Below are 72,089 nucleotides of genomic sequence, written 5' to 3'. Positions count from 1 at the left end.
CCGACATGGACTGAATTTGAAGAGATATTCATGGAAAGGTTCTTGTCTGATGAGGAAAGAATTGCTATGGCCATGAAGTTTGAAAAGCTAGAGCAAGGTAACAAGTCTGTTCGTGAGTATAGTTTGGAGTTCACCCATCTGTCAAGGTATGCTTTATATATGATCCCGACTGAAAAACATAAGTTGACTCATTTTGTGAAAGGCTTGGTACCACGTATCAAGTCTGCATGTGCTACTGTTGCTATGCCCCCTACTTGCACTTTCTCATCTCTGGTTGGGTTTGCTGAACAACAAGAGAGTTGAAAAAATGAAGAGAGGGTGGATCGAGATTAGAACAAGAAGGCCCGATCGACGAGTGGTTTTAGTGGTAATAATTATAAGGGAGGGCAGAGTAAAGGGTATTCTGCACCTGGTCAGTCTGGCACTTATTCCCATGCTAGTGTGCCTTCTGGTAGGCAAGGACAGAAAAATAATAATGATAATGGTAAGGTTTCGCAGGGAAGTAGTCGTCCGCCAATGTGGAAGGATCGTATCTATCATCACTGTGGTATTAGGGGGCATCTTCAGAGGGACTGCAAAAAGTGGCTACGTGAGATGGCTGCTATGAATAACCAAAATAATGATTCGCCTGCTTCTGCATCTGCTAAAAATCCGCCTGCTGGTAATGCTATCAATAATTATCAGAATGCTCGTAATAATGGCAAAGGAAAGAAAGTTGCTAATACTTCTGGTGGAGGGACAACTCGACTTTATGGGTTGACTTGTAGGGAGGCAACTGAGGCTTCTGACGCTGTGGTTACAGGTATCCTTACCATCTGTTCTCATGATGCTTACTCATTGATTGATCCGGGTTCAAATTTATCCTATGTGACTCCATATTTTGCTCTTGATATGGGTATGAAACCCGAACCTTTGTTGGAACCTTTTGCTGTTGATACACCTTCTTGTGCTCCTATTATTACTTCTAGGGTGTATAGAATTCGTGTTGTTATGATTAAGGGGCGTGAGACCGTGTTTGATTTGTATGAACTTGAAATGGTGGATTTTGATGTAATTATGGGAAGGTTGTCTGCGTGTTATGCTAATGTGGATTGTCGCCATAAGTTAATTCGTTTTGTCTTTCCCGATGAGCCTGTTATTGTGTGGGAGGGTGAAATTGCTAAGCCAAAGGGTAGATTTATTCCTATCTTAAGGCTCATAAAATAATTATTAAGGGGTGTATTTACCATTTGGTTGTTGTCAATGATACAAAAGTCGTAGTACCCGAATTTGCATCTGTTCCTATAGTCAGTGAGTATCCCAATGTATTTTCTGAAGATCTTCCTGGTATTCCTCCTGATAAAGTTATTGATTTTGGAATTGATGTTATCCCCGACACCCAACCTATTTCTATTCCACCTTATCTTATGGATCCAGCGGAGCTAAGGGAATTAAAGGATCAATTGAAGGACTTGTTGGATAAGGGTTTCATCCGACCAAGTTCCTCACCTTGGGATGCTCCATTCTTGTTTGTTAGGAAGAAGGATGGGTCCCTTAGAATGTGTGTTGACTACCGTCAGCTTAATAAAGTGACCATTAAGAATAAGTATCCCTTGCCTAGAATAGATAATTTGTTTGACCAACTTCAGGGTGCTAAGTTCTTTTCAAAGATTGACCTGAGATCTGGGTATCATTAGTTGAAGATAAAGGAGGAGGATATCCCGAAAACTGCTTTTCGTACGCGTTATGGGCACTTTGAGTTTCTAGTCATGTCCTTTGGGTTGACTAATGCGCCTGCTGCATTCATGGATTTAATGAACCGTGTGTTTAAGCCGTATCTAGACCGCTTCATTATTGTGTTTATTGATGACATTTTGGTGTACTCTAAGAATCGTGAGGATTATGCTAATCATTTGAGGATAACTTTGACAACACTTGAGGAGAACAAGCTGTATGCAAAATTCTCTAAGTGTGAATTCTGGCTTAATTCTGTGGCTTTCTTGGGTCATGTGGTGACTGGTGACGACATTAAAGTAGACCCTCAGAAAATTACAGCAGTGAAGGATTGGCCTAGACCCACTAGTGTGATTGAAATTTGTAGTTTCTTAGGTTTGGCAAATTATTACCGAAAGTTTGTGGAAGGTTTTTTGTCAATAGCCTCTCCGCTAACTAAATTGACACAGAAGACTGCTAAGTTTCAGTGGTCTAAAGCTTGTGAAAAGAGTTTCCAAGAGCTTAAGACAAGGTTGACTTCTGCTCTTATTTTGACGTTACCTTCTGGGTCTGGTGGATATGTGGTATATTGTGATGCTTCTAGAATTGGTTTGGGTTGTGTGTTGATGCAGAACGGTAAGGTGATTGCTTATGCTTCGCGTCAGTTGAAGAAGCATGAGAAGAATTATCCGACTCATGACTTGGAGTTGGCTGCTGTGGTATTTGCTTTGAAAATTTGGCGTCATTATCTGTATGGTGAGCATTGTGATGTTTTTACTGATCACAAGAGTCTGCAATATATCTTCAAGTAGCGAGAGTTGAACCTCAGGCAAGGGAGGTGGTTGGAGTTGTTAAAAGACTACGACTTGAATATTTTGTATCATCCTGGTAAGGCTAATGTGGTTGCTGATGCTTTAAGTAGGAAATCTAAGGGCACGTTGGCTTATTTGTGTGCTCATGACATGCCCTTGGGAAAGGAGATTTGAAGGCTTGCCAGTCTTGGGGTTAGGCTTGATGAAACTGAAGATGGAAAGTTAGTGGGAATCACTCCATCACGGTCCGACATTGTAGAAAGGATTAAATCTAAGCAATATGATGATGAACTTTTGGCACAGCTAAGAGATAGAGTAGAAAGAGGTGAGTACACTTCCTTTACTATGGGTACTGGTGATAGTGTTCTGCGGTTGCAAGGACGATTGTGTGTTCCTGATGTTGATGGTCTTCGACAAGAATTAATGATGGAAGCTCATAGTTCCAAGTATTCGGTTCATCCGGAATCCACCAAAATGTATAAGGATTTGAAACAACACTACTGGTGGAAGAGCATGAAGGTTGATATTTCTAACTTTGTGGCTAAGTGTTTGAACTGTCAACAGGTGAATGCTGAACATCAAAGGCCTGGAGGCCTGGCTCAGAATATTGAGATTCCGCAGTTGAAGTGGGAGGAGATCAACATGGATTTTGTTATGGGTTTACCCCGCACAAAGGCCAAGTTTTACTTGATTTGGGTTATCGTGGATAGACTCACAAAATCTGCCCATTTTATCCCTGTGAAGACGTCATACACCGCGGAGGAGTACACCAAGTTATACCTAAAGGAGATAGTTAGATTGCATGGTGTTCCGACATCGATTATATCTGACATAGGTACGCAATTTACTGCTCATTTTTGGACATCCTTTCAGGAAGGGTTGGGAACTAGAGTGAAATTGAGCACTGCCTTTTATCCTCAAACTGATGGGCATGCGGAGAGAACTATTCAGACTTTAAAAGATATGCTATGAGCCTATACAATCGATTTTGGAAGAAGTTGGGATGAACACCTACCTTTGGTGGAATTCGCTTATAACAATAGCTATCAAGCGAGTATTCAGATGGCTACTTATGAGGCTCTTTATGGGAGGCGTTGTCGGTCTCCAATTGGTTGGTTTGAACCAACGGAAGTAGAGTTATTGGGCCCTGATTTAGTTCATGAGGTTATCGATAAGGTAAATCTTATTGTGCAGCGGCTGAAGACCGCACAGAGTAGACAAAAGTCTTATACGGACATGAGGCGTAGGGAATTGGAATTTGCTGTTGGTGATAAGGTTTTCTTAAAAGTGTCACCTATGAAGGGGGTAATACGTTTTGGCAGTCCTCGCTATATTGGCCCTTACGAGATTACAAAAAAGGTTGGGAAGGTAGTTTACGAGTTGAGATTACCGGCTGAGATGTCCATAGTTCATCCGGTGTTTCACATTTCGATGTTGAGATTGTACAAACCCGATCCTTCCCATGTGTTGAATCATGAACAAATTGAAATTAATGAGGCATTGTCTTATGAAGAAGAGCCAGTTCAGATTTTAGATCGTCAAGTTAGAAGGTTGAGAACAAAGGATGTAGCGTCGGTTAAAGTGTTATGGCGAAATCATAACACTGAGGAAGCTACTTGGGAAGCGGAGGAGGACATGAAGAAAAGATATCCTCACTTGTTCCCTACTCCAGGTATGTGTTGAACCTTTTGGATGTACTTTCCTGTGAAAGTTTAGAGTGAAGTATAAATCTCATATTTGTGTTTAGGCTTGAATGACAATATCGTTATATGTTTAGTTTATGTTATCTCTGAGGATGTTTTCCCTTGCTAGAGGAACTCTTGAAATTCTGAAATTTGAGGTTTAGTAAAGAATCCTAGGCCATGACTTTCATTCGGGGACGAATGATCTTAAGGGGGGATAATGTAACATCCCGTAAATCCGAGTTAGGTGAAAATGTGTAAAAATCTAGTGTTAACATGATATTATATCTATATAAATCCATTCTTGATGGATTCGGGTGGAAGATGGTCGTTTTGAAGTCAAACCAACAATTGAAGTTCTTAAGGGCTCTGAACTTCGCCTAAGTTTTGGTAGGTCTGTCTTCTGGGCGATTTTCATGAAAATGTGTTGCGAATTTGGAAAAACTTCCTTGATGAAAGTTGTAGATCTTTGAAATATATTTCCAACAGTAGGTCGCCCAGCCCGAGCAAGCTATGTACAGAAAGTTATGTCAATTTTACTGAAGGGCACAAAAGCTAGAGAATTCGCCCAAAGTACGTTCGGAAAGTACGGGCCGTACATTAAAGTGCGGGACGTCCTTCTGGACATACTTCTTCCGTTCTTCACTGGTCCTGCCAGCCTAAATACGGGCTACAAGTACGGGACATACTTTGTAAGCCGTATTTTCTCCGTTTCTGGTAGAAAATTGGGTTTAAAATGGTATGGTCTTATTTTGTGCCCATTCTTTTTCATCCTTCCAAACCCTAAGCACGAAAATCATCTCTAAAGTTTTGGTAGGTCTGTCTTCTGGGCGATTTTCATACAAATGTGTCGCGAATTTGGAAAAACTTCCTTGGTGAAAGTTGTAGATCGTTGAAATATATTTTCAACGGTAGGTCGCCCAACCCGAGCAAAGCTATGTACAAAAGGTTATGTCCATTTTACTGAAGGGCACAAAAGCTGGAGAATTCGCCCAAAGTACGCCCAGAAAGTACGGGACGTCCTTCTGGACGTACTTCTTCCGTTATTCACTGGTCTTGGCAGCCTAAATACGGGTTACAAGTACCGGACATACTTCAAAGTACGGGCTACAAGTACGGGACGTACTTCAAATTACGGGACGTACTTCAAAGTATGGGACGTACTTTGTACGCCGTATTTTCTTTTGTTTCTGGCAAAAAATTGGGTTTAAAATGGGTAGGGTCTTATTTTGTTCCCATTCTTTTTCATCCTTCCAAACCCTAAGCACGAAAATCATCTCTCCAAATCTTCAAATCAAAGGTAAGAACACCCTTAATATTACTAATCTATTCTAAAGGAACGTAAGCATGAATTGTTATACCCCATTTTAACCCGGGAGTTGAAGCGGAGTACAACATATTGGAGATTCCTATATTGCTTGTTTTAAGGAGTCGCCACCTAATTAATTTAACGGTGAATTAGGACACCTAAATGTTAACTAAGGTAAAGTTAAAACTAAACCTCTGTTAATAGTCTGCTTAACCAGTGTGATCCTAGGTAAGGGTTCCATATTATCCTAAAGGGAAGGGGTTAGGCATCCTTTAGAATCCGTTAACTTACGGTTATCCGACCAAACTTAGGTTAATTAATTAATGCTTAAATAAGAGGCCTGAAATTTAAGAAATAGGGCTAGGGAATGTTGCTAAGATTTTAAGAAAATATAAGAACGTTGCTTAAGATAGGATTTAGAAAGAATATAATAATCTGCATAAAAAGAAAATTTTAAATGCCTTTTAAAATAAGACTTATAAAAGTTGCTAGGGCTAAAATACTATTTAGAATGGGATTTGTAGAAATTATAATAATTTGCATAAAAGGAAACTTCAAATGCCATTTAAAATAAACTTATAAATGTTGCGAAAACTTTAGATAATAATGCTATTTAAAAAAAAATGATTGCTTAAAATATATAAGTAGAAGAAAATGTGAATTTGTGCAATGTTTAATAAATATTTGAAATAACTGAAATGCCAGGATATTGATTAATTTTAGGAGTATAAAAATACGAAAATAGCTAATAAAAACCCTCTTTATCCTTTTCATTACTTCTTATTAAATGTGCTTCGCTAAAATTTTATGATTGATTCAAACTTGAAGAGCTATTTATAAAATGTACTTGAATTTATGTTTACATATTAGTGACGTTTTGGAATTTTCTAGGATAATAAGAATAAAATATGATTCTCTTAATTCGAAATATAAAGTCGTGCTGTTTTGCAAATCAATCATTCCAAATAAAATAATATTAGACATTATAAATAGTTTTAACACATAAAAAAAATAGACTTATGGAATTGATTGTTAATCTTCTTTAATCTAACTACCCATTGCTAAACTATCCATACTAATTTCCAATAATTCATCTAAGCCAAGGGAAAACAAAATAAGGAAAAAAGTGTTAGTCAAATAATATACAAGTTAAAGGCATAAAATAAAGCAGAGACATAAATAAAATTAAATGGGCTCAACCCATTTTTTAGGACTGCTGCTATTGGGAATTGCTGTGGGCTTCGGCCCAGTATGCTGCTGCGGACTGTTGCTGTTGTTGTGGGCCGTGGCCCAGATTTTTAGTTGATGGGGCTGACTCGATAAAAGTGCTTCGTTGGGCTTTAGCCCAACATCGAATGCAGGAGAAGATGAGTCCCTCGGACTCACGCGCGGTGGTCACGCATAAAAAATGAAAAGGAAAAGGATTAGTAATATAATCAAGGAATAAAGTCAAACGTAAAAGGGACACTCAACACTTAATTCAGGGAAAACAATTTAAATGACAGATTTACGTTTTTTTTAATCTTAACCAAATAGGGCCATCCTTTGCCACTTATCCAAACCAACACGCCTCCTGGTCTTAACTGGTTTCAGAACATGGCAATACTGGTATGGATAGACCCTTGAAAAAAATTACTACAGAAAACACAACATTTGGATTATAGTATAGACACTGTGGCTGTTAGCATCAAGCAGCAGCCCAAAAAAATGGTAACCACAGCTGACCAAAGTACGACAGTCCAGGGCCTCAAATTGTACCAAGTATATTTGACACCTCCTTGCTTAAATGGGAACATACGGGTTTAAACCAGTGGTGGCAGTTGGGATAATTACCCAAATTACAAGTCATACAGCTTTATAGAATCCATGAAAACACACAGCTAATGATGCAGACCCAGGCATGCGGTTTTGGGGATTCCTCACATGCTATTTTTTTACATGATATCTCAAACATCACAAGTAAATGGCTCATATTTATCTAGACAATATGCAGTATGTATTTAGACAAATTACAGACTCAAACATCCATAAATAGATCAATTTGAACACGCAAATTATATTTATGACCATGGATATGTACAGGACCTTTCACAAGTTGATTCAATTTCAACCAATCACAGGAAAAACCAAAATTTATAAACAAGTTGGCCTAGAACATCGCAATTGGTCATGTATGAAGCATACAACAGGTTTGTTTAGAACAAAGAGCCTAACTTCAGGTTAAGGATGGTTGAGATCAATCCTATGTATAGATAGGCAGTCAGCAATCATCAGGACTCAAACAGGCTGCAAATATAGACCTACACTTGTTTCACAAGCTTCTAGAGTACTAGATAAATTCATAGATGCTACAAGTTGCATCTAAAATCCTTTAGATCTTTTTACACTCATTCAAAACCAATCAACCTAAATTCATATCGTGGACTTCTTAATCTGAAGCGGAACCAATAAGGAGCATACAAGAGTTTTGGTCACTTATTAAATCGAGTGACAGATTGCAAACTAAAACAAAAATCCCATAGTTCGAAGGAAAAAAAAAGGGTCATAAGAAGGAGACACACAGAGGCTGTGATTACTTTCAAATCAAGCAAATGCCATTTAGTCCTAGCCAACTCGTCACTTTTTTAATCTCATAGGCTTAAGGGCTCTACTGGTTATCCGTAGAACACTATGAAGACATTATTGAACTCAATACACCGTGAAGAAAAATAATCTTATTGTATCCAAATAGAGACCATTAGTGATTTTCAACTCAAGCACTTGAACAAATAGATAGACATATTTCAGATACTACATCAGTCTAACATACTATTCTGATCTAAAAGAATTAAGTGTACTAATCATACTGTCACATAGAAAGATTTAAGAATCAACTTATCATATATTTAGATTACAGATAACAGACCAACATGAATGAAGATTTAGCATAATCAGACAGCAAGATAATCGACCATAGGGGATTTAACTGTATTAAACACACTTGGCAGGATGAGTACCAAGATCAAACTGAACCAAACCATCACAACATGCTTGGTTAAAACATATTAAGCTATACTGAGTTATTACGCGTATTTAACTGAAAATCAAACTGAACTAAGGCTAATACACCAACATGTTTCACTATATTAAACTACGAGACATACTTATCTAAATAAATTAAACCAACTTGACATAGGGACACCATACATTAAGAAAAAAAAAAGACTAAAACGGAGGAATAGCCAAGCGACGGATTTAAACACATATTTGATTAAATTAGTCGTTTCACACTAATTTATAACAAACAAGGAGAGAACACATTCCAGCCGACTAAACCAAATAAACGATGAGAAATACTTGAACGATTACATTTCTACTTTCCCAAAATTAAAGACGAAGTGAAGACGAGTGTGATTACCTTCTTCGAGGGGCAGCGAAGTGGGTATTAATCTTGCGATGTACGCTCGAAGCACCTCGGATCTCGTTGAAACAAACTCGAATCTTTGATTTATATGTTCTCAGATCCGCGAAAATAGAACAAAAAATAAAGGAAGGCGACTTGGACTCGGATTCGATATCAAGATGAGATTGCTACTGCCGAAGAGGAAAGAAAAATGATTTTTTTTAGGGGATCTTGGTTCAAGATCTGATATGTTTTTAGGGGGTTTCTCAGGCTTTTTCCTTTTTGTTCGTGTTTTTCTCCTTCGTTCTCCCTCTCCTCCTTTCGTTCTCGTCTACTGTTGCCCTTTATAGGTTTTTGTTTTGTTGTTTTTTTTGTACTGAAAAAGGGAAGGAGGAGCGGGAGAGAGAGAAAATTGGGGGACAAGGGTGAGTGGGGAGCGGAGAATAAGGAGGGAAAGAGGGGTGAGTGGGAGCGGCGGCGAGGGTTTCGGGGTAAAGGGCGAAGGGAGGCGGAGATGAAGGAGAAGGGAAAAGGGGGCGCGGAAATGAAGTGAAGGGAAAGGGTTTCCCTTATTTTTGCTGAGAAATGAATTGGACCCGGTCCATTTGTGGACCGGGTCAAATTTTAGATTGGGTATTTAAAAGAACGGAATGGACTATTAAATTAAACATGGACTGATCTAAAAATTGAGATAAAAATATGGGCTGGTCAAAAATGTTTATGAGTAGATTGGGCTACTACATTTAAATGAAAGACTAATTTAAATTACTTAATATAAAATGTGCAATTATTAATACTCGGATAATAAATTATGCCGTCATAATAGGAGTGCAATAATATTTGAAATTCAACAGTAAGTAAATGCTGTTATTTAATTATGCGAAGATAAATGCGATGCGTGTGCGTAAGACGGTAAAATATTGAAATGATAATTATGATAATACTAGTAATAATAAAAAATAGTAACAAAAATAATAATAATAATAATAATAATAATAATAATAATAATAATAATAATAATAATAATGGTAGTAATGACGATAGTAAAAGATAATGACAGGATAATGAAATGCCGGTATTAATAAAAGCTAATTATAGTAAAAATGCAAATAATTATTTTTTAAAAGTTGCCAAAATATTAGAAGCGAAAAATAGGTATTTTGGAGGAAAGGTGGGGCAAAATTGGGTGTCAACATGAATTACATAGAAGCATGGGTAGGACATCCATCTTGGTTCACCTTCATTATTATCTCACAAAATCATTGTTACAATACCGTTATAAATGGAATGCATAGCGAAATGAATTGGGGCACGAGTATGTGGTAACATGGATAACATAATCATAGGGGTCAAGATCATCATCAGATTTGAAAAACACTTAGATGCTAGAACATGGACATGAGTATAAAAGCATGACAGATACGTGAGACCTGAATGCGGTTTTTTTTTTTTTTTTTTAACTTTAGACACGAGCACACCTGATGTGCGAAACATGAAAGGACATTCCCTTGCATACCTTACTATCGTATGAAGTCTTAATTCTTGTATCTTAAACGCAGAGTATCAATCTCTAACATGGGCATGATATGGGTACGAAAGGCACGAGTAGAGTACGTCTGGGCATTAGTACCACATAGTACATGAATTACTCTGGAATTGGAACCGTTATACCCTTAAAACCCACTATTCGCTCTAGAACTTTATCTTATAACATAATTACCTAGTACTTGATCTCAACAATATGATAAAATCACATTTTATGCATCTTATTTTGGGTTCATAAAACTGTGATGCTCTAACATAATCTCCTCAACACCTATCAACTTACGAAACACATAATCTATATCGGTACCTTATCACACAATCTCCCCCGTAGTTCAAAACTTAACATTTAAAGCCTGTGAATCTCTCGAGTTAGCGATAAGTGGTCATCTAGTGGCTCTGCTAATCTCCTCAAAAATACTGACGACTCATTTCTTCCGCTTACTTCAAGCAAGTCTTACTTACAGGGAAAACTGGATTACTTAAATGAACGGGTTTCTAATGTACTTAACTCGCATGCTAGCTTTGTCAGTCTTGGGGAAAACTCTTTTCTGATAACTCTTAAAGACTCTTCTTCTGTAGCTTGCTCTCTTACTGCTTAGATGGTTTTGTTCTTTCACCAATTTCTATACCTCAAATTTATCTTAAACCCTTTGGGTTCTAACACGCCTTCGGTGTATTCAGGCTGTTACCTTAGTAGTGCTAACTTGACTAAGTAACTCAAATCGTACTTCTACTAACTCTGCTGAAATTTTCTAATTCACTGTGTCTATTCAAACTTACTCACTATGCTTATGTTGACCACTTACTAGCATCATAATCTCTAATTCTTCTCTGAGTATTAAAGTAAAGCATAAGGTTATTTCTAACTTTTCCTCCTTATCTGACTCTATTCTGGAGTTGTATACTATCTTTTTGAACTATAGACATGGATCACACTTAGGGAAATTCATCTGTCTTAAACAAGGAATTGGATCAACTAACCCCAAACTCTCTATACACTTTCAAAATTTATATCATACTATACACCAGGGATAAATATTTAATCACATAACCTAAGAGAGAATTGTCATATCTTTTATCTCGTAGTAATATCTGCTTCTTTAAGTAGCTTACTAACGTCATACTCTCTAGGTCTGATCTGAATAAGCTGAAATAATTTAAAACTAACCCTACAAAAATTTATATCGTCTACTCGTGGTTTTCTTATCGCATCAGTCCCTTCTTAGTCATGTGCATAGATCATATGACAAAAATATATATATCCTTAAAAAAAAGTCGATACTTTCTAGTATTACATGTGATTGGCTCTTAGGCTATTTCCTACTTAAAACTACCGTGGAAAATTTATGCCTGTTGCGGTTAACTTCATAACATTCTACCTCGTGGGGTCTTAAATATGAACCATCACCCTTATATGGTAGCTCCATGGTTAGATAATCCTTATAAACTTATTCTGTAAGGTATATAACCTATGTATACTGCCATGCCGAAACTTGTTTTTAAAAGGGTATTATCACCTGATAAACACACCATGCACTATTTGGTAAGTCTTGGGTCTCGAATTTTCCTTCTCGCCGCTTACGCATTCGATACGTTTAGAATTCGATGGAAAGAGAATGTTACTTACTGCTCTAAGCTTCATGACACGAGTTAGAATAATTCCTGATGCCTCTATCGGAGAGAAACACATCGATAACGACTAGCTTTACATCTTCCTCATCCATTGAGACTAGGCGTATTCGGTAGAATGGGAAACAAACATGAGTTCGAGTGATTTCTGAGAACACAGCTCTATTGCACGATCTAGAGTTGAAAGAAGTGAGACAATCTTAAATGTCTTGGTGGTCAACTGTTTATATGTGTAGGCGCCACACACATATAAAAGTGACCCCACTGGACACGGTTTCATAGACTCCCTAAGACACTTGAACCTAGGGCTCTGATACCAAGCTTTGTCACGCCCCGAACCATGGCCTGGGAGTAACACGGCACTCGGGCCTTGCTTGCATGTGTCCGAGCGAACCTCATGGCTTGCTTGTCAACATGGACATCAAGACAACATAATCTATATGATGTAATTTAAATGAATCAAGAAAATGTAATTTGCGGAATAAAGTCTTGAAATTTTCTCATAGCATGAAATATCATGAAAACATAATAGTCTGCAAACATGAAAGCACAACTGACTCTGTGAACTAACATCTGTCTATGAAACCTCTAAAACATGTCTGAATACTAACTATCAGGACATGACCCTGGACTACCATAAACTGAATACTAATGCAGACTCTATGTTGAACCTCGAGAGGAGTGGGGCTCACCAATAAGCTGATAACTGAAGTGATCCTACTGTGCAGATGTATGATCCTGAAAATAGGTATCTGCACCGTGAAGTGCAGGCTCCGGGCAAAAGGGACGTTAGTACATGGTGAATAGTACTAGTATGTAAAACCTGCTGAAATGAAGAACATGGCGCAGTATAGGTATAGGACATGAACTGAAACTGAATGTAACTTGGACATGAGCATAAAACGTGAGTAAAGTCTGAAAACAGTAAATCAATGGAAATACATGTATGTAAAACTGCTTGTAACGTGGGGAATGCTATAGTATAACCGACAACATGGTCTGGTACTTGCGTCCTACCAGCAGAACACTCACAACCTTGCCAGGGATATGAGATTTAAGTAATAATAAGCATGTAAGGATCCAAACTGCATAATGAAGGTGTTGCCTCCTTGCTGACAACCCTTATCCTACGGTGGCAACGTAGTTTCAGGCTATCTGAGCCTTCTCGGTTAACTAAGCAATTCCCAAAAACATGAACATGATATAGTTGGCTAAGAAGCCCATGATTTTCGTGAAATAACTTGTAATCATGATTTCATGAAATAACTTGTAAACATGGTTTCATGAAATATCTTGTAATATGGTTTCATGAGATAACTTGTCATAGTTTTGCAAACATGTTCTTGATTCATGAGTAATAACAATAGTTCATAATTATATATATATATATAATTGACTTGAAAACATGCTTGTAACTTGCTACATAAAATCATAAAGTTTCATATAAACATAATGAGAATACATGAGGAAGAATTCATGATTCATGGATTAAGCTAGGGTTCCTAATAATCGTAATGGAAGATTAGGAATACAATAACGAATATAGATACAAAATTCATGTACATAAATACATAAATACATGCTACCAATATGTTGGGTTTAATGCCCTAGGGTTTGAACTTCATGGATATCAAGAAATGGAGCATGGGGAAGAACGTAGAGATTCCCACATGTGGATGGAAGTTCTGCATACCTTAATTGCTCCAAAACTTGAATTAAAGACTTGAGCTTTAAAGAAGATTTCCAAAATCTTGAATTCTTGAACCTTGAGATGGGTTTTCTTGAAAACCCTAGTTTAGGAATGATAATTTCTTGTTTAGATTACAAGGATAGGTATTAGAATTGATTTGGAATAATTAGCGTAGGCTTACCTTGGTGTTCTTGATGATGCAAGAGGATAAGAAGTCGTTCTAGGGCTTGAAGGAATGAAAAAAATAATGATTTGAACTGATATGGATGAATATATACTGTTCTGGAAAAATTCATTTTTTGGCCCAGTTAAATACTGGCCGTATTTCAAAATACGGGCCGTATTTTGAAATACTGGCCGTATTTTGAAATACGGACAGCACTGCCTCTCTTCAGTAAAATAGTCATAACTCTTTGCACAGATGTCCGTTTGACCCCCATAATATACCGTTGGAAAGGTATTTCAAATCTCTACAACTTTCATGAAGGAGGTTTTCCCAAATTCCAAATACATTTTGAAATACAGGCCGTATTTTGAAATACGGTCCGTATTTAACCATTTGACGTCAAATTGCCAAATTCCAGAATGCTCAGAAATCCTTGGTTTCAGTTTACGATTTGAAATACGGGCCGTATTGTGAAATACGGTCCGTATTTAACCATATGACATTCAACTAACAGTTTACGATTTGATTTACGGGCGTAAATTGAAATACGGTCACTGTTCATGGGCGTAAACCACCATCTTACAGCTGAAGAGGAAATTTCCAATTCCCACATTCTTTATCTGGTTTTCTAAGTCTAGGATCATGGTCAAAGCTTAGGTTAAAGGTACGGGGTGTTACAAAATTTTATTCAAGATTCTTTGATGAATGAAAGGAAAAGTAATCTTTTCATGTTTCTTGAACGCTAATTCATGTCTAAATAGTGGTTAATGTGTGTGAGGGGACAAACCCACATTAAACCTAGATTGTAACAAACCATATATATGTATAAGCTATTATGAATATTTTCCTCTATGAGAGATGCTTAATAATGATGGTTAAGAGTTGGTAATGACACTCTAATTGATGAATTGAGACATGAAAATCTTTTTTAAAGGAGTTATACGTTTTCAAAACATTGACTAGAATGACTTATTCTTTCGATATGGCATAATGAACTTTAAGGTTTTTGATGGTGTGACTACTTTGAGATAAATTGTGAATCGACTTCTATGCCATGGACCTTTTGTTGTGTTTACCTTGCTATTCGGGAGGAAGTGTAGCCACTATAGATCCTAGTGTATTAATTGTCTTGCCATTCGGGAGGAAGAGTGGCCACTTTCGAGTTCGCTACCTGGGGTGTATTAATGGTCTTGCTATTCGGGAGGAACAGTAGCCACCGTGAATCCATATTTTGGTGTATTGCGCAGTGTTTAGGGAACCTCTACGGTCATCCCTTCGATGTGATTGATTCTTGGGCCTGTATTGGCATATGTGATATTCTTATTCTCTCATGGAACTGTTGTTGACAATCATGATCAATTTGGAAAGCATAATTGAAAGGAATTGGGATTTTGAATGACATGTAAATTGTTTAACAAATGATATTAAGAATCACAAAGTGGAATAACTGTTTTTATACTATCTTTTCTGGACTGATTTCTTTATGTATTACTATAATTTATGTTCATATTACTTGTTGTCCCCGAGACACTCACTGAGTACGAAGTACTCAGGCATACCGTTGTTGTTCTTGATAGTATGTTAGGTAACAGAAAAGAGCAGGTTCTTGATACTTCAGGCGCTTAGGAAGGACTTGCTGCTGCTGCTGATTTGGTAAGTCCACACGTTCATTCGTGGGACACCCTATTATTTTGTTCATTTATTATTAGTTTTTGGGTTGCGTCCCGATGAGTCAAACTATTACCTCTTTATCCTAGAAGCTCCATAGTATACATTCTTGTGGGTAGTTATTGTGTTTTGTTTAACTCTTGGGCGTTTGTCACATTTTGATTAACTTTTATGATATTAAAGACTTCCGCTGATTTAGTTCATATATGCATGATTTGTTTGCCTTTATTTTATAAACTGTTGGAGGCGAATGTTGAACCTGGCGGGTTCAAGTGTTATTTTTGTATTGTTTAGGTTCTTCCGATGTTGTTCATGACTTCGGATGCCGGTCACGTCTAGTCTAGTTCCCTCATTTGCTAAAGTTCACCACTTTAGCAAAGTTAAGGGAATAAAAATGCTGAAGTTGTAGGGGCGGGTTGGGCATAAAATGGGCCGAACTGAAAATCGGCACCCAAATTTATTTTGGGCTGAAACGGCTGAGTTGAAATGGGCTAAAAACTGGTTTGGGTCATTACACGCCCAATTTCTTTTTTGGAGTGTGTGGGCGGTGGGGAGGGTTTAGAAAATAAAAATAAATTTCTAAAAACTTTTTTTTTTATTTTTTCTGTGATGCAGGGGGGTGGGTAGCAAAGGGGTAGGTCGCCAGGGGAAGGGGTGGAGTAGTAAAAACCAAAAATAAAAATACTTTTAAGTTTTTAAAATTTTCATCTTTTTTGGAAGGTTGGGTGGGTCAAGGTGCGGGGGTATTAGGTAGGGTAGATTGGGCAATGGGTACGATTTAGCCCAATTTAAACTGGGTTTAGTTGTCAATCACTTCAAAATGGGGTGCAATTTAGCCCAATCTAAATTATGATTTGGGCTCATTGGGAAAATAAAAATAAAATTTCTATAAAACGAAAAATAAAAATACTTTTAGGTTTTTTAATTTTCATCTTTTTTGGAAGGTGGGTTTAGGTAGGGTGTGGGGGTGTAGATTGGGCAACAGGTACAATTTAGCCCAATGTAAGTTGTCAATCACTTCAAAATGGGGTACAATTTAGACCAATTTAAATTATGATTTGTGCTCATTGGGGGAAGGTGGATTGGGCAATGAGTACAATTTCGCCTAATTTAAACTGGCTCAATTGTCAATCACTTTAAAGTGGGGTAAAAGTTAGCCCAATTTAAATTACGATTTGGGCTCATTTTGACATTTCTAATTTTAGGCCTTTGTAATGTGTTCTGAGGAGGGCACTATATATATTCATGTTCACTACTATCACATTAGTTTCTTCCCCTAATTTTGTAGAACCCTACTTTGATACCTTTATGATCAGATAATGAGTGTGTATGTGTTTGCATCTCAAACCCTGTGTTACTTATTGATATTTTGAGTGGTTTTGGGTGTTATTCAAGTGTTTTGAAGCTGTAGATTGAAACATTGTTGCTCTCTGTGTCTATAAGCTACTTGTTTTTGCTTTTTTGGTGTCGAAAAATAGTTGAACTGTTGCTCTATAGATCTTACTTACTGCAATTGTCGAAAAAATAAATTTAGATACGAGAACGCGCGCACACACACGACGAACTGGTAGCATACATAGATGAAGAGAGTGGGATTAACTGTTAGCTTATACTTTGGGAACCAGAAATAAAAAAAATTCGACAATTGCAGTAAGTAAGATCTATAGAGCAATAGTTCAACTATTTTTCGACACCAAAAAAGCAAAAACAAGTAGCTTATAGACACATAGAGCAATAATGTTTCAATCTACAACTTCAAAACACTTGAATAGCACCAAAAACACTCAAAATATCAATAAGTAACACAGGGTTTGAGATGCAAACACATACACACTCATTATCTGATCATAAAGGTATCAAAAATTCTTAAATGAGAAAGAAAGACAGTTAACCTTCTTCAGCGACATTTTTTAGATCTGTTTCAGGTTTTTTCAAACGACTGCAATAACAAAGTAAAATTAGTGAATAATAAGAGTATAAATAGAAAAAACATAAAAAAAGAAGAAAATAACTTATCGGTAAATCTAAGCAGCTCTCCTATCGGCTGGAACTCTGAAAAATGTAGCAACAAGATCATCATAACTTGCAAAACGACGAATCAATTTCTCCAAGTCATTTTTTTTTCCGATTAAAATACTCTCCAAGTGGACAACCCAGACATTCATTCTCGCCTACGATCATGGAAAAAGCTTTACATTTGAGTTTAGGGTCTTGCATATTTGGTAATTTTATCGTCAAAGTACGGTTTTACAAAATTAAGGGAAGAAACTAATGTGGTAGTGGTGAACATGAATATATATAGTGCCCTCCCCAGAACACATCACAAAGGCCTAAAATTAGAAATGTCAAAATGAGCCCAAATCGTAATTTAAATTGGGCTAACTTTTACCCCCACTTTAAAGTGATTGACAATTGAGCCAGTTTAAATTAGGCGAAATTGTACTCATTGCCCAATCCACCTTCCCCCAATGAGCACAAATCATAATTTAAATTGGTCTAAATTGTACCCCATTTTGAAGTGATTGACAACTTACATTGGGCTAAATTGTACCCGTTGCCCAATCTACCTTACCTTACACCCCCACACCCTAACTAAACCCACCTTCCAAAAAAGATGAAAATTAAAAAACCTAAAAGTATTTTTATTTTTCGTTTTATAGAAATTTTATTTTTATTTTCCCAATGAGCCCAAATCATAATTTAGATTGGGCTAAATTGCACCCCATTTTGAAGTGATTGACAACTAAACCTAGTTTAAATTAGGCTAAATCGTATCCATTGCCCAATCTGCCCTACCTAATACCCCCGCACCTTGACCCACCCAACCTTCCAAAAAAGATGAAATTTTTTAAAACTTAAAAGTATTTTTATTTTTGTTTTTTACTACTCCACCCCTTCCCCTGGCGACCTACCCCTTTGCTACCCACCCCCCTGCACCACAGAAAAAATAAAAAAAAAAGTTTTTAGAATGACCCAAACCAGTTTTTAGCCCATTTCAACCCGGCCGTTTCAGCCCAAAGTAAATTTGGGCGCCGATTTTCAATTTGGCCCATTTTATGCCCAACCCGCTCCTACAACTTTAGCATTTTTAATCCCTTAACTTTGCTAAAGTGATGCACTTTAGCAAATGAGGGAACTAGATTAATCACGAACAAAAAAAAAGTATTAAAAATGATTGAAAGAGGAAAATACATGTGTTACAGAAAGATGTAATAGCAAAAATAAAATAACTTTTAGCAGATAAATTAGCATAATAGAAAAGTCTAATAGCACAAAAAACTCAAAATTTTGATTGATTTAGCAGATGAATTTTGTATATCTAGGATAATCGGTAACAAAAATCGTACTGTATTATAAAAGAAAGAAAAAAAATGAATCGATGAATCACCGAAAGATTTTATGGCAAAAAAAAACAAAATTTTATTGATTAGAAGATAATTATCATAAACTTGAAATGAAATAGCATCATAGAAAAGTCTGATAGCACAAAAAACTCAAAACAATGAATTTAGTTGAGAATCGCTAACAAAAATAGGATTCTAAAGTAAGGAAAGAGAAAAAAATGAACTGATGCTCACCGAAAGATTGGATGGCGAAAAAATCATAACTTTATTGATTAGACGATAACTATCAAAAACTTGAAATGGAATAGCATCATAGAAAAGACTGATAGAACAAAAAGATCAAAACTTTACTTATAATTCTTTTGGAATCCCTAGGTTAGTTACTTATAATTCTTTTGGGTAATTAATTAAAATTCATTTCGGCGTCGAATGATCTTATATTAAAACATTTTTGCTCTACAAAGATCTTACTATGTGCAATGAAGTGTTATCTATAAGTTACATGTTCGTCTCATGTGTGTGTGTTCGTATCTTCATCCGTAGGTTATTTAGTTATTTTTGTTTTTTGATAATTAAAAGAAAAACTTTCGGTGTCAAAAAAATTTGAAGTCGTAGAGTGAAACACGGCTTATTAATTTTTTGAGTGTTATTTAAGTGTTTGAAGCTGTAGATTGAAACTTTTTTGCTCTCTCTGTATCTATAAGCTACTTATTTTTGCTTTTTTGGGGTCGAAAAATAGTTGAACTGTTGCTCTATGGATCTTACTTTGTGCAATGAAGGATAGGACTACTACGAATTTAAGTGTTTGAAGCTGTAGATTGAAATAATTTTGCTGTCTCTGTATCTATAAGCTACTTATTTTTGCTTTTTTTGGGGTCGAAAAATAGTTGAACTGTTGCTCTATGGATCTTACTTTGTGCAATGAAGTATAGGACTACTGCGAACTTAAGTGTTTGAAGCTGTAGATTGAAACAATTTTGCTCTCTCTGTATCTATATGCTACTTATTTTTGCTTTTTTGGTGTCGAAAAATAGTTGAATTGTTGCTCTATGGATCTTACGTTGTGCAATGAAGTAGAGGACTACTGCGAGAGTGAATGTGTAATGTAGATCTCACTCTTTATCTCTCTGTCTGCCTGTTTGTCGTAAAATTCAAGAATTCATTTCGGTGTTGAAAAATAGTTGAATTGTTGCTATTGTGCAGTGAACTATTGACTGCTCTCTTTATCTATAGGCTAATTGTTCGTGGTATATGTGTGTTAAAACATGAATTCCTAGGTTTTTTTTTTTTTTTGATAATTAAAACAATTATTTCGATGTCTATAAGTAGGTTGCTCTATAGATATCTTACTTTTCTCACTGTGCGTAACCATTAATGCTAAACACACACTGTAAATGTATGTATACACACACACACACACACACACGTCTTCTTTACCTATTTCCTCTTACGTGTGTTTGCTTGTATTTGATTCATTAGGTAATATATATTCGTTTTTTAATAAATTAAAAAAATTCATTTCTGCTTCTGAAAGTATAAGCTAACAATTAAGCCGCTCTCTCTTTATCTATTTAAGCTACATGTTCATCGTATGTGTATGTGTATGTGTGTGTTCTCGTATCTGGATTCGTCGGTCAATCTATTTTTGTTTTCTGTTAATTGAAAAATTCATTTCGGCGTTGAAAACAGTTGAAGTTGCAAATTTATACATTGTTGCACTATAGAGATCTTATTTTGTGCAATGAAGTGTTACGGGACTACTCTGTGTGTTTGTATTGGATTCCCTAGGTTATTTACTTATATTTCTTTTGGGTAATTAATAAAAATTCATTTCGGCATCGAAAGATGGTTCGAGTCGTAAATTGAAACAATTTTGCTTTGCAAACATCTTACTATGTGCAATGAAGTGTTATCTATAAGCTACCTGTTCGTCTCATGTGTGTGCGTTCATATCTTTATCCGTTAGTTATTTTTGTTTTTTTATAATTAAAAAAAACTGTTCGGTGTCAAAAATGTTTGGAGTCGTAGATTGAAACACGGTGAGTTAGGGGCGAGTGAATGCTTTAATTAATATTTATATTTCCCGGGTCATTCGCGGGGGAACTGTCCATCTGCTCCCTCGGGGTCGATTCGACCCCGAGGATGACTTTGACCGAGGTGGTTGCATCGGTTCGTAATGATGAGAATGACCCAATTGCAACGTGCCAACCCCACCCCTTTACCGGAGACGTGGAATTCTGAACCGACCGCTGTCAAACCCGAACTCATACCCGAGATCTTTGAATAGGTAACCACCATTGGGTGTTGCTAAACACGTAGGTTATTCTTGGAAAGATCTGGGTCCGATTGGATCAGGGGCAAGAATCATGGTAAATCCCATTCTTTGTTACCATAATTTGCAGTTTTCAACATAACCTAACTCGTTTCATCGTGTTTTAGGGTTTCGGTGAATAAGGCACCAACGGCGAGGGCTGTTAAAGTAAAAATCGAAGATGCTACCGAAGGAAGTGCTACAGGTTGGGCCAAGGCGCCGAAGAGGAGAGTCAACCGGAAAGCATCAGCCGTTGGTCAGGGAATCGGTTCCAAGGTCAAATCTCGTCGGGTTTCCCAAAGAGCATCCTCTGACGGAGGTCCAGCCCTGATCGTGGTGATCGAGGACAATCCCGAAGAAGAGGCTATTGCGAGTCCCAGTGACCATGCTCCTCCTCCGATCCGAACAAAGGAGAACTTTATCAAGAAGATCGCCCGACTTCGGGCAGAGACGAGTGACTTAATGCAGCTTTGTCCGGAGACACTGACGAGCCCAAGGATGTCGAGGTCTAGAGCCTGGAAGTTTAGGATTTCTTTTGTTTTTTGTTGATTTGCGTTGCACGATCGTTTTGACTGATGTCAATTGTTTTGTATGAATGCTTAATTGAATAAAAGTTTTGTTTTTAAATTGGCTCGTAGCTCAATTTGTCTTCTCCGAACTTAGTTTGGCTCGGAGTCAATCTGTTCAAACTTAACTCTGAAGCAATAGTCATCTCATTGGGAATACGCGGTAAATCTGAACGTCTCATCATGTCACTTCTTACTGACACGGGTATGCGTCGGTTCCCGATTAGTCATTACGGGGCACACATCGGTTCCCGAGTGGTCATTTGGGAGGTGACGAATGGGAAACGTCACTCCCTACCTCTATAAATACTTGCTCACAACTCTTTCTCTCATTTGCAACTTCTGAAACTTCCTTCCCTCTTTCAAATCTTCAAACCTTCAATCCTTTCAACTTCTCAGCAAATTTCTTCAAATCTTCAACAGTTACTCGTTTGATCTTCATATTTCTCATACCCTTCTATTTGTATTTCAACACATTTTCCCCCAAATTCATACTCTTTCTAGGAAAATATGGCTTTCAGTTCCATACCTTCTTCTCCTGAAAATACTTCGACCGATTCCCTTTGTGCCATCGATACTGCTGTCGAGATAGATACTAAGGTTCCTTATGAACCTTATAGAAGGGACGTGATGTCGTTGTCAAACAATTTCGAATCAAAATTTTCCCCCGAGAAGCCCCCGAAGGAAGATAATGCGGACTGGGGTTATGACGTGAGGTGTTACCCCACGGCCGTCACCGAAATGATCCTCCCGAAACTCCAATCAGATTGTGGTTGGAACGTCAACCCAACTCCTTAACCAGATGGTGATTGGAGATATGGCCCCTCGGAGATCATAATCCCGAGCCCCGATAAATATATTAAGACCTACGTGGAGAGGTACTTGAGTGTCTATACATTTCCCTTCACATTCAATTTGAAGCCGCCAATCGACGACGTCATTCTGGATATGTGCTGGACATACCAACTATGTCTTGGGCAAACCGGACCGAACGTCTGGCGCGTGGTTACATGCATTCAGTTTTTGGCTAACGAAGTCAAGGCCGAGATCACTCTAGATCACTTGATCCGATTTTACTTACCTTATTTCTTTCGCGGGGGCATAGTGAAACTTCTGAAGTGTGGAATTTCCAGTGTGGATGACAAAGATAGGGGATAGTTAGTGCAGTACGTCCGTGTCAATACCAAGGAAATTATTCCTCCGAGTCATCGCCCCTCTCGAGAAGTGGACACGTAAGTGACTTCGATGCCTAAAATTTTTCTTCGGTAGATTTTGAATTGTTTACTTACGTTCCGTTTTCTTGTTTTATAGCTAAAAAATGGGTTCCTGGTGTTATTGATAATCTCGAGGAGTGGCTTAAGGACCTCATGGCCCAATGCCCTCATGAGCTTTGATCTTGGAGCCGCTTGTCATCGGGCAAATAGGAGGTGAAAAATCACGGTGAGTCTTCTTGGGCTTCGCGGTCCGGGTTATACGTTTAAGCTTTTTTTGCCTGTGATTTCCTGTTATATTTGTAGGCTTAAAGAAAAACAAGACCTAGTTGAGGGAGCCTCCAGCCATGTCCCCCGGAGAGAGTCCGATGTTTGATCCGGCCGACACTAAGCAACTTGTTACCAAGGTAGCTAAAAGTAGAAAACGGAGCAGGTTCTCCCAGCCTTCATCTTCTGCGGGTCCTAAAAGAAAGAAACCCACCAAGACCCGCAGTGAGCCCTTACGGTCATTGAAGGATGTCCCAAAAAAGGATGACAATGATTTCGTGATCGCCTTCCGCGTACTGCAAGCTGCGCCGCCCATGGTTAACTCAACTATAGTTGGCGCGGACTTGCAACACATTTATCCGTAGGGGATACCCGAAGTTGGCTCTCAGCAGCCTTTAGAGAGTCCAGTCCGGATTTCTGGTAATGTCATCGCGATTGAGGACGATCCATCCGGTGAAAAACATGCCACCGACATGACTAATTTTCCCGGGGCTTCTTCTTCCCCCCTCTTTACATGAAGAAGACCTCGATTGCTTCAGCCGATGTTGTCAGGGCTGACCCTTCGGGTTTCAACCTGTCGATCCCCCAAGGTAGGAGGCGACCTTTGTATATTACTGAATCGAGTTCTTAGTCCAACCTTGTGGGCACGTTTCCCGCTCCAAGTGGTGACCTGAGAAAGATGAAATCTACCGTCGTATTTGTACCAGAAGATACGCATTGTTTATCCCGTCTAGTTAGTATGGCTAGCTATTTTTGACCTTTGGTGTCTCATGAAGATCAAGAAAAGATGGATAATGTCTCGTGGCCGTGTCTCCTGAACGAGAGCATGCATTCGTCCAACCGGGTATGTACTAGTGAATTACCTTCTAGTTTCAAACCTTTTAATTTTTCCAAAACATTAACCTAATCTTCAATGCAGGCTGTGGTGTTGCTGTATGAGGGGTTTCTTCGATGTTCGAAAGAGAATAGTGAGCTACGGAGTCAGCTTGACGATGCTCGGGGTCAATTAGATGCCCAGGGTCGCGAAACACATAAATTTGAGACCCTTTTTGGAGAGGTCAAAAAGTGGTTGTCGAAGTCCCATGACGCTTCCATTCTCAAAGTCGAGGTCGATGCCGTCAAGGCCTATCTTAATGTCGCCAGGGCCGAACTTGAGGTGACTAAAACTGAGCTTGCCCTTGCTAAGAAAGAGAACCTACGAGCAGGGAATGAATTGGCAGACGTGGCCGAGAAGTATACCATCTTTCGGGTGGATAAAGAAAGGTTGGTCATAGAGGCCGAGGTTTCTTCTGAAGCCTTTGAAGAATGGATGGCTGCCATCTCTGATCTTAGGCAGGATCTCAATGCTCTTAAGGTTGAGTTCGTAGGTTGATGATCGAGTGCTCTGCACAGAGAGAGGTTTTGAAAACGGCCCAAAAGGCGGCGAATGATCAAGCCAAGGCCGTGGAAAACCTGACTAACCAACTGAACCACTCTTTAGTAGCTCATCGCCGGATCCAAGAACAAGTTGTTGCTGATGTCCAGGTGGCCACTGATCGTTCTGTTCTGAAACTCGAGCATATGAAATGGCTAACTCAGGTTCACACTCTTCGTGAGATCTAGGAGCAAGGCCTTGATGGAATTGGAGCCAAGATCGCTCAGGCCGAGGAGATGGATCCAAAACAGACAAGGCGTTTAATGGTGAGAGCTTCGGGGATGACCCCTTAAACTCTAAAGATCCGGCCTCTTCGGAGAAGGAGTAGATAGGCCTTCATGTTTTTGTTTTTATATTTTAGGGTTTTGGTTCCCCCATGTAAATTTTGAATGAGGTTGCATATTTTGGGCCTATATATATATATATATATATATATATATATATATATATATATATAGGATGGTTTTTGGGTTTGGTGTCACGACCCAATAGGAGGGTCATGACGGGCACTCAGAGCTAACCTACCGAACACCTTAAAACGTACATCTCATAATCATATCTGAGTGGGCCGTAAAGCTAACTCATAAATGTCATAATCTACAAGGGACACAAGCCCAAAACTGTATATGTATAAATGTCATCAAACTGACCTCAAATACACATGCCGACAAGGCTATCAAAATATGATGGTACAACAAAGCATAGACTAAGATGATCACAGAACCTCTAACTGTACATATCTATTTACGAGCCTCTATTGGAGTGCATAACATAATAAGGACAGGACAGGACCCCGCCATATCCATATATACATATATACACAAAAGAACAATACCACCTGAACTGTAGCTCCAGAACAAATGGAGCGCTCCTATAATATCGCTGATGAAGCAGCCTAGGGGCCTGGTCCGCCTCCCTATCTACCTGCGAGCATGAACGCAACATCCGCAACAAAAAAGACGTCAGTACGAATAATGTACTGAGTATGTAAGGCATAAGTAACAACATAATGAAAGTATGAAGATAACATAATATAAAAGAGATCAACATGTGCCTCTGAATGTCTTTTTAAGGTGAATGTCATGCATGCTTAGCTTTAAAAAAACATTTTTCATATATATATATATTGCTGCGGAACGTACAGCCCGATCCATAAATATTAGTGTTGTGGAATGTGCAGCCTGATCCATCTATCATATCATCTCGCATTTGGGTTATCATCATAACCTGCCCACTGCAGTGGTGTGCACATCTACGTGCTTGCCCGACCTACTATAGCGCGGGGTGGTGTGAGAAAATATAGACATATATATAAAGCATGCACGAGAGCCTAAATAAAAGCTATAAATCTATCAGAGGGACGTAAGGTCGGTAAACCTCCGATTATCATTATGAAACTATCATCATGAACATATCTCACCTTGAAAGAACAAAATCATAAGATGAGATCAACATAAATGAATAAGGTCAACAACCATAAGATGAGATCAATAATTATAAGATAAGATCAATAATCATGGGGCAAAGATCAATAATATCATAAGAACTTCAAGAACCAAAGGCTTATAATATTTCGAGGAATAGAGACGTTATGGATAGCATGTGTAAGTCATAACAATAGGATCATGTCATGCCCCAAACCTGGGCCTGGACATTACACAGCACCCGGTGCCTGACTGCAAGTGACCAAGCAAACCAACTGGCTAGCTGAATCAACATGTGATACCAAAACTTAACTAATTTCTAAACTAAAACTAAAACATGCTGATTAACTAAAAGTCTGACTGAAATATCATAATGCGAAAATACTTAGACAATCTGAACATATCTGAAAGTAACCAACATGGCTAAACCAAGACAACTAAACGACTGAGTATAATTGTCTACAAGGCTAACATAATAAATATCTGACTGTCTGGACTGTGTCTATGAAGCCTCTAATGAATACGAAAAGGTAACTGTCTGGAAAGCTGTAAGAACTGCATGACTGATATCGCCCCGAAGGAAACTGGGGCTCACCACAGTAGCTGATACGAACACTCCTAAGTAGCTGGATCGTCAACCTATATGTCGTTACCTGCATCGTAAGATTCAGGCCCCCAATCAATAAAAAGGGGCATCAGCACAATTGAATTGTGCTGGTATATAAAGCAGTTGAAGCAATAAAATACTGAAACTGAAACTGAAACTGAAACTGAACATGAAAGCAAGAAGCTGAAGTACTCCCTGTTCTGGATGAAGAATCACCTGTAAAACTGTAAATATAACTGTAGCCTAGGGCCTAAATAATGTGCACAAAAACTGTGGCCTCAGGCCTAAGCAATACGTATGCATAAACTATGGCCTAAGGCCCAAAAATATAGATGCAGGTGTCCAACATTAACAATTTATAAGACTGAGACTGGCTATAGCTGATAGCATGATAATTGTTTCTGATTATGGGATTTATGCAAATAACTGGTTATACACTGACTGAGACTCATGTGATAACAATGCATAAGTCTATAAAGATTACGTGTTGAGTCCATGATGTTCAAAGTGACAACCATGAACGAATTATGTAACTGCAATCCTACAAGATAACAGTTCTATATCATATCATGAAACTAGGGCTAAACTATATTCTGAGTCAAATAACTGACAAGTATAAAGAATGAGGCGTAGGGAGAATCATGAATATTCCCTAACGTCGATAGTTAGCCTCACATACCTTAATTCCAGCCTTGAGCGTAATACAATATTCGTCAACCCTTTCAACTTTGATCTATATCAATACAAGTCAAAGGGATTCTATATTAGCAATAATATCAATGCTTTTGGTCATCTAAGCATTTTATCAAACACTTAGTGGGCATAAAGCTCCACAATCTCCATTAATGGTGTTTCTTCACCCAATTTCTATTCTATACTTCTAGGTGATTCTACAATCTCAATTAGGTGTAATTAACATCATTCTCCATCTCCCATATGATTATAACATTCTCAAGTCAACAATCCAAAACCCTACTATAGTTCGTGTAATTCTCTTTACTAAACTCATTTACTATTCTCCTAAGAACTCATCAATTCACTATTATGAATGATTAGAGTGTAGAAGCATTACATTTTTTATGTTAAATCCTCTTGAATTCGATTTCTAGGGTTTCCATGTCATACAATAATGTTCCACTCACAACTCTATCGATTAGAAGGGTTTACTCTAGCTAGAAAGAGATTAGGGACTTGAATTCAACTTAGAATCATGATAAAACTTACCTTGGAGGGTTCTTGAGGCTTGATACTTGTTCCCTCTGACTTTATGGTGATTTTTCGTGACTAGGGGTGTTAGGGAAATAAACCTCAAGCTTAAATATAACTTAAAACGCGAAATCCCAACTTTTGATCCGAAACCAGACCTGTTATGTGATGGGTCCGTGACGTATATATAGCGCATGACCCCCTGCAGGTCATTATTTAGAGAGGGTGTTTTTATGCGTTCGGTGCGCGACGCGGGGCCAGCGCACGCCCCCTCACAAGGGACCTGTGTCGATTCTGCACAATGTTCGGTAAAATGGACATAACTTCTTGTACAGAGCTCTGTTTGGACTCCACAATATACCATTGGAAAGTTATTTCAAAGGGTTACAATTTTTATGTTTTACATTTTCTCAAATTCGCAACATATTTTCACGAAATTTGAGTGGAAGGAAAACGTATCGAAAACTTAACCGATTCTATAGAATTTTAAGTGCCTTACTATTAGCCATATTGAAACGATCATATCTCCTTGCTCCAATCTCTGATTGGCCTGGTCCTTATATCATTAGAAAGGTATTTCTACGTACTACAATTTTCATTTGGGTACTTTCCCAAATTTCCAACTAATCAAGGATTTATGGTTTCCCGAAGTAGGCTTATCAACCATTTTCGGAAAACATTCAAACCTTCAGTTTTTCCACTAGAACTTTAACGATACAGGGTGTTACAGATCATGCCTTAAGAAAGAAAGGGACAGCCTTAACATAAAGAAAGGGACAGCCTTAACATACCTTGTCATCTCCGAGGTTTTAAATTTACATTTAAGATGATTCGCAGTAAGGGTAAGTCATAGAAACGCTTATAAGGTCAAATTAGATTAACTGGTAAGCTAATGAAAATCGGACAACATTTCCCCTATATCTTCTACTTCCTCCAATCTTCAAAACAACTCCCAAAATCACAATAAAACATCAACAATTCCATAATTAAAAGATTACATTCAAATTATACTCAATTCAATCCCAAAACTTCTTTTCATAATCAATCCATAACAACAATTTCATACAACCCCTTATACACATGTATACTACAATTCCTTAACATCATTATTATCCCTCATAACAAGATTATGCTCAAAACATACTAATAATTATAACTCAAGTTAATTCACAACTCAAAATATCATCAAATGCATATTTGAACTTTTCCTTCAATTTTCCTCCCCTCAAATCTTAATATAATTACCAAACAAACTCATAAACATGAAACTAAGATGAAATATTATCTCAAAATTCAAGAATACTTCAATTCCATGGTTACTCCACCTTAAAAAAATACTCACCCAAACATCTTCAAGAAGAGGAGACAAAGGTAGACCTTACTTGGAAATCCTAACAACTTTAATCTTCACTTTGATCATTGATTTAGGCTTGCAAATATGTTTTGCAGAGGTTTCTAGAGCTCTCTAGGACTAGGGAGTGTGTTCAAAATGATTAAAATGAAGAGGGGTCATCACACTTAAATTCTGGAAATTTCCACCGAGATTGACTTATATGGTCCGTATAATATTATATGGTTTGTATTTCCGGTCGTATAATATTATACGGGCCATATAATTGGCCTTCTATCTCAGATTTGCAATCTGTCAATTGCATTGGAAAGGAGACATTCTGAACTTCAAATTTAATAGGTTATGGGTTTCGTAATTCCTTATATTCCTCTCTCAAGTTGGACAAAAATTTCTGTTCAAAATCTTGCCAAGTTTTCCCAAAATTTTGACAAACTTAATTTCTTTGATTCGCTTGATCCAAAATCCTGAGATACTTGCTTAACACTTGTTAAAGGTATTCCTTATCCTTATAAAGGTTCCATGGCCTCTCCGCCTTATGCTAGTTTACCTCTGACACAACCAACACGAGAATTTTCGAGATGAAACATTGTAAATATATATGCGGTCCATATCCTTAGTCGTATAACATTATACGACCAACATCCTGGCCGTATAAAATTATACGGTCCGTATAGTCGGTCGTATAATATCACCTCCAAAACTGCCTTTTTTGGAAATTTTTAAAATCCTTAAATACGACCCATATACCATATTTTCTAAAAATTAACTTTTGACGAACCTTCCCACTTCAATTCACTTATTCTCCAATCCTTTCGTAACTCACCAAACATGAATTTAAACATTCATAAACACAAGTTAAACATGTCTAACCTCAGATATCCTTGAAACAAATCCCGGTGTCCAAAATTAAGACAGCTAACGTATGATGAATCTTAATGTAAAAAACTACAAGGTGTAACATTTGGTGTAACACTTCTCTTTTGATGTTTGGGCCGAATACAGTATGGATATTTTCGGACTGACAAACCAAAATAAGCTAATTCTTAAGGCAATGTGGACTTAATTCATTGAGCCTTACCAACTTGAGGCCGTTTTCCGGTCCTTTACGTTATCATGGGCCTCATTTTATGCTCGTGAATTAAGACGTCTCTAAATCCATACTGGGCATTTTAGGTCAATATTTTCGACCTTAAAATAATTATGATGGTGCTCAGGCTTAATCTGAACTATTAACGCCTTTATGTTTGCATTGAGTTTAATTCTCTTACAATTTGTTTGGGCTTATAGTTTATTTTGTCTTATTGTAGCGGATAGTCCCTTGCGAAAGGGAGTAAGTGAAAACATGAACATCTTGAGTTTTGATTCGAAATTGAAATTTCACAGTAGCTAAACCGAAATGTTTTTCTCATTTCATAATCACGGATGATTATAGAACCTAATGGCATAAGTTTTGCTTCTGCTGTAACAAAGAATGAATTATCAAGGCATTACTCGTTTAGTCGTTTGGTCTTTGCAAAATAATCTATCCGGGCACGACTCATTCGATCGTTTGGCCCTTACAAAATAATCTATCCGAACACGACTCATTCGATCGTTTGGCCCTTACAAAGATAACCTAACACAGAAACCCTCCAATACCTTCGGTTTATCTCACAAGGGCTATATGATCTAGTCCCTTAGTGTTTATGTTTGAAGTATGAGAAGAAAATACTATTATTTTTACCGGGGAGTCCCCAGTCCCAGCTCGTGGATAGTCTTCAAAGTTTTAAGCAACACGGTGTAACTTGTTGCTTCATTAAAAATCTTGCCGGAAAACCCAAGAAGGGACAAAGCCGGGCTAAGGGGAAAAAAGCGCAATACATGTTTTCCGACCTAAATCCGGCTATCACAGCTTTGTTTGTGCTACAACCTGCAGGGCTTAAATAACAGGTTTAAGAAATTTACTAGAGTTAAGTTCGTACCTTAGCAATAGTATCTCTTTAGATATGATACATTCCAATTGTTCGACACCTGTTGTTTGTCCATTGCCTCGAGCTGATAAGACCTTTTGCCCATTATTCCGGTTACGTTGTACGGTCCTTCCCAATTTGGCCCAAGTTTTCCTTCGTTAGGGTTCTTTGTATGCAGTGTTACCTTTCGAAGGACTAAGTCCCCGTTTTGGAAATGTCGAAGGTTCGTCCTTCGGTTGTAGTACCTGTCCATTCGTTGTTTTTGGGCTACTAATCAGACTAAAGCAACTTCGCGCAATTCCTCCGTCAAATCAAGCTTTATAGCCATAGGTTTGTCATTTGATTCCTTTGTGGCGTATTGGAACCTGAAGCTGGGCTCACCTACTTCCACTGGGATTAGAGCCTCTGTGCCATACATTAGAGACAACGGTGTTTCCCCGGTGCTTGACTTCAGTGTTGTTCTATATGCCTATAATATCTCTGGGAGAACTTCTTTCTATCTACCTTTAGACTCATCGAGACGCTTTCTCAAGTTCTGAACAACGATTTTTTTCATGGATTCTGCCTGTCCGTTTGCATTCGGGTCCTATGAATTGTTGACTGTTGTCACATGTGATCTCGGTCAGGATGCCGAATCGGCAAATAATGTGGTCCTATATGAAATTAATAACCTTTTTTTCCCGAAACTTTTGAAATGCCTGTGCTTCAACCCACTTAGAAAAATAGTCAGTCATAAATAATATAAAGCGAACCTTACCTAGCGCCGAGGGTAAAGGTCCGATTATATCCATCCCCCATTTCATGAATGGCTATGGGGAAAGTACCGGGTGAAGCAATTCAACTGGCTCGTGTATCATTGGGTCATGTCTTTGACACTGGTCGCATTTGCGGACAAAGTTCTTCATATCTGCTTCCATATGATCCCAATAATAACCTGTCCGGATCAACTTTCGGACCAACGAATCTGCTCCGAAATGATTGACGCACATTCCCTCATGTACCTTTCGCATTGCATAGTCAGCTTCCACGGACCCTCAACATCTGGCGAGAGGGCCATAGAAAGAATGTCGGTATAGCCTACCATTAACCATGTTGTATCTCACTGCTTTAGTTCGTAATGCACGTGATTCCTTAGGATCCGTTGGTAGCTTCCCATCCACCTAATAATCTATTTACTTATTTCGCCAATCCCAAGTCAAGCTTGTTGTGTTGACTTCGACTTGATTGTTTTCTATAACCGAACTCATCAACTGGACAACTGTGCTCTAGTTTAGTCCCTCTGTTTCTACCAAAGAGCCCAATTTCGCCAAAGCATCTGCCTCGGTGTTTTGCTCTCTCGGGGTATATTGTAACATCCATTCTTTGAACCAATGTAGAACCACATGAACTTTTCTAAGTATTTCTGCATTCTATCCTCTTTTACCTTGAAAGTCCCATTAACTTGGTTCATGACCAGGAAGGAATCGCATTTTGCTTCAACGACCTCGGCGCCCAATCCTCGGGCTAACTCTAAACCGGCAATCAAGGCCTCGTACTCGGCTTCATTATTAGTCAATTTCAACAACGCTTTTTATAGACTGATGTATAATATCTCCGGTCAGATTTTTAGCACGATACCGAGTCCGGACCCCTTTACGTTGGATGCATCGTCCGTATGTAAGGTCTAGACTTCTGATGTTTTTCCCGAGGTTAATAATAATTCTTTTCCAACCTCAGGTATCATCGTGGGGGTAAAATCTTCCACGAAGTCTATCAAGATTTGAGACTTTATGGTTGTTCGGGGTTTGTACTCGATGTCATACCCGCAAATTTCAACAGCCCATTTCGCTGACCTACCAGATAATTCTGGTTTGTGCATTACATTTTTTAATAGGTAGGTAGTTATTACACATATGGGTTGACATTGAAAGTATGGTTTCAACTTTCTAGACGCACTCAACAATGCTAAAACAAGCTTTTCCAAGTGGGGATAACGCTTCTCAGCGTCTCCTAAAGTTCTACTAACATAATAAACTAGAAATTGCGAACCTTTTTCCTCTCGAGCCAGGACACTGCTTACCGCGATCTCAGACATAGCCAAGTACAAGTATAACTGCTCGTCAGTCTTCGGTGTGTGCAGTAGGGGCGGGCTTGACGAATACTGCTTCAATTCTTCTAAGGCTTGTTATCATTCAGTTGTCCATACGAAGTCATTTTTCTTCTTGAGTAGGGAAAAAAACGGTGACTTTTGTCTAAGGATCTGGAAATGAATCTGTTTAAGGCTGCGATTCTCCTAGTCAACCTTTGCACGCCCTTCACATCGACGACCACCGTGATACCTTCAATGGATTTTATCTTATCAGGGTTAATTTCAATTCCTCGGTTTGACACCATGAATCCTAAAAACTTTCCTGACCCGACACTGAAGGCATACATCTCTGGATTCAGCTTCATGTTTTATTTGCGTAGAACATCGAAGGTTTCTTGCAAATGCTTTAAAACGGTCCTCTATTTCTAGGGACTTAACTAGCATGCCATCAATGTAAACTTCCATCGTTTTTCCTATCTGTTCTTCGAACATTTTGTTAACTAAGCGTTGATAGGCGGCTCCGACGTTTTTTAATCCGGAGGACATTACGTTATAACAATAAGTCCCATATTGTGTTATGAAATATGTTTTCTCCTAATCCTCCGGGTTCATTCGGATTTGATTATACCCAAAATATGCGTCCAGAAAACTTAGCAGAGCGTGTCCGGCCATCGCATCTATCATAAGATTGATGTAAGGCAAAGGGAAAGAGTCCTTCGGACACGCCTTATTTAAATTTTTAAAGTCGATGCATATTCTAAATTTATTACCTTTCTTTGGTACGACGACGACGTTGGCTAACCAGTCCGATTATTTGAACTCCTGGATGGATCCTATTTTTAACAACTTTGTTACCTCCTCTTTGACGAATGCGTGTTTGACCTCTGACATTGGCCTTCGTTTCTGTTTTACCAGGGGGAAACTCCGGTCCAAGCTTAATTGGTGAATGGTTACTTCCGGTGAGATTCCTGTCATGTCTAAATGGGACATTGCAAAAGAATACGAATTAGCTTTAAGAAATTCAATCAACTTACTCCTGAGCTCCGGGGTAAGTGTCGTGCTCAGGTATACCTTTCTGTCCAGGAGATGAACGAAGAGAATAACATGTTCCAGCTCTTCTATTATTGACTTCATTATATCAGATTCGTCCGGCGGCAGGAAGGATCTTGGTATGCCGAAGTCGTCTTCTTCTTCGGCCACCACATTCTGTGATTGCTATTTCGCCCTTTTGTCTGCGTCTGAATTTTTAGTGCAGCTTACTTTGGGTCCTTCGGTGCGGTGCTTCTTCCTCGACTATAAACATCTCTTTGGAGAAGGGGAGAGTGAGAGTAACACTCTTGTTGGCCCCCAAACTCCATAATCAAGCGTCAACTGTGGAAGTTTACACCATTTATACATCTATTTTGTTACACCTCGGAAAAATCCTCCATTGTTGCCCAAGTGAATGGACCCACGAGGAGTACGAGTGTCTGATATTTTCATGAGTAAGAAATAACATTTGACGACCCTAAGTAAGATTTCGAAGGAAATTGCAATAAGAGATAGGTTATGCTCCATAATGACCAATTATAGGTTCTAAAAATATGGAAAGTTACAGATCTGCATTTTGGCCAGTTGCACGTAAAATGAAATACGGACCGTAAAGTGGTATACTGCCCGTAAACTGCCATATCGTATTCTGGCTTCCCAAACTTCAACTTTCTGCCAAATGATCAAATGGTTAAATACGACCTGAAATACGTACCGTAAAGTGGTTTATGGCCCGTAAACTGTGTCCGTAAATCACCACATCTCAGCCTGAGTTTCTGGTTCTGTTATGATTAAATACGACCACGAAGGATGGTCCGTAAACTGCAATACGGACCGTAAATCAAGTTTACGACCACTGTGTTGATCACTCCAGAACAGATTTTAAGTCATTAAATAAGGGATCCAAGTTTATTATTTCATTTTCACATTTCATCCCTTCTCTCTAAAACATCTCTCTACATTATTAGTCATCAACAACACAAATCAAGTAAATTAAGTGTAAGGAAACCCATTAAGATTATTCAAGTCAAGAAAATCTCATTGAAGGAAAACTAGGGTTTTTGCTCAAGTGGAATATTTCAACCAAGGCTCGTTCCTACAACATCTAAGGTAAGATTTATGGTATTTATGTGTTGTTTAAGGTATTTGAGAGTTAAAATGCTTGGACATTAGATGAGTATAGAAGAATGGGTCATGAATGATGAATAGTGACATTTTGAGAGATAGTTTGAATTGAACCATGATTCTTGTTGTGTTGTGATATGAATGTGTTATAAATGATTTTAAGATCATGAAGATGAGCATTGTATATGAATGGACGAAGTCGAGTGATATGACCATGAATATGGGTGAATTGGGAGCGAATTGAGAAATCTAGATAATGTGGTTAATGTAAATGATTAATGACCATTGTTATGGTATTGTGAATGTATTGTTGACGTTTGGGAGTTGAATTACGATATGGAGGAATGTCGTATATAAATAAAGGAGATGTTGTCCGATTTTCTCTAGATTTAGTCATATGTGCTAGCTATCGATTCTAATGATAGTATGACTTTAATAAAGGTAGAAACGCGATCGTTGAAGGAAAACGCGCAAGTGTAGAATAGTTCAACGGAAAGGTATGTAAGGCTAACCCTTCTTTCATAAGGCGTGGTTCTTTGGCCAAATGTCTAAATCTCCCATAAGTCTATGATGTCTTTCAAATGATTTGATCTTCCGAGCTAATAAGCTCACGATTCTTGATACGCTACGATCGTACTAGTTCCTCGTATAATGAGTAAGCCTATAAAGGTAGATGTGACGAATGACGATAATAGTGATAATGATATCGATGACGATAATGATGACGATGATAATAATGATGTTTATGAGCTAGTATGTGTATGTACCTATGTATGACTATTATGAAACCCCGAGCTTATGAGGCCGGGTATGATATGTAAATAAGTATGTATACGATTATGAAACGCGCGCACACTTCTGCAGATGGTACGGATAACCCTGACGCCTTGGTAGGGCCAGGTAGATGTAACCCCGAATCCTTGGTAGGCCAGGTATGTGTAACCTTAAGCCTTGGTTGGCCAAGTACGTATGAAACACCGATCCTACGTGGACGGGTATGCTATGTAAATGCTATGTATATGATATGATTATGTATATGATATGAATACGAATATGATATGACTATGTATATGAATGTGAATAAGGGCATGTATACGAATACGAGCACAAATATGGTACGGGCACTATTAGGAATACGGATAATGATGTGGGTACACAAATACGTATTAGCAATGGAAAGTCCCTATGCATGCAAGTAAGTGCATATGACGATGATAGTGCCACCTTCCATTCTGTGTTATTTCTTATGTTGCTATTTATGCTCCTACATTAATATTGATCATGCCTTACATACTCAGCACATTCTTCGTACTGACGTCCTTTTGTTTGTGGACGCTGCGTCATGCCCGAAGGTGCACAGGGAGACAGACTTGATCCTTAGCTGCTATTCTCAGAGATTACATAGCAGAGCTACATTTCATTCGGAGCCATAATTTTTGGGTACTTAATTCTTTTGTGTACATAATTATGGGCATATCGGGGTTCTGTCCCGCTTATGAGATATGTTATACTCTCCTTAGAGGCTCGTAGTCACGTATATATGGTTAGACATGTCTGGCCTTGTCGGCCTATATTTTGTATATCTTTTGGTAGCCTCGTCGGCTTATTTACATTGATGTGGCATAGATGTCAATGATGATTTAAAGATGTTGTCGTCCAATGGGAATAGCGTGATTGATGAAAGGAAATGTATGTTTAATTATGTGGCTCACTTAGATATAAGCATAAGTGTAAGCTAAGGGGTGCTCGGTTGGGCTAGCACCGGGTGCTCGTCGCGGCCCTAGTCGGGTCGTGACACATTTCTTCGATAAAATGCTGGTCCTCACAGCTTTTCGCAAAGGCAAATGCATCAGAATGGCATTGATAACATTCTCTGGAAGGTTGATAAGTCGATCAGTAGGTAAACTTTGACAACCATGTTTTTTTCCCTCAGGTGGCATCATACAACGCCAAGGGGAATCTGCAGAAAATAAACAAGAACACAAAGGTAAGTAATCTCAAAATTATCTACACATAGTACACAGACAATAGTTATCCATCTCCTCTTAATATCAATGAATTGCATTCTTTAAAGAAATAATGCCTTCCATAAATACTTCATAAACCCAGTGGATTATACAGATTTGTTATTGGAAAGGAAAAATCAAACAAGCAAATCCAAGAATCACATTATCTTTTGCCCGCTAATAAGATTCTCGAGTGGAAATCTATAGCTACACGATAACGAGAACAAATTATGTAGTATTTGGTACTTTTCGCTCTTAAAATCTGCTTAGAAGCTGTCAAGTGGATTTGACATCAAATACATTATTACTGGATTTCCGATCACCTAACTAAGCTTACTGCCTTAATTCCTACTATTTGTCGAACCCTTATCTTGCCTGGAAAGTATAAACACAGTAGGAACTGAACAATCATGTCATACTCAGCATTACTAAGAAAATCAAACATGAAAACAGAACCGAGAGTTGCAGAAAACACCAACCGCAATTACTGAACCAAAGTACATACCCGAGGAAAGAAACATCTAACAATGGGTACAAATAAGAAGATAGAACCTGCCTAATAGACTTTAATTCATCCAAAAAGGAAAGAAACAATTTAAAAACAAAAATAATGATACTGAAACACATTTTAAGCTTACCAAGACTTATGATTCTTGATGATGGAAGATCTAAAAAGGCGGAGTCACCTATTCTCCTGATATTTGCCACATGCCATTATGCATACTTAACTCTTTGTCCCGGCCTTCTCAGGTGGACACTATTTGTAATTTTCAATTCTTGTGCAAGTATTTACAATGGTCTATCAGAAACAGCCTCTGTAACCCACAAAGGTAGGGGTAAGGTCTGCGTACACCCCACCTTTCCCACAGCCCACTTGTGGGACCACACTGGGTATGTTATTATGTTGTTGACTCTTTAAGTTAATGACTAGTAAATACATCTCGAGTTTCGATATTTATAAAATTTTAAGATGAATTAAAAAAAGAAATATTAATCACAAGAGAAGAAAGACCCTTGAGAATTATTTTTTTATTTTTTTGAAAAACTGTTGGCTCTATTTCGCTAAGAGTGTACTTTCCCGCCTACATCATGTCTTTATGCCACATGCCCTCCAAGGTGGAAAAAAGGATTGATAAAGTGAGAAGAGAGCTTCAATGGCAGGGCAACAGGGAAAAAAAGACTTCCAGTATAGTGAAATAGATCAGAATCGTTGAAAGGAAGGAAGATGAAGGTCTGGCTATCAGAAACTTAAGAAGACATAATAGAAGCCTTCTGATGAAATGGCTTTGGATACTTGACTATCGAGGAGGAGGTCTTATAGAGACATCTCATTCTAGCAAAGTTTGGGAAACAAAATGAACGGCGTAAGGAGAGTAGTTCTTTACTTCATGGAGTGGGTCTATGGAGAAAGACAACTTTGGCCTTTTTTCTTTTAACACAAAATAGGGTTGGTGATGTTAGAAAGCTATCCTTTTGGCACGACAAATGGCTTGGTCACTCCCCTCAATTTTTCAGCTTGCACGGGGCAGGGTAGGAATGTAGCTCAGAACAGAAGCAATAACTCACGGAATATTATTTTTTAGGAGAAATCTGAATGCCTGGGAGTTGAAAGATATGACCGAATTTTCAGAGTGATATCCAATTGCCAGGGTCCCAATAGCAATGCAAACAGACTGATATGGAACGGAAATGAAGATGGACTATTCACTGTGAAGTCTTGGTACAAAGTGCAGACTAGGAACCAACTGTCCAAACCCCCCAAAACAGATATGAAAATCAAAGGCCTCAGTCCAAAATAAAGGAAAGGCAACTTAACATGCTTATAAAAATCGATCTTTAAGTAGGATTTTGACAAAATTGAATGGGTCGAGTATTTACTAGCCTTAACCTCTGCTTCAACAATCATTGTTTATTGTGCACCGAGAAAATTCTTTATTCCATCAAGAGGAACTCAAAACAACATCATCTTTCCCTTTATATCTTCACCATATAATGTGCATAGTTTGTTGACACAGATTTTACTGGATAAAGTTCATAAAGAATTTGGATTGCATCTTAATTTCAAGACACAATAGATTCGGTCAAGAAAGGGGACTAATTCTGCAAGTCCAATTGTATGCATATCCCAATTCAACTGAAGATATAATGTTGTGTTTTGTTGGCGGTATCAATACGGGACTGTGGGATATGAATATGTGTATTAGCAATGCAGAGGTGGAGTACTTCTGAAGGTCCTCTTTCACATCTTTAATTGAAGCATGTTAAATGCTTGGGTTGTGTGTTTTATGTGGTTGGTGTTCAAAGGAGCATGTCTTACCCAAGATAATTTGCAAAATGATAGGCTACCGGTTCTGCAACAAATGTTATATGTGTGATGGAAGCATAAAGACTATCAACCACCTGTTTTGGCAATGTCCTATTGCTAACACAAGTGTGGCAGATGTTTTATAGTATTCTAGGCATAAGTTGGGTCTAAGTTGCCCGAACTCACCTATAGTACTTTTTGCTCTGCTTAAATTTGAACTTAAGATCTCATGGTTCTTGATCACTAGGCCAAAGCATTGGGTGCACTTTCCATTTCTTATTTTCTCAAACAAATATTCAGTCTTTTCTTCTTTTTGAAAATGCAAAAGATATTTTATTACACACTTTGTTGCAAATTATCCCTCACCCTTTTGTGTAAATTATGTTAGGTCAAGAGATCCTTCTTTCGGCTAGGATAAAAGGGACATGGTGTAGGTGAAAAGTGCATCGAAAACACTAGTTTTCCTATATGGTGGTGTCCAAACCATCTTGCAGACTTGCGCTAACCTCGACTATGCCACCAGTTACCTGTTATCTCCCACCAGCACAAGTATATGGTAACTCTACCCACCAACCATAAACATAGAAAGATATTACTTATATATAGTGTTTTTATGACTCCACTGGAATTTGAACCTTCCAAAAGCACTATTTTAGAAGATTTTTGGGGCAAATGTAAATAGCTTCTTATACTTCAAGAATAAACAACCAAAAGGAAGTAACTTTTATTGACTTAAAAAAACACATACACATACCCAAAAGGAAAGCAACAACTAAAAACAGAGTATTGAAGCAGAAGAAGATATATACACTTATTTCAGATATGATAAAAAATACAGAAAAAATAGACAAAATATAATGGAAGAAGATTTAAAGGTTACCAAGGAAGAAGATTGGTGATAATGGAATTTGCCTTTTCTCTCTGGACTTTTGTCAAACACCTTATGTTCCTATTTCTGTGAAATTCTTCAGCTCTAAGGCCAAAATTTTGTAATTTCAAGTATTTTATCCTGATCTTAGCTAAGAGCATTTTTAAGAAGGGCAAAGGTGCAAATATACCCCTAACTTTGCGATTTAGATCAATATATCCCTCGATACAAAAGTAATTTATATATAACCCTGTCGTTAAAAAATGATGTAAATATACTTCTGTCATTACAAAATAGTGCAAAATATACCTTTTTTAGTGACAGGATTTAAAAAAAAATATTTAGGTTATTTTTTAATTAAAAAACAAAGTGACTTTAAAAAAAAGTCTACACATTTTTTTTAGTAGACATATTTTTCTAAGGCCACATAGTAATTTTTTTTCTGATAAATCGAGTCTGATTCGTTTAAAAAATAAGTAGACTTAATTTTTTTAAATCACAGACATATTTTTTGGGTAGAATACCCCTAATAATTGAGTCACTCAAAAGGCAGTGAAATATTATTATTTATTTTGTTATTATATATAATCGGCTAAGGAGGACTAACAAAGCATCAACAACTTATACAAATAGCTATCTAAGTTGTATAGCAAATTTGAACTTATTTCATTGGTAGTTGGTCTCTTGCCTTCTTCCATATTAACACGTGTATTGGATTCTTATTCTCTCTGCCTAATTCTCTCTCTATTTGTCATAGTTCCCATTAATCAACTACTTTTCTCATGTATACACGGATACATTTTAATTTTAATTCTCTGACACATTTATTTTTTTCATGCACTTTTACTTATTCATTTTTTATTTTTCACGTTTTTTAAGAATTAATAAATGAGGTACTCCCTCACGCCCAAGGTGGACGAACACAACAATAATAAATTGTACAAAAGCAACTGAAATGGTACTCTAAGAAGGGACTAACATTGTACATTTCAGAAGTTGAACATCAATTTACCTCTTATGTGTTTACTTTTTAAGTCCCCACGGGTCCGTAGAGTCTTAATTGTCCTTTCATTTTTTTCATTTGGCATATACTCCCGCTGTCTCAATGTTAGACACGGAGTTTAAGAAATAAAAATAAACTTTCAAATCTTGTGGTTCTAAATTAAAAAAGAATGTATAATATAATAAAATATCATTTGAATCTTGTGATTATAAACTTGACATGTAGGATATTTGAATTGTTAACTTATTAAATATAAAAAGAGGCGAACATAACCAAAATAAGACAATTTTTTTTTTAATTTTTAACAACAAATGTCCAAGGTGGACGAACACAGCAACAATAAGTTGTACAAAAAGCAGCATAAATTGTACTCTAAGCCAGGACTAACATGTGTACATTTCAGAAGTTTAACATTAATACTACCTCTTGTGTGTTTACTTTTTAAGTCCTCACGTGTCCGCAGTATCTCAATTGTCCTCTCATTTCCTTCATTTGGCATATATTCCCTTTGTCTCAATTTAAATGTCTATGTTTGACTAAACACGGTTTAAAAAATAAAGATAGACTTTTGAATCTTGTGGTTCTAAATTAAAAATGTGTATAATGTAATAAAATATCCTTTGAATCTTGTGATTATAAACTTGTCATGTAAGATATTTGAATTGTCAACTTACTAAATTAAAAAGAGGCGGACATAATCAAAATAAGAAATTTTTTAACAACAATTGAGAAATTAAGGGAAAAAATAAGATGAAAAGAAAAAAAATGGAGACTCACTAAGGAGAATGCAATATCCTTTGCAAAATGTACAAACTATAAAGACTAACTAAAATGAGTAACCAAATTAATCATGTTGGTCCCGTGCATCGCACAAGCATAGTTTGCTAGTTAAATTTAAACAAATGGAAAGTCTATCCATAACGTCTCTCATTTATTTTATGGAAAAGCTCAAAAATATTCTTAACTCGATTTGTCCCCCTACGTTAACATATTGGCTCATAAATAACCCTAACGTTAACTTTTGTCTCAAATATACTCCAGAATAATTAAAATGGTTTAAATATTCCCCCGCACTAATGGCAAAGCCACGTAGGAGCATATTAAAGGTGTATTTGGACCTTTTTAATTTCTAAGTGCTTGCATCAAATTATTGTATTTCTCATTTTAAGTATTTTATTTTTCTTTTTGATCTTTCTAAAAAAGAGTGTCTCTTTATATATTTAGTAAGTTGACAATAAAAATATTCTACACGGTAAGTTTATAACACTAAGATTTAAAGAACATTTTAGTACATTGCACATATATTTAAGTTAGGATCATATGATTCAAAAGTCTTTTTATTTTTTAAGTTTCGTGCTTAGTCAAATTATATCACATAAATTTGAACGGAGGGAGTATTAAATATGTACTATTTACCTTCCAACAAAGAAGCTCATATTAAAGCAATTAGCATTGGTTTGCGTGCATTTTCAGAGGTTGTTTAGACTACCCTTTCAAATATTAAAGCAATTAGTAGCATTTTAAGTGCATTTAGTGGTGGATTTGACTATCCCTTCCGATATGAAAAAATTTAGCAACGATTAAGATGCATTTAGCGACGGTTTATGTGATTTTGGCTCATAAACGACAATTAGGACTAACCCTTCAGATGTAAAGAATTTAACGGCGGTTTTGGTTCATTTTAGCGATAGTTTTGACTACCCTATCATACATTAAAGAATTTAGCGACAGTTTAAGTGCAATTTGCAGCAGTTAGACTACCCCTTGGAATGTTAAGCAATTCAAAGTTCAAAATAAATGACATTTCACATTCAAGAAAGTTTTAAGTCTTGAAACTTGCATAGGGTGGAAATTAAGGTATTCACATGAGGGTAGAAGGGTGTATCACCTTTTGTTTGGTTAAGTAATTTTGAAAACTGAGTCAGTTTTTAGACAAAAAGCAAAAGATAAAACCTTGGCCTGCTAAGTCCCTTCAACCTGTGCCATAAATAAGCAATTGACCAGGTAGATACTAACACACTGTCAAAGAAAGAGTAGAGAACTTCCAGTATTTCTGCCTATAAGTTGCTGTTATATCCATCTGGACTTGTATGAGTTATTATTTGTACCAATGGTTGATGTACCTGTATCATGGACCAAAAATCCATCAGATTCATACGCCCACTGTGTATTGAAATTAAGTCAATGTTTCAAGGTTCATAGCTCACAGGTTGACATTAGACCATTGCTTTCCTTCTGTCCTTTTGATTGTCCACCTAGCTTTGATAGTTTTCGTAGATGAAGTATATGTATTCTTGAAACCAAGAGAAGGGCCTTAAAATATTTTGATATGTTCGATTAGAAAATTTACCATTAACTGCTTACAGAAAATTCAAACATTTAATGCTGGACTAGTTGTTGATTCGAGTCCATCTAATGTCTCACTTATTATACCTTTTTCCTTTGTTTGGCTCAGATATGCAGGGCGCTGGCTTATATCCATAACTGTATTGGCATCTGTCACCGGGACATCAAGCTTCAGAATTTACTGGTCAGGTGTTTCTTTATGATAGGGGATTCTGTTCTTTTAAGTAAATACTTTGTTAATTTTTACTTAACTTGCTCGTGAGCTCATTCTTTGGATAATGATTTTCTGGATTGAAGACCCTCTAATCATGACTAGTTAATAAGGTGATTTTTTTTTTTCTGAATGTGTATGATTAGCTGCAATTCATTATGTGTGCGTGTGATTTTATAACTTAATAATCTAGTTGGACTAACTTTAATTTTTTGTTTATAGAATAGACTTTGATATGATTTTGTATAATATATTTAGATGAGATGTGATGACAAGAGGGGTGACTTAGATGGTAAGTTCCCTCCACCTTCAATCTTAAAATTGCGGGTTCAAGTCTCCAAGGGAGCAAAAAGGTGGGATCTCCTAGGGAGGGGTAAAAAAATTAATTAAAAAAAAATATGGTTAAACTGAGTGGATGAAGTTCTATACTTTATCGCATAGAAAGCCCTATTCTCATCCAAAAAATTATCATAGAAAGCCCTATTTAATAAAGTTGTGAAACAGTATAGCAAAAAGCAGGAAAGGGATTGAAAGGAGGAACACCCAAGCATTTGCATAAATGATTGCAAATTGTAAATTTAGGGTCTTATGATGTATGTATAATGATATGTGATGCCCGGCAGAATACTTCAATTTTGGGAGAGGTCTTAAGACCATAATAACTGAAGTGGTATAGTAACTTAAGAGGTTTCTTAACTTAATATTATTTGTTGGACAAGCCGCTAAGCAGACTATAGAGAAACCAAGGAACTTAGTATCTAGCAGATCAAGAATACAAATCCTTTAAGTTGAACTGTCTAAGGGGCAATACATTTACACCTTTTAGAAAGAGAGATGCAATAGCATAATCCCCTATGGTAGAATATGTGATGATGTCAGCTAATTTTTGGATAGTGTCATGTTATTGCTACTGCTGGTATCTTGTGGTTATTATCGTGATATTCTTATCTCTTAAATGTTTATCCATATCTTAGATTTGATTTGTATTTTGTGTATGTTCTGTAGGTCGACGCAATATGCTTAAACGGTGTTCTAGCTAGAGCTTCCGTACCTAGTGGTGCATCCACAGGTAAAAGATCTGCTTGTATTTTTTCTTTGTATATGGTGACTTTTAAATATAGATTTATTTGGATATGTTTAAAAGATCTCCACTTGTATTACTAATAGGAGTCTTGGAAGCCCTTGAGTTGACGGATGGGGAGTCTGACTACCTCAGAAATGGTGTTTCAAATGTTGGTATTTCACTCCAAAGCCTTATTTTGTTGATTCTACTGTTCAGTGCTGATTAATTATTTTTACCCGTGTTCTGCCCTTGTAGGCTGTTAACAATGTCAACACAATTATTGGCCCTGCTCTCATTGGAAAGGTTTGTTGTTTTTGCCCAAGTTAATATCTTTGTTTAATGGACTATTTCCTTGTTAAGCTGCTTTATCCTCCTATACCTGAAATGCAGGACTCAACCGATCAAACTGGTATGGACCACATGGTTCATAAATTAGACGGCAAACAAAAGGTATGCCTGTTAATTCTTAGTCTTAATCTTACGTTGGGTTTCATACTTTTTTGATCCGTGACAAAACTCTTCAGCTCGGTGCTAATGCGGTACTTGCTGTTTCACTGGCTGTGTGTAAAGCCGGTGCAGCTGTCACCAATCTTCCACTCTACAAGGTAATACTTAGGAATTGCCAATTGTGTATTTTATATTAATATGCAGAAGATGTACATTTGCTGGCCTGTGTTTTCTTATTTTAAGTACTCTTTACAGCACATAGCCAAGCTGGCTGGCAACAAGAGGTTGGAGTTGCCAGTTCCTGTCTTCGGTGTGATTAATATTTTGCCGGATTTCATGATGCTCCTTGTTGGAGCTCGTGATTTCAAGGAGGCGCTGAAGATGGCCTCTGAAGTCCTCCATTTGAAGGTTTAAATCAGTTTGCATTACCTCTATTTAGCTTGTTTGTTTTGATAATAATTAAACTGTGTAATTGCAGGCTGTGATTAAGGATACCACATCCAAGGAAGGTCTTGAATTGCTCAAGACAGCCATTGAGAAAGCCGGCCATACCGGAAAGGTGGTCATTGGAAAGGATGCTGCTACAGAAATCTGCCTGGGGGGAAGTGTTACCGAGTGTATCGTTTGTGGTGGTGAATCCGAGTCATGTGGACTTGACAAATATTAGGATGAATCTGGGGTCGAGGACTTTGACTGCTGGAGGGCAGAATTGGCGGGTGTTATTGTTGACACTCAATTTTTGCCCTTCAAAAATTCAAATTAACTAGTCAAGTTTCTTGAATTGCAAACAGAGTAAAAGAACTATTCATAAAAACTGAAAATTCTTTCTAAAAAAACTTTTGGTGATATTTTGCCATTTCATTCGACAAAAGATCCTAATATATATTAAGTATATTTTACATATAATTTTAGGTATTAGTTATATCTATTTTATCGATTTATACCAAAAACAAGTGTTTAGTCAGGTACGTATGTTGTTCGCATAGACGTTAGAATAATTATATCTAGAAATAAAAAGTTGTACGAATAAATGTAACTTAATTTCGTGGCAAAAGATGTCAAATCCACCCTGAACTTGTTCCAAAAAATCGAGTTCACGCTCCAACTAATCGGGCGACCCAATAGTTCCAACAAATATAATTTAAGTTTGTTTTCAAAATTAAACTCAAAATCAATGTTACGTTTGTCTTCTGTAAACCAAAAATATGCTAGGCATAAACGGGAGGTTGGGGCAGGGGAATTATGTAGAATGTTAGGTTAAAAATACTGTAACAACTGAGTTTGGTGAGTAGTTAGAACAAAAGGTAGTAAAAAGGGCACGTGGCAAAATGATAAAAATCACCCAAAAAAGATGAAAAGAAAAGAAAGTAACCATGCACTTTACTAGCACCTTCACGTAAAAGAAAGAACACAAGATTTAATGTGGTTCAGATCCAAATGATCCTACGTCCACTAGAGAACAACTGTCGTTAACAAAGATAGGGAGATATCCCTCCACCTAAACTGTTTCTTTGATTGATCTTAAATTATATATTTCTCATCACTTAAGCAAGTCATAACCTCACATTTGATAATATGACCATGGTAGGACTACACCGGTGAGCATGTGACAGCCTTTAACTTTTTTGACGTGCTTCTTGGCGATAAATGTAACACCCCAAAATTTTCTTTTTGAAAGTAACACCTCAAATTTTTTAGAGGAAAAAAAAATATTTTTTTTTGTTATGTTTCGGGTGATCTGACTTTGGGAGGTCGTAACCCCATCCGAATTTGGGAATTTGGGAAAACTCATAAAATTAAAGTTGTAAATATTTGAAATACCTTTCCAACCATATATTATGGGCTTATAGGTGACATCTGGATAAAGAGTTATGGACGTTTAATGCAGAAAGGTCAAGTTGGACAGCAAAATTCGGCCCAACCCGATTCCAAGTCGGGTCAGGCCCAACCCCTTAGCCCATTAAGGGATATTTTCAGCTCCCTTCTTCATTTCCAGACCAAGAATTTCCAGAACCTCCTAGAGAAAGAGAGAGAAGAGAGTAGAGAGAAAAAAACCAAGATTTGACCAAAATCGGAGCCCCGAATTCCGAAGCTCGTGAAGAGAAAAGTGTTGTACGTTGCATTGCCTTCATTTTGAGCCAAAAATCATCTAAGAAGGAGAGTGGTGACTTGGTTGCTGCATACTTAAGGTAAGATTGAGGTCCCTTTTTCATTGTTAACAAGTTTGTTTAGAGATTTAACGAATTAGAACGGATAAAATAGCGTTATAAACTTGTTTGTTGCCTTATTGCAATTTATGGATTGGGGGGATGTTTTGTTGGATTTAGATGGGTGAAATTAATGAAGTTATGATGTATAATGATTGCTGATGTTGTTGATAAGTTGTTGTTTTCGAAATTGGGAGAATAAAGTGTATGAAAATATCGTATACAAAGCGTATACTGGGCTGTTTTGTATGATTTTTATGGTTGTTTTGTGATAATATTTTGGGGCAGTTGATATGATTTTTTTTGTGGCTGTTTATGATAATATTTTGGGACTGGTTGGTGGTTGTTTTGAATTGTTTTGTGGGCTGGAATATCAAGGGAGTTGCTGCCCAGATTTTTATTTTGCAAACCCGTTTTTGGATTGGGACTGCTGTTAGTGTTTTTACAATAACTCCTTGTATACAGCTCCGTTTTGAGTGATTCAAGATGTTCTGGAAAGATATTTCATAGACCTAAAACTTTCATCAAGGCTGTAAAACCCAGTTTTGCCTTTAGCTACCCGAAAAAGGGTGATGAAGTGCAGGGGGAGGTGCTGTCCAGATTTCTGTTTTGAGCATTCTACATGGACTGCTGTTAGTATTTTGAGCATATCTTTTTGTACAAAATTGCTGTAGGGGTGATTCGAATTTCTATGAGACCCTAAGACATATATCTACGACTTTCATTGAGGACACAAAGTCCAGTTTTTCCATTTACCCCTTCGCAACTGAGCAACAATACAAGACAGTAGTGCTGTCCAGAATTTCTGTTTTGATAGTTTGGGTTGATTTTCGTTGATTTCGTGTTTAGTTGTGATGTGCTGGGACTTTTGAACTTAAGTAGATATTTATTTGTGTATTTAAGGTATATATGCTCTTGTACAAGCTAAGAGGAATTATTTGACGAAGTGGACTTTGATTGGTCTATGGCGTAGATGATTTGAACTCCTCGAGTTGTGTGGTAAAACGCCAAGGTTTGTGTATAAACTTGAACTTAAAATATCTTTATTTTTCTGGAATTTTGAAGTATCTTGATGAGTTATTTCTTTACTCTTCATCTTATATTATTGTATGGTTATTGTCTCAAGTATTGCAAGACTTTTGCTAAATAGCCCACTTGTACGAATTGCTTGATCATTTTGCATTCTTGTTGGGACTTTGTCCTTCTTGTTATGGTGACTAGTCATCGATATTGGCATGCCCCTCGATTCGGATCTTGCCCATCTTGACTTTGGATTTACATTTCGTCTTGACGATGGATTTTCGTCCATTTTCGAGTACGAGTGGAAAGCCACTTTCAACATGGTTCTTGATTCTCTTGATATTGGGTGACGACCCTTCTTGATATGGGCTTCGGTCCTTCTTGATTTCAGGGCTTCGGCCCGTCTTGATATTAATTGTGCTTGGTGTGATGGCATGACGTACATATTGGGCGAAATTGGTTATTTGACAAAGTCTCTTGAATTGAATTATAAACTTTCTTGATACTTGAGCCTTAGAATATTAGTATTGATATTTTGAAACTCTCCAAGGTTTGTATTTGATACTTTGATATACTTGTTCACTTGGGCTTATTGTTACCTTATTGAGCCACCTACGGCGAACAAGGAAATTGGAGAATTTAATGACTTCAAGCCCAAGGTTTATACACCACTAAGCTTCATGCTTAGCGATAGTTGTTTTCTATCGTAGGTAATGCGCGAGATGAGGTATGAAGATGGCCATTTGGAGTAGACTTTTTGGGAGCCCTTGTGAAGATCACATCTGCATATGCATCTAGTTTTTGTAAATTTTTGGGGACTTGTACATGATACATGTGTGGCACTTACGTATGAAATTTTGAAGGCTTGTGGAAAACAAGACCATTTGCTTGTAACTTAAACTTGATGACTGGTTTTGCTATTTTAGGGTGTGTTTTTAACCCAAGTTATGTCATATACTGAATTTGTATTTTGTCTTGTAATTATGTACAAAGGATGATAATAGTTTTGTGATAATCACTAGTTTGAGTTTTGTGCATCTTATGGACCCGTAATGGTGTTGATTTGGAAATAAAATTTCAAAACGAAGCTTCTTAAATGTGTTAACTATTTGAGAAGGGAATTACCATTTTAAAATGATACTCTGCTATTTTATTTCATCTAAGAAAATTTTTGGAGCGCACAAAAAAAAATGCCGTACTTCCAATTTTTTTTGCATGGGCCTTTTTCCGCTATTAAATATATTTGTGAATATCTTTTGGCATAAGTTCCTTCTAAACGGTATAAGTGTAAAATTGGCTTTTGTTCGTAATAGTGTCCTCCCAAAAGGGGGTGCTACAATAAAAGTGTTGTACAAGGTGGCAGCGGGAAGGTTGTTAATAGTCAACCAAATGATAACATATTTATATTCTTCACTGGTCATGGTGATCAAAATGAAGTCGGTGAAAGTTATCTCAGTGAGTTTACTTCACCTTGTTGTTTCTTATTTAATTGGAAGATGTTTCTGTTTAGGAGTATTGTATTTAATTTTGATCTTAACGTTTATCTTCGTTCAGCCATGCTGAGAGGGGATTACATTGACTCCAGAGAATTTATTGAACTCTTAAAAATGAAAAAAGCATCTGACACCTACAAAGAGATGGTAAAAATTGCATTACTCTGATTTTAATAGTTAAGTTTCATGTAGATCAGTAGTAGTTCGCTCTCTGACCATACATCTTTTGCAGCTCATTTATTGTGATGCCTGTCAAAGCGGTTGTAGTAACTTAGCCAAACTTGGAAATCTCAGTGTTTGTAATGTTATGACTACGCAGTATTAATAAAACTTCATTTTGCAACAAAAAAATATTTGACAAGGGAGAAGGAGATAGAAAGTTAAGTTGGACATACAAAGTGCAGCAGCAATACAACCTTCCTACACAGGGAAGCAATAAAAAGAAATGAACATCAACGATAGAAAAAATATATTAAATATCACTGGAAGGATGCATCCTATGATCATAACGCCCTAGGAATCGGGGCGCTAAGGATGCATCCTTTCGTCTTAAGTAACTGCTCGTAAAATAGTGCCCACTGGCCACTTTTCGGCTTTATTTTTGAAAAATAGTCATTGTCATGACTAAAATAATTCTCCATATAGTGGCTTTCTACAGCGTAAATCCATATTTATCAGTTGGATCAGTGAATTTTGAAAATTATATGGTTATACCAAAATGTAGAAAAAAAGAGTAACTACTCAACCGATTATGTTTTTTTTTTCTATAGAAAAATAGTGCCAACTGGCCACTTTTCGACTTTATTTTTGAAAAATAGTCATTGTCATGAAATTTCAAATTTCACCGTTGAAGCTTCGGGATATTGTGATGGAATTTCATATGTGGAATTTGAGACTCCGTAACAATGATTATTTTTTCAATTATAGAGGCTAAAAAGTGATTTTTTTTTTTATTTTCCCCTTTTTTTCTTCCCTATAAATTGATGTTTACCTTGCAAACACAAAAGCAATCTTCTTATCTTGCATCTATATAAAAATATTTTCTCTTTTTTTCTACCAAAAACGTTCTCTTTCCCTAATAAATAATTTCTCGACTATTTGCTTAGCGCAGAAATTTAACAAGTTTATCTTTTTTACTAAAACCATTTGGATTCAACCCCACAATATAATCTCGTGAATTAAAGGAATATCGCTTTTAAGAAAACATTTTTAACGTGTTTCAAGCCTTAATTTTTTGTGGTCTTCGGTCATATATTTTTTCTGACAGGTATTGGACATTGGAAAAATCCTTCACGAACTCGACACACTTCCAGCACGTGTCAATGCTAAGCTCATCGTGGCGGAGGAGAAGGGCAGCGGAGCCGTGCATCACAAAAACAGAAATGGAACTGCAGATGGAGGCTAATGCTACATGGAAGAGGTTTGCTGCTAACAAGCAAAAGAAGAATGTTAATTAATTAATAAATTCAACTATTGTGTGTTTATAATATGATGAATAAATTATGACCATGTACTGCTAAAATACGAATCTAATGATTTGATTTAGCAACAATCATCTGCGATATACATGCAGTATACACAGAATCTACTGTACTGCACTTACTCAAATGATACCAACATGAGAGTCTAATCTAGAATTTTGAATGCAAACTTTGCCTGCAGGCAGAGTTTTGCTACAAACTCTGTCTTGCGATTTTATATTTTTTTTTTTTGATTAAGTCGGGATTCGAACCTCAAACCTCATAATATTAGAAGAAGGGCAAATATTAAAGACCACCAATTTAATGGGTAAAATTAAAGACCACCCCAAAAGAAGGGCATTCCGGCGAATTGCCCAAAGATATACAACTTTTTGGGTGGAATGTCCTTCAAATGTCAATGCCTTTAATTTTTGTCGTTCGCCTAAAAATTCACGGGTTCCAATTTTGAACCCCCGCTCAGTCAATTTTTTTTTAAAAAAATTGCCAGACAGAGTTTTGAATTCAAACTCTACCTTGATTCTGACAAAAGTTAGGTCTTAAGGTAGATGTTTGCCTTAAAAGCCTAATTTTGGGTAAAAATTTGCCTTAAAGCCTATTTTTTACCCGAATAGACCTAATTTTGCTAAAAATCTCTGTCTTATGAAATTATTTTTTAGTTTTAACTGAATCGAGATTTAAACCCAAAATCTCAAAATATTAAGCGAAGAACAAAAATTAAACACCACCAATTTGAAAGGTAAAAATTAAAGACCAGGTGCCTTTGAAGGACAATCATGCAAATGACCCAAGGATATACTGGTATGAAAGGAAAACAACAAACAAAAGAAAAAGTAAGGAAAAAAAGAAAAAGGTTGACACGTCATTATCCACTTGTCATTCGCTAATAGGTCACCATTACATTTGTTACAAACTTTTGTTACCTAAAAATCTCCTTTGAAAAACTCTTTGGGTATTTTTTCTTCTTCTTCTTCTTTTATGTGAGTAAAGAAAACAAAAAAAAGAAAAAAAAAATACTATGGGGTGTGTCTATTATGGTGTTGTTTTGATGTTGTTGTTATTTGGGGCTATGAGAGTTAGATCAGATTCATCAGATCATAAGTACAAATCTGGTGAAGAAGTACCTTTGTATGCAAATAAAGTTGGCCCTTTTCATAACCCTAGGTAATAATCCTTTTCTTATTTTTCATTAAAGATTTGCTTTTTGTATGATTTTGATAAATGGGTACAAATCAAGATTTTGATTTGGGTTGAAATGTTGCTGGGATTTGCTGAATTTTGGGTGTATTGCTGAGTTTGGCCATTTTTTCAATTTAAGATTTGATTTTTGTGAGTTTTTTGGTTTGTATTTTGCTTTTTGTATGATTTTGATATCTGGGTAAAAGTCAAGATTTTGTTTTGGGTGGAAATATTACTGAGTTTGCTTAATGTATGTTTACCTTTGTTTATGAGAATTGTGAGCTTTTTCTTGGATGTAGTTTACATTCTAGGTAACCCTTTGGACCCATTTCATTTTATTTTTTTGTTGTTGTTAAAGATTTGATTTTTATTTGCTATTTGATATTTGGGTAAAAATCAAGATTTTGTTTTGGGTGGCAATGTTGTTGGGATTGGCTGAACTTTGGGTGTATTGCTGAGTTTTCTCAATGTATATTTGTGGGTCACGTTTGTTTTTGACAATTGTGAGCTTTTTTGTGATGTAATTTACATTTTGTATCTGTTGAATATCTAGGTAAATATCAAGATTTTTGTTTTGGAGTGAAATGTTGCTGAGATTTGCTGAATTTTGGGTGTATTGCTGAGTTTGCTTAAATTGTATTAGTGGGTCACCTTTGTTTTTAAGAATTGTGAGCTTTCTTTGGATGTAGTTTACATTTTGTAAGTGTTGAAGATCTAGGTAAAACTCAAGATTTAGTTTTGGGTTATGTTGGAATGAAAAGGGGAAATCTTGTTGGGATTTGTTGAATTTCGAGTGTATTGCTTAGTTTGCCTAATGTATATTAGTGGGTCACCTTTGTTTCTGAGAATTGTGAGCTGTTTCAAGATGTATTTTACAGCTAGTTCGTGTTGAATGTCTGGGTAAAGGTCAAGATTTTGTTTTGGGTTGTTTTGGATTGAAAAAGGGAAATCTTGTTGAGAATTGCTGAATTTGGGTGTAATGTTGATCTGCTTCAGTGTATATTTGTTGATCACCTTCTGAGAATTGTGAACTTATCTTTTTCTAGTTTACATTTCGTACGTGTTGAATTCTGAAAAATATGGTTTTTGGAATGGATTCTGGGGGAAACTTATATGGTATTTGCTGAATTGGACAGTAATTTTTAATGTATGTCAATGAGTCTGCTTAGTAATTGAGAATTATGCATCTTTTCATTGAGAGTTTTGCTGTACATGTACAATTAGAGAAAAACATCGTTTGAGGTCTTGGTTAAGCATGCTAGATCGAATTTAACATAGTTAATTTTGTAAGGCACTACCAAAAGAGAATGGACCAAAGGGCTTGTCTTTTATGGTTTTGGTGTTTGGATATGGGCAGAATTCAGTGGTGGTGTGCATGTTAGTAGTTTTTTTTTTTTTTTTTTTTTTAAACCTGTTTTTCTCTTGTTTCGGCTCTTCATGTTGGCAAAGGTTGTGTCTTGGCACATTAGATATCATTAGCATTTGCATCGGATATATTCTTGATATGATTGACCGAAATGATAGGTTATTAATAAAGACAAATAATTGTAGAACAAGGAAAAGCAGCATTAGTAGAGTGAGAAAGGAAGACACACCTTTCAAGAGCTAGTTTAATCGTCACTTAGTTTTCTGTCCAGAAAATTATTTTAGTGAAACCGTGAGAGGTAGCTCCTGACATAAAATCATGAAAAGGAGTGATTCCATTCATTTTGTTTAACCTGAGAGCTTTGCAGATCGCTGTGCAAAAAGTTATTGTAGCATTAATCACTTTGCTTTATATACTGAAATATTTATTTTCACTATGCCTATATTGACAAATTTTATGTTCATTTGCTTGTTTTTGAAAATGTAATTGTTGTGAGTCTCACCTTGTTTGATGATTATCTTGGTAGTTAGCACACTTCTCTTATAATGCACGTAGGAAACATAAAGATAATACTACCACCAACCTTAGGCTCCTTAAATCGCTTTTGCTCTTTGCAACAGTTTCACTAGTTTCCTAGAATGGTCGTTTGGTGACTTCTCTGTAATCCCCCCCCCCCCCCCCCCCCCCCCGGGAGAGTTTGTTGTCTGCATCTTTGTTCGCAAATTTGCTTCTGATTTAATTTGCTTGTAATTAAACCCATTCCCTTAAAGGCATAGGAAAAATGGAGTCTGTCTTTAGCGGTCTCTCGCACTTATTCTGAACATGCGAAGTATTGCATTGACTCTCTTGACGTAGAATATAATCTGAAACAACTGTAGTGAATCAGTGGAACTCTTGAATAACTCTGCTTGTTACTTCTACTTATCAAAAACAGAAAATATATTTCTGATTGTTACTTCTCTAGTACATCCTACATTTTACTGTTCTCCACAGAGATCTCATATTTTTACCGTCACTTGCAGTGAGACATATCGCTACTTTGATCTTCCCTTTTGTTCTCCAGGTCAGGGTTCATTTCTCTGCCCTCTCTTGCCCTAATATCTATGGTCCGTTTTAGCTTTTGTTGTTGAAGTATTGTCTTGGTTTAGGTCATGTGAAAGATAAAACGGAAGCACTTGGTGAGGTGTTGAATGGAGATCGTTTAGTCACTGCTCCATACAAACTTGACTTTTTAAGTGATCGAGAAACCGATGTAGTTTGCAAGAAGTCGTTGTCAAAGGAAGAAGTTGCGAGATTCCGTGATGCTGTTGCTAAGGACTACTACTTCCAGATGTTCTATGATGACCTGCCCATTTGGGGTTTCATCGGTAAGGTAGATAAGGAGGGAAAAGCGGACCCCAGTGAGTACAAATATTACCTTTTTAAACATCTTCATTTTGACATCCATCACAATAAAGATCGCGTGATTGAAGTCAATGCACGAACGGACCCTAATGCCCTAGTGGACATAACTGAAGATAAGGAAGTAGATGTAGATTTCATGTACTCTGTAAAATGGAAGGAAACAGAAATCCCTTTTGAGAAAAGGATGGAAAAATACTCGCAGACTTCAGCTTTACCACATCATTTGGAGATCCACTGGTTCTCTATCATTAATTCTTGTGTCACGGTTCTGCTCTTAACTGGTTTCCTTGCTACAATTCTGATGCGTGTCCTTAAAAATGACTTTGTCAAGTAAGTAACAATAAACTTTGTGGGTTAACATATATTTATCAAGGAGCTTGTACTTATCCTATGGTATTTACTGTTTTGGTTAAAGATATGCCCATGATGAAGAAGCAGTTGATGACCAAGAAGAAACTGGGTGGAAGTATATTCATGGCGATGTGTTTAGGTACCCAAAGCAGAAGTCACTTTTTGCAGCAGCCCTGGGTTCTGGGACACAGTTGTTTACCCTGTGAGTATCCATGCCAATAAATTATATTTAGCTCGTGATAAAATTTCTTTGACAAATGTTAATTCTCGCTGCCTCTTTTTCCCAGGGCAATTTTCATATTCGTACTTGCGCTTGTTGGTGTGTTTTACCCCTACAACCGAGGAGCTCTTTTCACAGCTTTGGTGGTTATTTACGCTCTTACATCAGGAATTGCAGGCTATACTGCATCATCATTCTATTGCCAACTTGAAGGAAGAAATTGGGTAAGGAAGTGTGGAGGGCATTATTTTTATGTTGTAAAGTTGCCAAAAACTCCTACAAGTATATATCTTATTGTGTTTACTCAGTTCCCTTATTTCATCATTCTATTCTGGTTAGCTAAGGTCTCTTGGTTTAGACAGAGACTTGTCATGATAGGATTTTGAAGAGTAAGGTGTAAACTTCCTCAGAATAAATGAGTAGCTTCTCTTCTTATCAAAAATATAAATTAGGAGCTTCTCTTCCTTTCACATAACGTCATCTTTTTTGGCCTTCCCTTAAAACAACAATTCCGACACCTTAATCGAAACTTATCGGGGTTAGTTATATAAGTTTTCAGTGTCCTTTACGCTTCATCTGGACCTGTTTCATCCATGACTGAATAACTTGTCTTTAAAATAAATTAATGTTTACTAAAACCCAGAGGTTCGCATTTTATTACTGACATACAAATATGTAAAAATAAAAATAAAAAGGCTATTTATAAACACTCTTTATTTAAGTGTACCAAATGGCCAAACCTTAATCCCAATTGGTTGGTACCAGTATCAGCTCAATGGAATTTTGGTATCAGTATTTACCTCGTCCCTTTCACTATCTTTTCTTGCCGTTCCTTCTCTCTCTCTCTCTCTCTTTAGTTTCTCCCATTTCCTATTTGTTGCCTTACATCCTACTATCCTTAAAAAAGAATATATTGGTTCCAACAATTAATGTAGTGGTCGGCCCTTTGGCAGAGTTAATAATTACCTGACATTGTTCAGTTGGTTTCCGGTAGAAAAAGGAAAATAATCAAAATATGTACTGATCTCAAATTCAATTTCTTTTTGCAGGTAAGGAACTTGTTGTTGACAGGAGGTCTGTTCTGTGGGCCGCTGCTTCTAACATTCTGCTTCCTTAATACTGTTGCAATTGCTTATCATGCCACTGCAGCACTTCCTTTCGGTACCATCGTGGTCATTTTCCTCATATGGGCCCTTGTGACATCACCATTGCTTGTCTTGGGAGGAATTGCAGGAAAGAATAGTAAGGCAGAATTTCAAGCTCCAACCCGAACAACAAAGTACCCAAGAGAAATACCACAATTACCATGGTATCGCGGAGCTCTACCTCAGATGGCAATGGCTGGGTTCTTGCCTTTCAGTGCTATCTACATCGAACTCTACTACATATTTGCTAGCGTCTGGGGTCATAGGATTTACACCATTTACAGTATCTTATTCATAGTTTTCATCATTCTGATCATTGTCACTGCTTTTATTACGGTGGCTTTGACATACTTCCAACTTGCTGCTGAAGACCATGAATGGTGGTGGAGGTAAGTTAACATTACTTGATTGATCAAATTCTTTTCAAACACTTGAAGGATGCAAAAATGAATGAGTACTAGCCACTGTGTACTTCTTTCGGTGAATGCATCAAGTGATAATCCTTTCATGGCAAGTATTCATTAGTGAGTCTTTAATAGCCTGTTTGACCAAGCTTCTACAATCAGCTTATTCTGAAAAGTGCTTTTCAAAAAGGCACTTTCGATGAGAAGCAGTTTTGTGGTTGCTAATCAAGTTGAAAAACACTTTTGTGCAGCAAATTAGTGTTTGACCAAACTTACAAAAAGTGCTTCTAGGTGTATTTTTCTTTAAAATGCTTCTCAAAAAAGTACTGTTGGCGAGAAGCTACTTTTTTCAGCTTCTCAAAAACAGCTTCTACTTATACTCAAAAGCATTTTCTTCTCCTAAAAGCTTAGCCAAACATCTCAACTTTTAAAAAAAGCACTTTTGGCCTTGGAGAAGCTTGGCCAAACGGGCTAGTAGGTCACCATTATTGTAAAAATTCATCCATCTCTTTTGCTTCGGGTTTTACCTTTTTTTGATTGTCTGGGAGAGTGCTGATTTAGATCTCTAATATTAATTGGTGGTACTTAAAAACTCAATTTCAATTTTTTACTTCTAATGTATCTGGAGTTTACAAGTACCAACTCATCTCTGCTGCTTGTAACTCTATTCTTGAAAGCTGACACCAACATTTTGGAAATACGTTTAGAGACATTCTCTTTTTTTTGGAGATACGTGTACTTTGTCGAGGCTCTCACACATATGTTGATCTTCTAGGTCTTTCCTATGTGGTGGATCAACCGGCTTGTTCATCTACGGCTACTGCCTGTATTACTATTATGCCCGATCAGACATGTCAGGTTTCATGCAAACCTCATTCTTCTTTGGTTACATGGCTTGCATTTGCTATGCCTTCTTTCTCATGCTTGGAACTGTTGGTTTCCGAGCGGCTTTGTTTTTCGTCCGCCACATATACCGCTCAATCAAGTGCGAGTAAGATGCAGAATTCCACATTGGCCTGGTTTAACCGGTGAGCTTCTCATTTTAGTTTTAACTTAGATCCTCCAAAGATGTCGGCACACCTGTGTTGGATCCTCCAAAACGAAAACAGACAGCATTTGTTGGAGTATCTGACTCAGATGCTGTGATATTTTTGGAGGATTTGAGCAACATAATTAGTAGACTATAAATTAGATAGAGTTTTTATCGGCTAAAATAGAAACGACAGTTCATGGATCATGCAACAGGGACTTGTGTTTTTGGTGTAAAAATTGTCAACATGCTTGGAGTAGTGCAGCACATTGCCTGATATACAAAGGTGTTAGATCCATTTAGAATGGTGTGAAGCAAAAACAGAAGATATGTTGGAGAAGGAGCTCAAGGCAGTTTTCAGGGTGGCAGCTTTATGTTGAACATGCTTTTTATTGTGTTTAGAACTCTGTTTATAACAAAGAGTCTATTAGTTAGCTTCAGCCTAATTTTTCCTAGTTTAAACCTTCTTGATATATAAGATATGGTTCCGTTAATTGCATCCTCAGCTGTTTATGCTCCAATTATTGTGTTATACGGTTATCATAGACTAGCTTTTAACGGTTCAAACCGTTCGTTATCGGAAATGCAAGTTATACCTTAGTACGCAGATAAGGCTAAAACGAATTTATTTTGGGCAAGAACAAATTTTTTGATGACATGCACTGAGCTTAAATGAAGCAGTGCGGTTTAATATAGCTGGCCTCAACTTTTTTGGGACTAAGGCGTAGTTTATATATGAATTGTTTAATCAAGAAATCCTCTTGATAAGGTTTGACAAGGTTGAATTCCTACAGGATACTATATTAAACTGTGTGTGTGTCTTAATTTATGTAGCACAACTACTTTGATATTCATACAGAGCAAAATTTCTTAAGAGGAAAAGTTAAGGATGTCGTTGCTCACTATGTTAACAAAACGTAGCACTATGCAAAAATAGAAGAAAAAAATAGTTAACCAGATATTCATGTTCACTTCAAAACAAAAAAAAAAACCATATCCGAGTAAAATCGAATAATAAAATTTACTTAATACTTAACTATTTATACTATTTCCCCTTTGTGAAATAATTCAAGTATTTTAAGTAAGATTTCAACGTTTAATATTTTTATCCAGGTTAAAAATTTGAATTAAATTACACTTCAAAACAAGAAAATGCGATTATTATAGACTGCTTGTTTAATGACTTAAAAAGATATAGAAAAAATCTTTTAGAAAATTCTTTAAGTTAAACTAAGATCTGAAAATTATACTCCTTTGATGAAAATTGTTATTTATTAATTATCCTAAATTTCGACTAAGGAAACAAAACTACTGAAAAGGAATTTAAACAGATTTGATGAAAAAATACGTTATTATTGGGAAAATCTCTTGATAGATACTTGATAATTTAAATTGAAATAAAACTATGACCAAACTTTTATTTCTTGAAAGAAAGACAAAAAAAAGTAACATAACAACTTAATGTTCATATATCGACTGGGTTTTTAATCATTTGGGTTGGTAAATAAATGTTAGCACACGAAACATATACAAGACATGAAATAAAAGAGTCAAGAGAATGATTTGCTATCATGTACTCGGGTTCAGCCCAAGAGAGTTTAAAAATGCCCTATCCTAGGTTCTCTCATATTTCCGTCCAAGATTTTCCTTTATTCCTGATTTGCTATTGCTGGAGTCCGGAACCAAAATGCTCCCAAAAAAATCATTTTGAACCAAAATACCCCAACAAAAAAAAAATGTTACCGAACTACCTTTAGCGCAGTATTTTACTGCGCTAAAACAGATAACGGGAACGGCTCCATTAATTGCTATAGCGCAGTAATTTACTGCGCTATAGCGTCTTCCCCTATTAGCATTACAAAAAAGAAACGCAACCGCATCTCTAACTTTTTGAATAGAATCGTCAAAACACACAAGACCATCTTTAACAATTAAATTTAAAATGTGACAACTACATCTCACATGAAAAATATTTTTTAGCGGAGAGTTTAATTCTCTTTTTAAAAGACCAATCGCCTTTGTATTATTAGAAGCATTATCTAAAGCAATACAAAGTGTTTTTCTATAAATATTAAAAAATCTCATAATAGTAAACATTGAATCCGCTAAAAATTTCAATCGTGACGACCTTTTCCTTCATCATATAAAAAAGCTATAATTCTTTTTTGCATAACCCAATTGTCATCAACCCAATGACATGTAATAGCAAAAAAATCTAACTGGTTAAGACTAAGACCCAAATCAGCGGTAAGAGAAACATTACAATTTAAAGAATTAAATACATGGCGCAAATAAAATCTATATTTTTTATACAAATCTATAACATCCGCTCTACAAGTACTTCTAGGAATACCCTTAAATAAGGATTATAACAACGTTGAATGTAAGTAACAAACCCCAAATCCGAAGGAAAGGAAAATGGTAAACAATCATAAGCTACCATTTTAGCTATTTCTACACGCTCTTTTTTCTTGTCATACTTAAAATTTCTACCGGTTCGTGGGTCTATCGCCATTTGAATACCCCCCACATTTGAACCCGTTTGCTCTCCCCAAACATCCATATGTTTCTTTCTCATATGACCATTTAGTGTACCCGTTCCACCATCCTTACTAGTTCCTTGCCTAAAAGCAAATACATGTGCACATAAGGTACATTTAACTGTTTGACTTTCCCTATCCTTAGTCATAAATTTCCAAATTTTAGCGGTTGACTTACGAGTTCTAGGCGGTTTGTCTTGTGTATGTGATTATGCAGGACATATATCTCCTATGGGATTTTCGGGGCTTGTGTTTCATCATCATCATCATCATCAATTTCACTAAAAGTGTCGGTAAAATGTTGTTGCATTGTCTCATGACCTAAAAGTGGATTATTTCCACCAACATCAATATCTAAATTAGGTGTTTCTTCCACAAATGTTTCCTCATTAAGCCCACCCCTAACAATACCACTGTTACTACCGGCACCACGTCTAAATCTCTTTGCCATTATTAAATAGAATTAATTTAAATCACACTCAAATAAATCACAAGAAAATAAATTGCAACAAATTAAATTGCGTAAATTAAATTGCGTAAATTAAATTACGAAAAATAAAGATAGAGTTGGAACAAAGGTACCAAATCGCCGGATTAATTTCCAACAAAGTAAAGGCGGCTAGAATTGCAAATCCACCAAAGCTACTTCGGATTGTTGCAAAATCACCAACTCCACCAACAATATTATAATTGCAAAATTAATAATTGAAACTATAATAAGACTTTATAATATTTATTTGAGAGAAATTTAAAGTGACTAATTGTTGCAAAGTAACTATAATTGAGAGATTGAGATTTGAGAGAAAGAGAATAGTGAATTGGTGTGAATTAAAATGAAAATGAAGAAGAGTTTATATACGGGTGGGAGATGGGTTAAAGTGTTAAAAAAAAGTTTGAGAGTTGGGGTGGGGGGGGGGGGGGGGGAAATGGACCTTTGCCAACGGTCCAATAACGGACAGCCCAGCCCCAACGGCTATATTAAAAACAGTGTGTTTGCCTTGTTGTGATAAGATAAGATGAGTTAATATCTGATTGGGAAGATGACCATATCTGGAAGGACATTTTTGATTAGTTCGTTCCGCAATAACATTGTTATTACACATCACGGATTTTTAAATGTACTGTCTGCTGTTTCTGATGTAATTAGGTGTACCTTCGATCAACAATACCTTTACCTTATAAAATAATGCATGTACTGCATGCTTATGAATTTTTCTTTTTTATAACTGAGGAATTCCCGAGCAAGCTAGTGCACAGTTTGAACGACCAAAATTCTAAACCCTAAACCGAAATTTTGGAATACATTGATCTCTGACCCTTACTTTAAGATGAGGCATTTCAAGCGTGCAAAGATGACCAAAATTACCAAAAAATTGGTATTACCCACATGTGCCCGGATGAACATAGATTTTCCAGCTACTGTTTTGCCTTTATCATCGGTCCAAATATTTGAGGATGCACAAAAAAATGATTTCCCTTTAATCTCTAAACGAGTTTTTAGAGTCTTGTGTGGTTGCAATGGCTTGGTTATTGTCATGGTTTCTGGTATTCTGAGTGATAGACGCCCCATGCTTTTGCTATGGAATCCCTTCATAAGAGAATCAATAGTAATCCCCGCTCCAGAGTTTCAAATAGTTGAATCTACTCGTTATGGATTGGGTTATGACTCAACTAGCGGTGACTATAAGATCCTTAAAATTTGCGATGAAAGAGATGATTGCAATGTGTAACGAAATTCTTGCGTTGAAAGGTGGTTCTTGGAGAAAAATTGATAAATATCCTCATGGCGTTGGCAATGCGGTGCCTCACATTAGTTCTTTGGCATTTGTACACGAGGCATTTCATTGGATTAGTAGCTCATGAAACTATTCTCTGGTTTCATTTAGTATTTCAAATGAAGTGTATGGAGATATACCTTTGCGGGAGCAAATATTATCCTTCGAGGGCAACATCTATCATTGGCGTTTCAGTATTGGACGGAATGCTATGGTTTCATTCTGTTACGTTTCTTCGGGGGTTCAAAACTTTTAAGTTTTGGGTATTGAAAGACTGTGGTGTCAAGGAATCTTGGAGTGCATTGTTTACTTTAAAAGATCCCTCGACTTATAGAGTCATTCCGAAATATAGGTTTGAGGATGTTGAACTGGTATTCTGGTACTACCATGCTCCAAGTGGTGGGACTGTATTTTGTACATCCAGTGGACCATTTGTATTATGGCTGCGAGCTGGCCTTCAGAACAGATTATCTTTTACAGAAAGCTTTATCTCTCCGAAATCACTTATTAGTTTCTTATGTATGATCGATGCACTTTTTCTTTTTTCAATTATCATGTTACAATGTTGGTACTCTTATTACTTTATCTATTGCTCACCAGTTTTTTGGTTTCAAAATGTATTTACCAAAGCTATTGGCTTGCTTATTCCATGTTGTCAGTGACCTTAATAATCAAGAGTGTTTTAAAACTCTTATGCCACAAACTAAAAGAATTGACTTGGAGCCATTTGTTTGCAAAAAAACAAGTGGTTAAACCATCCTCTTATTACCTCTTACTTCTTTTCTAGTTTTATATACTAACTATTGGAAAATAATGCAGTGTTTATTCTTCAGCTGTAGTTCAGTGAAACGATTCCTAGAGTTTTTTACTAGTGTTATATCATAAAGGACTGATGTTTGAGTCGTGAGTTGGGCTTAAAGTGCATCTGAGGGTTGTGGCCGGATATAATAAAAAATTTTGATAGACAAGACATAGTAGAGAAAATCACATGTCGTTAGAAGATTTAATGTTTGAGCTTGTAGGCAATAAGGACATATTGCAGGTGGTAAACTAATTAACAGCTTCTTTGAGGCTGTGACATTGATGATAACTTTGTATTGTTGTAAGGTTAGGTAGTATTTCTGGCCTGCTATATAACATGTCTCGAAAACTAGTACTTTTACATCTTTATTATCAATATATAAGGCTTTGACAATTGTCAAATTACTTTGGCAGTTGGGTTCTTGAGTTGGATTTCTCTCTACATAATTCTAGTAAGCCAGATACCTTTACCATTACCGTAATTGTTTTGCATGTAAATAAGATGGTAAATGTAAGGACTGCAATTGTCTTTTTTACTTTGGTAATGATAGCCAACATGCTCACTCACATAGTGGTAATTCAAAACATGTCACATTTACCGGACTTTCCTGGAGACTGCTGGCGGAGCTAGCCCTTTGGGCGTGGATTCGGCCGAACTTAATAGCTTTTGTTCGAATCATATATTTGTATTAAATTTTTTGTCAAATATATACAAATTATTAATTTAGAACCCACTAACTTTAAAGAATTAGAACCGCGAACCCACAAGCTTCAAATCCTGGGTCCGACTCATATTTTTTTTTTAAGCACCGTCTAACTTTGTGGCTTGTATATATTTTGGTAACCAAAAGATATTGTTAGTCTCGTACCTAAATGTGTTCAATTGATGTATTAGCTTCTGGAAAAGCTATCTAAAGCTCAACATAGAAAGCCTAGAAGAGAGTGAATTACTAAGGAATAAATTACATTCATTAGCAACACTTGTATTATTACAGCTAATTACTATTAATTTTTCGTGCATTTTAAGGAACCTGCACGAAGTATCCATGTTGTTTTCATCCCATTCTATTTTGATATGCAAATTAATTATCCGTCCATATAACGCAGATATTGATAGGAGATGGTTGATGGATTTCAACTAGAATAAACCTTTATTTCTTTATATTTTTTTATTTCACTATGTGAATAGCCATTCTGTCCCTATAGTATTTTATTAAGTGTTGATAGAAAGTTCTGTTGCTCTAATAATGATATTAGTGGATATTAAACTATGTTACATTTAATGGTACATATCCAGTAGGGATGTGTCGAAGTGTCCACCACTGTTTTAAAAGGCAGTTTCAAGACTCGCCTCGGGCTCGCCTCAGGGCGAGGCACCGGCGAAATGCCCCGGGGCTCACGTGCGAGACTTAGTTCCTGTGAGGCTTACGCCCTAAGCGCCCGACTGTACGCCCTAAACACGCCCAACGCTCGGGCCTCGCCTAACAGTTCTTACACAATTTATATATTAAATTCTTTAATTAAAATTGTTGACCCTTATAATTCTTTAACAAATGAATGATACTTAATATATAGTTTTTCATCTATAGAAATAAGAAGATTGAGTGTAACTCAAATAACAAGTCGTAGTATTACATATTTACTATTTGAGAACATCGTGAGGGTGAATATCACTTAATATTTCTTTTAAAAATACATAGCCGATTTGTACATTTTCACTTGTCATTGGTCTTTTGTCCTATATATCAAAATTATCATATTTTATTATTTCGCTATTTGAAAGTAATTTTCATTTTATTCATGAAGGAATTACGTTTTAATTATAATACTGATAAAGTTTATTGATATAAACTAAATAGTATGATAGTAATATTGTTTTAAGAAATTGTGATTTTTTCATTGTTTGAAAAGTTAAGATGTTAAAGTTGATTCGTATTACATAATAGCTTTTATTTCATTGTATTGTTTATACTTATAAAATTATGTTATATATAATTGCAAGTTATAAGCAGGGGTGGCTCAAGGGTGAGGCTAGTAAAACTTTTGTTTTAGACCCTCAAACTTTTGAGGCCCCAAAAATTTTTACCGATGAATTTTATGGTTTAAGTTTCTCTTAAATAATATTGAAGATTGTAAAAAGAAGTACAAAATATATATAACAAAAGAAAGAAAAAACACTATCTACATTTTAAAACTTTGAACTAAACTACTCAAATCTTCATATTATTAAATAAAGTTTTTATAATAACATCCTAGGTAATGTCTTTAAAACACATGGCTAATATGATATTGACTTGAATTGATCCTCACTAATATAAATACTAATGTTACTATTATCATTTATTTACAGTTTTCTTTTATTTTTTATGTAATTTTACCTATTTAAAAATATTTATTGTAATTATAATATTTTACGAATACTAAAAATATATACCCGTGGGGCTTACGCCCCATGTCTCGGGGCTTACGCCTCGTCGGGGTAAATGTAAAACACCTGCCTTAGGCCCCCGCCTTTTAAAACACTGGTGTCCACTGTCAAGCGTCATTAAACTCGAAGTGTAGTGTCTCTCAAGCGTCATTAAACTATGTTACATTTTTAATTTAATGGTACACATCCAGTAGGGAGATGTGTCAAACATCCAGTAGGGACGTGTCGAAGTGTTTTCGTATATTTTGAAGAATCTGCACGAAGCGCCGTTGTAAGGGTATGTCAAGGCAAAACTGATGATCCGTCGATGTAAACATAGATATAAACTGGGTTTCATCAAGTACGGTTTTTTCACATCCTCGAACTGTTCTAACTCTTCTGTTCACTGCTCGGGTAGCATAGTATTTTCATCAGATTCTTCATACACATTCTCGTTTTCATTGGGTTCATTTGATTCATGACATGTCATGACATTGGCGGGTTTATGTTCCATTTAAAAACAGATGACTCAGATCAACGCGAGTTAAAAAGACTCCTAGAAACATTACGATAAAAGTAGAGACATAAAATGGTGCACTCCTGAATATTTGAGTTAAGATAAAAGTAAAGACATAAAATCCTAGAAACATTACGTCAAAAGTAGTGCATTTTGAGAGGAAACGAAAGGTGGCAATATTTTTTAAAAGTACGACCAACAGAGGTTACACTTAAACCCAACAGAGCAGAATTTGCTCGTCAGATTACAGAAAACCAAAAACATCAAAATATTTAATCAGAAAAATACTACAAATACCAAGTTTGACAGAAACAGCAGTAAAAAAAATGTCATGCTCACATGACTATAACAAAAGAACTCTTTTCAGTTTAGAACTATCAAAACCTGAGTCTGCTTTATTTCAAAAGTCATATACTCTCTCTACTAGAAAAACCCACCCAAGGACTTTTCCGCGACTGCACCTGCGTATATGGCCTCAGATCCAAGTTGTTCTTCAATCCTCAAAAGTTGCATCGAATGAACGAAAATCATATCAATATTTTAGTCTAGTAATAGATCCCCACACTTTCACACGGAACAGAAACATAGTTGAATATTCAAACTTAAAATTTCTCAACTCATTGATCAAAATAAATTCCACACTCCTATGCTCCAGCTTGAAGAAAGAAGGAAAAAGGGCAGCAGCAACTAAGGAAAGGAAAGGAAATATTCAAAATATAGAAAGGGTGCTGCAGAATATAACTACTTTTTACCTGGCTGTGCTCAGACCTGAAAGGTGATCCGGTCTTTATTCGTCCCCGAAAAATTAGACAAAAAATGATCGTTAATACATAAAAGTCAGATTACTAAAATCAAAATTTTAACATAATCTAGTGTACTGACCGCTGACAAGCCGACAGCAAGATCAGCAATAAAGGCATCCTCTGTTTCCCCACTGCACCAATTAAGCAAAACATACAAATATAGTTTGATGATATATAAAAACATAAACACTTGTGATAGATTATTTTCCCTGTGCAAGTGATCTTGCAGAGGATCAGTTGATCCTTACCTACTGATCGTTACTTCCCCACCTTGCTTCTTAGACATTCAAAAGTTTCAAAGTGTGGATGTTGCTAGAAGTTCGGTTCCTCAGGGAAAGGGCAATGGAAAGGGCAAGATGCGTAGGTGTAAGGGTGGGGGTGGTAAGAGGCACACTATTGATGTTATATAAGTCCTCTAATTTCAACTTCATCTTTTGTTGTGTGTCCATTTTAACTTTCTGTCGTTGATGTTCATTTCTTTTTAGTGCTTCCTTGTGTAGGAAGGTAATTGTATTGCTGCTGCACTTTGTATGTCCAATCTAACTTTCTGTCTCCTTCTTGAAAGCTTGTACACAGAATCCCACCTATGCAGCCCTAAATTTAAACATCCCTAAATTTACACAACCCTATCTTAACCCCTTCTCCTTCTCCTTCAATTAGGATTTCAACTTTCTATTCCTCTCTTAGTGGATTGTTATCCATGTGACACATTCTTATCGATGTCCAGAATGCCTACTCAACAAATATTTTGATCATTCAAATATTCTTAAACTGGGACTTATACTGGATAAGTATGAACCACATAAATTCAAATATAATCTTATGTCTTGTGTAACTGAGGATGAGAGGAGTCGTTTTATTCAAGACCACCTTCATAACGTCGTTGAGAGCAATAAGGGTGCAGCTAGCACTCAAATATCTGCTCTTCAAAAGTATGTCAAACCATATATTTATAATTTTGTGTTGATCAATTTTTTTTTTAGTAAGAATAAAGAATTAAAATCTCAAACAAAGGATGTTGTTCAAGATGCTGTTGTTCAGATCAGTATTCCTTAACTGGTCGCTCAATTAATTTGGTCTCAACATGAGGTAATGAGAGTTAATTCTGTTTACCTAGGTCTGTTTACCTATGTTTACCACTATTTACCTTACATCAAGGATTATATTTGGGTCCTGTAATGCAACCATTGCAAAGAAGAAGTTCGGAAGAAAGTTCTTGAGAATGATAATCTAATTAAATGCTTTGGCTGCTTATTCCTCACTGAGCACCACTTCAATGATAATGTATTTAAATATTTCATCTTGACAAGGGAGGTGTTAGTAAAGTGAATGGTTACTTTCTACTCTTTATATTATTTTTTTGGGTGACCTTTATCATTTTGCCACGTGCCATTTTTACTACCTTCTGTTCTAACTACCCAAGATTGGTAAAAAAAATAAAATGTTACAACTCAATTGTTACGGTGTTTTTTAACCTAACGCTCTACGTAATCTCCCCGCCCCAATCCCCCATTTATTCCTAGCATATATTTGGTTTACATAAGACAAACGTAACATTGGTTTTGAGTTTAGTTTTGAAAAATTATATTTGTTGGAACTATTGGGTCGCCCGATTAGTTGGAGTGTGAACTCGATTTTTCGCGACAAGTTCAGGGTGGATTTAACATCTTTTGCCAAGAAATTAAGTTACACTTATCTGTACAACTTTTTATTTCTAGATATAATTATTCTAAGGTCTCTGCGAACAACATAGCTTAGGGGTCAGGTTAAGCTCAGTTTGACCCCTTTGACAGGCATAGTTTTTTTTTTTTGTTTTTGCATATCAACTACTTGAAATGAATAATTACAAGGTTCATAAAAAAACAAAAACTACAACAAGACACTAAAATTAAATCTCTCTAAACTGTGGATTACACCAGCTATCCAAAGCTTAAAATTGTTCTAAATAGTGGTAAAAGCTAAGCAACTTGTGAATCAGTCATGGATTACACCGGCTCCGGCGTATTGCTGAGCATCCAAAACTTGAAATTGTTCGAGATAGTGAGTAAAAGCAACTTGTGAATCATCCAAATACTGGGCAAACCCGACATGAGCTATCATGTGTGGTACAAATGCGGTCTGAATCGCTTCGGGCAACGCAAAATACCGCAACTGCAATATGTCATCTTCCACTTGAATAGACTTTGACGGGTCTTGGACATAGAATTTGTAGGCATGGTATGATACGTTAACAAGTTCATTCAACTCAATTTCATCAGCCCTTTTTTTAACCTTAGTGAAGAACTCTCTCTTGGAACGTGCATTTCTAAAATGACATGCCCGATGGAAAAAACTGTATTCACGCCATATTTTTTCTCCCCTTGCTTGAGAAATTTGACCACCAATAAGATCATCTAAATAACTCTTCTTTGCATCCATGGATTTCCAGCTTGGCTGGATGTGGAGTGCCAACATATGTGGTGTTGGTTGAACGGTGAGAAGGGCGTCAATGGCCTGACCTTCGAACCTGAGGTCATTAAGGAATGACAAATCGAATCCTATAATATCGACTTCACTCCTATATCGAATTAAATTGTCGATGCAAGTCCAAACGAACTCTTTGTGCTGTGTATAATACTCGGTGTTTGCAAGAGCATTAAAATCACTCCTAGCCCTCTTAGTGGCGGCCTTAGTTGTAAGACCTCGGTAGCGTAATTTGATTTCAGCAAGGCGTTCGGGAGTAAAATACAAATCAAAGTCCGATTTTGGAATGTTGTGGATGCCCAACTTGTCGATGAATATCCGAAAATACTCCCGACGCATCATGGCTTCCACGTAATAGACAATTTGGTCTCGCATGCAAAGGTGATTAAATTATGTTCTTTTTGATTTAAGCAAATGTAGTGGCTGATTATAAGCTACAAGATTTTGCGATTCGAGAAACAAATCAAATGGAGAGATTGATCACCATTTGATATTAATGGCGCGACCAAATGCTTCATTTCTATCGGGTGGAATATCCCTGGGTGGTCGGATGGTTTTAGTGAAAAATCGATGCAAATCATGATTATTGACCCTAAATCGGACATTGTCATAGATATTGACCCTCCATTCTACTAAGGCGGTCCAAATTGCATCTCCACTGAGCGGTATAAATGCCACTGGAGCTTGCTCATTTAGTGGTTCAGGAAATGGTGCATGAGCATGTTAGGTGTGGAATTGGCCAAACAAGTCAATTCTTTTGTTCACATAGTCGTGATGTAAGCGCTTACCTCATAATAGTTGTGATGTAAGCGCTTACCTCATCATAGGAAATTCATTCCTATAAATAGGTAGCTTATGGTTCATTTGTAAGATATCATTAAGATCATTTGCTATACACATCCCAAGAGAGAAAAAATCTAAGAGAAATACTCTTAGTGAAAGGCCTAAGTAAGAGAAGGTCTTTGAGAGAATTTTCTGTGGTAAAATTCTTGAGTGTAATTGGGATTGGGGTTGTGAGGTTGAGTGTTGTAAACACTTGTAATATTTCTTCTTTAATAAGATCTGCAGCAGCAACGTGGACGTAGTTCTCACATTGAGGGTGAACCACTATAAATCTGTGTGTGCTATTTATTCTTCGCTTACATCACGGCGTAAGTAGGTTCTGTCTAAGGAGGTTGGTATTTAAGTGGTCCAGCTGTGACCCTCCAATCTTTCCTGGGAACCTGCTTACAAAGATCGGATTTGGGATTTAAATCCTAACAACTGGTATCAGAGCAACAGGTTGTGTTGTGATTTAGAAACGATGGGAGGCGAAGATGGTACGACGCACGGCATCGGTAAATTCGATGGTACAGATTTTGCGTTCTGGAGAATGCAAATTGAAGATTATTTATATGGCAGAAAGCTTCATGAACCTCTGAGTCCGAAACCAGAGGAGATGAAGCAAGCAGATTGGGATCTCCTCGACAGACAAGTTCTGGGAGTCATTCGACTGACGCTGTCGAAGAACGTTGCTCACAACGTGGCAAAGGAGAAGACCACCGCAGATATGATGAAGGTATTGTCTGACATGTATGAGAAACCTTCGGCAAATAATAAGGTATTTCTCATGAAGAAACTATTTCATCTAAAGATGATGGAAAATGCTCATGTTGCTGCACACATAAATGAATTCAATACCATTGTAAATCAATTGTCATCGGTAAAAATTGATTTCGATGATGAAGTACAAGCTCTAATTTTGTTGGCATCCCTACCAAATAGTTGGGAGCCAATGAGAGCAGCGGTTA

The 72,089-nt window shown here is 36.7% G+C and overlaps 2 protein-coding genes and 1 long non-coding RNA gene across 4 annotated transcripts; all 3 read left to right on the top strand.

Moving 5' to 3' along the window:
- The first annotated feature begins 37,291 nt into the window (after positions 1-37,291).
- On the top strand, positions 37,292-45,799 carry LOC132615261 (enolase-like). Its single transcript, XM_060329829.1, has 7 exons — positions 37,292-37,327; positions 37,381-37,434; positions 44,085-44,159; positions 45,192-45,255; positions 45,354-45,418; positions 45,505-45,552; positions 45,640-45,799. The coding sequence occupies exons 1-7, from the start codon at positions 37,292-37,294 to the stop codon at positions 45,751-45,753; spliced, it is 456 nt and encodes a 151-aa protein (XP_060185812.1). The 3' UTR covers positions 45,754-45,799.
- A 1,907-nt stretch (positions 45,800-47,706) lies between these two features.
- On the top strand, positions 47,707-49,950 carry LOC132615508 (uncharacterized). Its single transcript, XR_009572722.1, has 3 exons — positions 47,707-47,885; positions 48,807-48,915; positions 49,634-49,950. It is a non-coding gene; the product is annotated as an uncharacterized LOC132615508 (long non-coding RNA).
- Positions 49,951-52,848: 2,898 nt separating this feature from the next.
- Positions 52,849-59,492, top strand: LOC132613486 (transmembrane 9 superfamily member 3-like). 2 transcript variants are annotated; one of them, XM_060327518.1, is made up of 8 exons: positions 52,849-53,058; positions 55,462-55,502; positions 55,588-56,173; positions 56,259-56,396; positions 56,482-56,638; positions 57,464-57,948; positions 58,739-58,991; positions 59,190-59,492. In XM_060327518.1, exons 1-7 carry the CDS (start codon positions 52,913-52,915, stop codon positions 58,956-58,958), a joined length of 1,773 nt encoding a protein of 590 aa, XP_060183501.1. In that variant the 5' UTR covers positions 52,849-52,912; the 3' UTR covers positions 58,959-58,991; positions 59,190-59,492. The 2 variants fall into 2 exon arrangements, with proteins under 2 accessions (XP_060183501.1, XP_060183500.1); XM_060327517.1 differs by having other exon boundaries at positions 52,850-53,058; positions 59,209-59,492.
- The last annotated feature ends 12,597 nt before the right edge of the window (positions 59,493-72,089 follow it).

This window comes from Lycium barbarum, chromosome 10, assembly GCF_019175385.1.
Source record: "Lycium barbarum isolate Lr01 chromosome 10, ASM1917538v2, whole genome shotgun sequence".
In the NCBI taxonomy this organism is placed as follows: domain Eukaryota; kingdom Viridiplantae; phylum Streptophyta; class Magnoliopsida; order Solanales; family Solanaceae; genus Lycium; species Lycium barbarum.
Note: the sequence above shows the minus strand (reverse complement) of the source record. Positions and strands in the feature narration are given on the sequence as shown.

Excerpts from the sequence above, each read along its gene's own strand:
- LOC132615261 (XM_060329829.1), top strand. The coding sequence starts at position 37,292 with ATGCATCAGAATGGCATTGATAACATTCTCTGGAAG. Across the intron at positions 37,435-44,084 it reads AAATAAACAAGAACACAAAG|ATATGCAGGGCGCTGGCTTA; the intron begins GTAAGTAATCTC and ends TGTTTGGCTCAG. Across the intron at positions 44,160-45,191 it reads TCAAGCTTCAGAATTTACTG|GTCGACGCAATATGCTTAAA; the intron begins GTCAGGTGTTTC and ends TATGTTCTGTAG.
- LOC132613486 (XM_060327518.1), top strand. The coding sequence starts at position 52,913 with ATGGGGTGTGTCTATTATGGTGTTGTTTTGATGTTGTTGTTATTTGGG. Across the intron at positions 53,059-55,461 it reads GGCCCTTTTCATAACCCTAG|TGAGACATATCGCTACTTTG; the intron begins GTAATAATCCTT and ends CGTCACTTGCAG. Across the intron at positions 56,397-56,481 it reads GGGACACAGTTGTTTACCCT|GGCAATTTTCATATTCGTAC; the intron begins GTGAGTATCCAT and ends TCTTTTTCCCAG.